This window comes from Hylobates moloch, unplaced genomic scaffold, assembly GCF_009828535.3.
Source record: "Hylobates moloch isolate HMO894 unplaced genomic scaffold, HMol_V3 SCAFFOLD_17, whole genome shotgun sequence".
NCBI classification, from domain to species: domain Eukaryota; kingdom Metazoa; phylum Chordata; class Mammalia; order Primates; family Hylobatidae; genus Hylobates; species Hylobates moloch.
In genome coordinates, this window is record NW_026652292.1 from 49,350,353 (window position 1) to 49,422,441 (window position 72,089).

A 72,089-nucleotide genomic window follows, 5' to 3' on the forward strand; every position below is an offset into this window, starting at 1 on the left:
ATGAATGGATAATATCATCAAGTGCTGCCAAACCCAGAGAAATATGTTATTGAGGGTCACTAAACCCAAGTTACTGAAGTGAAGGTCTTGCCAGAAAATGTGAGAGAGGGTTTTTGCTTTGAGGTATCTTCCTGGGTCCCCTGAAATCCCGGCACTGTGCAGGACTGTAGGTCCTGCCTGCGCTAAGACTCTACTTCTCTAACATCTCTTGCACCCCTTTACTTCTCTTTATCCTATACTGCTATTCTCTGGCTGAAAAATCTATTATTCCTTGACTAGCATTGTGCCACAGCCTTCTAATTTATCTCTTGGCTTCCCTTTTCCATCATGCCCTCCTCCCCAAATCACATGACCTTGCATCCATAATCCTGTAGGGTCTGATTCCAGATCTACTGCTCTTATCTTGTATTTCATCACACACCTCTTGGTGTGTTCCAGCCCCTATCAATTCTGCTCTAACCAAAAGCTAAACTGAACTTAGAAATTCTCAAACACTCTACGCTCTCTCTGGTTTTGGAGTCTTTGACTGCCGCTAACATACCGGGAAACTTCTTTTCCACTTCATCACCATTTGCTCACTGCCACTCACTGCTTAGTACCCAGTATAGATGTCACCTCTTCCAGAAGCCTTCCCTGAGACTCTAAGGAAATATATGTCCATTGTGTGTTGGCTGAGATCTTTACTTCATGGTGTCCTCACTCTGGAACTCAGGCTAAAAAAGCAGCCACCATCTGGAGCATAGAAGAGAGCAAAAGAGGGAGGGTGGAGACTTGGATGCTAGCTCTCAAAGCCTCCACCTGGAAGTCACACTTTAACACTTCCATTCAATTTTCATTGCTCAAAGTCAGTCACATGGCCATATCTAACTTCTAGGGGGCAGGGAAGTGAAATCACACTATATGCCTAGAAGTGAAGAGAAACAGAAACGTTTGTAAAACAACCCTATGATTTACATATTCAAGTAAGTAGAGGCCTGGAAAACCCCCAGTGGATCTGATAACCTTACTGAAAAATATTTAATTTGCATGAGGGTAGTGGAAGCCATATTACAAGAAGCTATGGAGTGATTGAGAAGTAAAGAAATAATGATAGAGAGAAGAGATAGCTCCTTCAAGATGTTTGACTGTAAAGGGCAGATGAGAGGTAAGTGGTGGTGGTGGGTTGTGGCCAAGGAAGGATAATGAGTTGGCTGGTAATTTGTATGAGTGTGGCTTCAGCATGTTTAGAAAACAACAGGATATGTCCAGACGGGCAGATGAAAGTTTGAAGATCGATGAGAGAGGAAGAATTGGGTAGGATCCTTGAGCTAGTGGAAGAGATCAAACTCCAAAGTATGATAGAGGGATTGGCCTTAGATGAGACTAGGCTTTCCTCCTCCAAGTAGCAGGAGCAATGGAAAATGAGTGAGTGCCGAAGTTGATCGATTTCTAGATTGAAACATAAGAGGTTGAGGGAATTCTTGTACAGTGGCTTCTCTTATCATAGTGAAATTCATTTATATAAAGCTGTCATAATGTGTTCCACTTAGAGAAATTTAGGAAATCATTATAAGAAAGAGAGAGAGAGAGAGAGAGATGCTCCTTTGTAACACTTGTGATTTCCTAGAACAATGGTCAGGAGGATGTTAGCATATCTCACCTCCACCCCACCCCCACCCCTGTGCCACAATTGAGCCCAATTTTAGGCACCATGGCAGTTTTAATTTCCAAATGCAGTGTCCTAAGCACATGTATGAGCCTGATGAAAAGTGGTTCATCTATAGTAGTTGGAAGTAGGAGTTTGAATATAGCTGTTAAATGAAAATCTGTTTCTGCCCAAACTTACCCAAAAATATACTGAGATATTATTAACTCTGAAGGCTTTGCCCTTACTGTCTTCTTGTCTTCAACCTGAAAATGATTTCTCAGCCCATACTATACTCACACAGCTCAGGTCATTGCTTGGCTAAGAAAGATAATCTTGTCTGACCATTTTCTTTGGAGTGTAAGAAGATGCCTTCAAGATCTTAGGACATTGATACCTTAGGATGCTGCTCCTCCAGTTATTTTGGGAGCTGCTGGCTCAAAAAAATCATAATCCTCTCTGCAAGTTCTCTTCTGCACCCTGCAAGATTGGTCAGGGCCCATGATTACTTTTTTTCCTCCTTCTTCAAATAGGTTTCTTTTTTTTTTTTCCCTGGGTTTAGACAGAGAGGGCTTCCTGGCTAATTTAATTTTGGTTCCCCTTTGTTACAAGCAGATGTCACTTTTACATCTGTGTCACTTTTACATCAGATGCCCCATGTCTCTCCCCCACCAGCCCAGCAGATGTTACTACTATTAGCCAAACTCCAGCAAAAAGGTAACAGGCAGCCCCTTCTGCTAATTATAGCATTGTGGGAGTGAAGAGAAGGGGAGAGGAGGAGTGGAGTGAGGCTTTGAAATGTCCTTAAAAGTTCTTAAAAGAATGGATTTTGGAGATCTGTACACCATCACCTATATAACGCATACACATGGAGTACCTTCAAAGTTAACCCAGATACAGAAACATCATCTATGAGTTAGCCATAAAAGTTCAACCCAAACCCACACAGCTAACCCAGGGCAAATGCCTTTCAAAGTGTGATCACCCTGAACATACTAACATTACATACAAGATAAAGCACCATATTAATTATGCATAAATACTGTATATAATATTATAAGACAAAACATAATTAACCTATCTAATACAAATATACCTTCCAGTAAATTCCTAAAAAATAAAATTTTCTGCCTGGTTGCTTTCTTTTCTCCCATTTGGTATCCTAGAGCCTGCTTTTTGATTTAGCCTACCCTCTTCCACATGTATTATAAACATGCAATATGAAAAATGCTGTGTCTATGCACCATCTAAATTTCAAAGTCAAGTGTTTAATATACAATTCAAGGAAACTTACTAACATCATCATCATTGCCATCATCATAATACTGGTGGCTAACAGTCACTGGATTCTTTCCATGTGCCAAGCACTGTGTTAATTGCTTTGTATACGCTATTGTCAATCAGTTAATAATTGTTAGTCTCACAGTGCCAGGAGGTTAGTTACCAGAACCTCAAAGAGTTTCTATTATGAAACGTGTATCATGGTTGCTACGCAAATGGAAAATGTGGTGGAAATTCTAAAATGCTAGGAAAATGTAGTGGGTCATCAGATGTGGGGCTGCTGTGACTGGTATGCTTTCTGTTCTGGGGAAATGGTGTCCCAGTAAATTCTGTCTAGGTTATTTTCTAAGTGCAGGTGAGTGGGAAAGACTACTGTCTGCAGAAATCTTTTTGGAGAAACCCAAGGACAAATCTTGTCTATTCATTCTCGGTTGAGAGAAATGTTGGTTCTGAGTTGAGTATGCCAGACAGTGGGCTAGCTGTGCTGGGATAATTTGGATGCAGCATCAAATAAAGCAATCAAAAAGAAAATTCCTCTGAAACTCTCACTGGTATTTAATATTTTATTCATTCCCATGTTATTGTGCTTCGCCTGCGGTAAAACAGCCTCAAAACAGCCTCCTAGGAGTGAGGCATTAGGAGGCTGACAAGCATTTTCCCATGAATCGCTACTACAATACAATGGCATTTTGTTTGCTGTTTTGTTTCCTTGTCTTCTAACATTCTTTCTGACTTTCAAGGAAAAAAAAAGAAGAAAAAGAAACCCTCCTATGAATGGTGAAGAAAAGGAAAGAAAAGTTTCTTTTAAACTTTCAACCTTTTTCAGTTGGTATTGAGTAGCATGTAAACATTTTTTTTTTTTCCTGATAGTATATATGCTGGTCATCTCTTCCTTTTTGGTGCTTTAAATGGCCTTTTCCCCTCCTTTTATCACATAACATTGCTTTTCCATTATTGATTCAGAAAATCGGCAGGGGGAAAAAGTCAACCGTGTACGCATACTAAGAAAGGGAAGGCAGAGGCAGATGGATCCAACTCATCCATCTATCCATGTGGTCATTTATCTATCAATCCATCCTGTTACCCACCCGCCTCTATTAAAATAAATAGCAGGCACTGTACACATTGCTGGTTGGCTGAAGTTGTGATCTGGACAAAAGGTCTGTTTGGGGAAAGGATGCTGAAGCTTAATTCTATTTGTGCCGGTTGAAAATCAGGAGGGGTTTTTCTACACTTCACTTTTATTAGATTATTTCTTATAGATGGTTTCTTTTTTCCTCCCAGACGCGTGGTGGAGGCTGCTGAAGCAGTTGGTCTATAGTTGGAATAATTAAATTAACCATTTAGTACAACTTTTAGGGGAGAGCTCGCGTGTAGAAAGCACAACTGGAACAAAACAGGGCGCTGGGGCTGGGGCTCTGGCCTGGCCCAGCCCCGCACGCCTTTCATCTCCAAGCAGAAGCAGGACCCCGGGCCACAAAAGACGGGCAGAGGGACGATAGGCCAGGGGTGGTGGGGGAGGGATGGTGACACTGAACAAAATAAACCTACAAGGTCTGCAAAGGGGAAAATGAAGTCAAGCGCATTTGCTCATCCGACCATGTGGGCCCGGCGCTGAAAGGTCTCCTGGTACAAAGGCGAGAAGGCTCACGGCACCCCGACCCGGGGCGGCCGGCAGCAGGGGGGCGCCCAGAGAGGGCTGGCGAGACGGTCCGGAACCGCGGGGCGGGAAGGGACCCCAGGACCAGGAGGGACCGAGCCCCGGGCCTGCCCCTTGACCGCCCCCGGGTACCCTCCCAGGCCAAGCACTTCCCTTGCCAGCGCCCCTCGGCTGAGACCTCGCCCAGATCCCTCAGCTTCTCCCTTTGACACCCTCTGACGCCCCGTCAGCATCCAGGTCCCCTGAGTGGCCCGCTGAACGCCCCATCCCAACACTCCCTTTCGCCCAGGAAGTGCCTCTGTGCACCATCTAAATTTCCAAATTCCACATCTTCAACTAAGAGCCATCCTCAGAAACTGGCAACATGAACCCCTCTACTCCGAGCTCCCAGCACTTTTGAGGTCCTAGTCTCGCCTCCTCCCCAAAAGCTAACGGGGCCTGGGAACTGTCAGCAAACTAGGACCCACGGAGAAATTGCCCTGCACTCGAATTGGGCGTAGGGATCAAGCCCCGGGCGCACAGCGGTGGCGTGGAATCCGGCCGTAGCTTCCGGAGCGGAGCGCGCGCTCAGCACCACGCGGAGACACACCCCGGGTGCACTAAGGCTCTAGTGCCAAGCGGGGTGTGAACCCGTTTACTGTCAAAAATAGGCCTTGGCTCCGAAACGCATCACCTCCTGGCCACGCCTGGTCACTCTCTTCTGCAGGGAAACGGGCTCAAACCCTACAGCAGAGGAGCGGGCTGGCGGTGGACACCCCGATCTGTGCTCCCTACATCCACATCTCCCGAGTGCAGGCCTCGGCGGCAGAGTTGCGTTCAGAAAACCAGCAAGCACATCCCCCAACCCGAAATCCGAGGGAACGAAGAAACTTGGACGATCTCAGCCTTGTGCTTGACAACCTATCCCCCACCTCCCTTAAGTGGTTGGGGAGGGGGATGAGCGTGGGGGAAATTCCATGTGTGGAGTCCAAAGGGATACAGCCACCTCCCGGCCCAAATGCAAATTCATATTCATGAGAGCAGGATAAATAAAGACAAATCTCCGCTGTAATAGCACTTGGATTCGCATCCGTCTTTGCTGGCCTTTAGGTTTAGGGGACTGAAGACAGATGTTTGCATCCCTTTTCTCCTCTTGTCTGGTGACCATAAAGAAAAACCATTTAGAGCGTTGCAATTTATTTCCCGCCGCAGTAAAACCTTGTACACATTTATTTTCATTTCACCCCTGTGCACAAAAAAGTGCACACTGGTCACCAAGGGCCCTTCTTTATCAAATACGCATTGTACAACATACAACTGCAATAAAACTATCAGCCCTCCACATAAAACTATCACCAGCATCCTCGGTAGGTCCGGCTCCCTGCACTCCCGACTTTAGCGCTTCCTCACGCCCAGAGGATTTGCAACCACCTGAAACGAGCCTGAAACTCACCCTGCAGAGAAGCACAAGGCTGGGGGACCGCTGTTCCTGTTTAATCCATTACTGCGTCTGCGGCAGTTTAGCGCGCAATAAAACACGGTGGCAGGGGAGAGCGGGCGCCCATCCACTCCCCGGCACTAGCATCGAATTAAACCACTTAGTTTGGCAAACACTGAACGCCTAAATGCCCCTATAAAGACTTTATGAGTTTGTTACTTTAATTACTGACTTGTTACAGAGCACATAAAGGGGGTAATGAATGCAATAAAACTAATTATCTACACATTTAATTCATATAAAATATCCAGGGTTTGTTTACACCACACGGCGATTCAACTAAGCTTTCCCCCTCTTGTCCACCGAGAGGAAGGATTTAATGAAATAGTTTCCCTTATTCGGCTAGGGCCTAACGAACCAAATGAAAATTACCCTCCGCTTAAATCATGGGGCCACCAAGGTCCACAAATCACTGCTCGCTTCTTTGTCTGTGCCTTGCTGCCAGCACCCAAAAGCCTGAGGAATCCGACAAGAAAGGTGCCCGACCTGGAGCCCTTGCCTGGGCATTTACATGGTACGAATTTCGCTCACTACAGTACGCAAACCTAAAAGGCAAACAGACACAATCCCCGGGTCTGTGGAGGATTGTGGGCACCTGAAAAAAAATAGAGGCGAGAAAGAGGGAGAGCGCCCGAAAGAGATGAAAGAGGAGACACATTTGGGTACACTGCATGCTCGCTTGCCAGTTATGGCGTAATTAAAACGAACAACCTCACTGAAACTCCAGACCAACCAAATGCAAGCCTTGAGCTAATGCAAGCAGACAGAACTGAGCGCAAAGAACACAACGGTTGAAGATCCAGATGTTTTACATTCAAAAGCTTTCCTCAGATTTTTTTATTATTATTTTTAAGTGGCTGTATACCCTGAGTCTCTTGAAAGCACATTTAGCTGCAAGGAGAAATGCAATTTATAAGATGCTTTCTCTCTCTCTTTCTTTTTAACCCCCTCTACCAGGTGTATTTTTAAAGAAATCCGCTTATCGTTCACATAAACCCCCTTGGCCCACTTACTCTATGTTACAGGGCGCCTGAGTCTTGCCAATGTCCCAGTCCTTTATAACATTTCATGCACTTCGGGGGGTAGGCTTGTTGTTAAATTGAGCGTGTAACACTCTTACAAAACAGGTTTTCTATGACATCAAGGTTTCTTCTCCCTAACCGAGGGGGAAAAAAAGAAGAGGACGAAGAAGGGGGAAAACACACACACTATCTCAATTTATGCCTAAGGTATATGATCAGTTAAAAAGGCTTAAAAGCTCGGGGAAATTGGATAAGGGAGAATCGTCACCCAACTTTCATTATTTCCAAGTAGTGTGATTGAATTAAAGGGCAGGGAGCTGGTTAGAAGGGAGGATCAGGGGCTCGGTGCGTAATGGTGTGGTATTAAATTCTAATTAGAGATGCAGGAATCAATGATAGGGAGGTTGGACAGCTCAGTTCCCCAGTGCCAGCCCAATAGACGGATGAGTTATTGTCATGTAAAAAGCGCCAGCAATAAGACCAACCGCTTTGCTATTGTCCAAGTGGAAAGAGCCAAGTTTATTATGAGGACTATATGCTCTAGAGACCTCAGACAAGGCATCTCATAGGAGGCTTTTTCATAAAACTAGGCTCTGCTGGTAGTAAGGAGGCCAGTTTGGAGGCAGGCGTTGAGCTGTGCACATCTCCCCACTCCAGCCACCTTCTCCATATCCATCTTTTATTTCATTTTTCCACTTGGCTGAGCCATCCAGAACCTTTTCAATGTATAAAATGGAATATTCTTACCTCAATTCCTCTGCCTACGAGTCCTGTATGGCTGGGATGGACACCTCGAGCCTGGCTTCAGCCTATGCTGACTTCAGTTCCTGCAGCCAGGCCAGTGGCTTCCAGTATAACCCGATAAGGACCACTTTTGGGGCCACGTCCGGCTGCCCGTCCCTCACGCCGGGATCCTGCAGCCTGGGCACCCTCAGGGACCACCAGAGCAGTCCGTACGCCGCAGGTAAGGACCTTCAGCTTTCTCAGCGGAGGAAGCCGCCTTTCCGCCCGTATATAGGAAGCCTTGATTGCATTTGAAAATGGAAATGTGTTTAGTATTTACCAAACGAAATTTGCTTACACAAATGAAAGAATTTATCACGTTAGAAGCGATTGCAGGGAGGGGTAATTCACTTACAGGGTTACACTATCCTAGTCACACCCGAACCGCCAACAAAATTATCTTAAGCTGCCAAAATGATAGGCATAATTTATTTACTTTGCGATGAGACGTAAAGCTTAGAAAATAATTAAATAACAAAGAGTAAAGCTCATTACTGGCAGTGTCTCTTTTTTTAAGAACCGACAGCGGCTCACACCTCTTTGGCTGGTCATTTTTATGATTATTTCTTTAATTTATTATTATTTTTTTGCAGCTCTTTCCCCCAACTTTTGAGCCGGGTCAACTTTCTGAGAATTGAAAAGTTCCCAAAGTGGGACTATTTGGTAACTTCTTTCCTGGCTCCCTGATATTCCGACTGATGTTTTTGGATTTTTTTCCTCTCTGGTTTTTTCCTGCTGAAAGCACTATCCCAAGTCCGTCACATCGCGCTGTTTCAATCCACCCAAAGGCGCTTGTGCCAGAAAGGACTCAGCCAAGCCCGAAGTTTGAGCCCAGGTTTCCGTAGATAACAAATTTGCTCGGTTTCTTCCCGCAGCTTCTCTCTGCAACTCTCTGGCCCTGGTGTAGGTAGCGGCTGCCGGATGACCTGACCTTGGAGTCCGCACGTTCTAGCTCCACGGCCGGCGAGCTGCCGGCTGATTTGCTCACTTTCTGTCTCCTCTGTCATACTCTATCTAGTTCCTTACAAACTCTTCACGGACCACGGCGGTCTCAACGAGAAGCGCAAGCAGCGGCGCATCCGCACCACTTTCACCAGTGCGCAGCTCAAAGAGCTGGAGAGGGTCTTCGCGGAGACTCACTACCCCGACATCTACACTCGGGAGGAGCTGGCCCTGAAGATCGACCTCACAGAGGCGCGAGTCCAGGTACGCGCGCCTGGAACCGACCCCGCTCCGCCGCACTGGTCCGGGGAGGTGTGGGGGTGAGGGGCGGCTGATGAAATTCGAAGTCCTGGAGCCTCGAGTGAGAAGGACCTAGGGCCCCATGGCCGATCAGAAATACTGGATTTGGTGTGGCTGTGCGTTCGAGAAAGGCTTAGAGCGCACGCTCTTGGCATTTTATTTACGGTTGCGAAGTGTTTCCCAACCGAGCAGAGACATGGGGGGCCTTGGGACGTGGATGAGCGAGGCAATTTCGGGGACAGGAAGTGCCTGTGGTGGAAGGTGTGCAGACTTTGCTCCCGTATTATAAGTTTTTCCTTCTCCCACCCCCTCCAAATATGCCTCCTAACTCAAGTGCTTTTAACCTGGCCCCATGGCATATAGGTTCATTTTCCGGAAACTGACTTGAATCAGATTTGCAAAGGGTCTGTGACTTCATGAAGGTCAAGAACCATGACTTACTCTAACCCGTTAGACACAGGTGCGCTCACGAGTTGGCCACAGCGCCTCTCTGGGTGAGCCCCCGACCGAGAAACGGTGCGCACCATCGCACGCTCCTCCAGGCCCAAAGGCCGGGGATGGGCAGCGGAGCAAACCCAGAGGATCCCTTTTCCTTCTACCAATTAGAGTTTAACTTTAGAACTTAGGCTTAGGGGTGAATGGCGAGCTCGGGGCTTGCTCAAGAAGCCGACTGAACAGAGGCCCATCAAAATAAGGCCTTCCCTTTTCGGGTCTTTCTGGGACCTGCGGCTTCTTAAACTCTGCCGCAAGGCTTCATCTCCCTGGCGTGCTCACTCCCCCTAAAAAAGTTTCTCCGAAGATGCACAGCAATAAGAAGCGGTAGACTTGGTGGACCGGGTGCGCGCGGGGGTGATCACAGCGCATGGGGAGGAGGGTGTTAAAACAAGCCGAAGTAGAACGTGGGTCACCCTAACCGGTGCTTTTCTTTCCCATTTGCGTCTTTCTCCCCCTGCTTCACCGTCTTTCCTTCCGTCTTGGGCCAGGTGTGGTTCCAGAACCGCCGCGCCAAGTTTCGCAAGCAGGAGCGAGCAGCGGCAGCCGCAGCGGCCGCGGCCAAGAACGGCTCCTCGGGCAAAAAGTCTGACTCTTCCAGGGACGACGAGAGCAAAGAGGCCAAGAGCACTGACCCGGACAGCACTGGGGGCCCAGGTCCCAACCCCAACCCCACCCCCAGCTGCGGGGCGAATGGCGGCGGCGGCGGCGGGCCCAGCCCGGCTGGAGCTCCGGGGGCGGCGGGGCCCGGGGGCCCGGGAGGCGAACCCGGCAAGGGCGGCGCAGCAGCAGCGGCGGCGGCCGCGGCGGCAGCGGCGGCGGCTGCGGCAGCGGCGGCAGCTGGAGGCCTGGCTGCGGCTGGGGGCCCTGGACAAGGCTGGGCTCCCGGCCCCGGCCCCATCACCTCCATCCCGGATTCGCTTGGGGGTCCCTTCGCCAGCGTCCTATCTTCGCTCCAAAGACCCAACGGTGCCAAAGCCGCCTTAGTGAAGAGCAGTATGTTCTGATCTGGGATCCTGCGGCGGCGGCGGCGACAGCGGGCGAGCCAGGGCCCGGGCGGGCGAGTGGGCGAGCGGGTAGGCCCAAGGCTATTGTCGTCGCTGCTGCCATGGCTTTTTCATCGAGGGCCTAAAGTAATCGCGCTAAGAATAAAGGGAAAACGGCGTCGCCCCCATTTCAACCCCACTCCTACCCCCTTCCTCAACCCCCAAACAAAACAAAAACAAACTTCCCTGGCTTCGCACCTGCCTGGGGCCGCGCAGCGGGGCCAGGGCTCCGCCTGCTGATCGGGGGTCGTGAGCAGCGCCGCCTGGACGCGGGGGCACTCTCAGGGGGCTGTGTCTGCGTATCAGTTTGTGTCTGTCTCTGGGAATGTGTGTCTGTGGCCCAAGCAGGTGACAGGAAGAGATGGGGGGCCGCAACCAACTCAATGACTTGTTTAGAAAAAAAAAAAAAGACAAAAAAGTAAAAATAAAAACAAAAAAGTTGGAAGGCAGAAACCATTAAAAAACAAAAAGCCAACAACCCAGAAAGGTTTAAAAACATAAGGAAAAAAAAGACAAATTAAAGGAGGGGCTAGGGGAGAAGCTGCAGCTGGAGCTGAAGGCTCCATCTTGTGAACCCCTGAATCCGCTCCCTCCTAACAGCACGATTCTCTTGGGGCTCTTCTTCAGGGAAGAGTAGGGAAGCCTTTCCAGCCCCCCTTCCTATCGTGTCCTTGGGTTCGGGTCAGTGCCGCGACGACTTGCTCAGACTCTCCCGGCGGCCGGAGTGACTTTCTCGCGCCGCGTTGCCTGTCCCACCTCGCTGAACACCATCCCGCCATTAGCGCATCGGAACCCCACACAGTTGCAACTCCCAACCCCGAATCTTTGCAGCCGTTCGGCCCTGAAAGATGCTCTATCCATGAGATGCCTTTTCATCTACAAACTCTGCAAAATGTGTCTCATGTTTCGCAATTCTTTTTTTCCCCTCTCTCCCGCCTACCCCGTCGGCATTTTCTTCTTCCACCAGCTTTTGCTGAACTTTTTGGCACTACTTTGGATTGGAGTCAATTGCAATCCACATAACTGGCTGCAGAGAAATCTACCGAGCAAGGAGAAGGCACACACACACGTTTGCAGAGGTGTCTCGGTTTGCATTTCTGTTGGAATGATCCGAACTGGACTCACATCCTGTATGGTGGATGGACTGTATATTGAGGGTTCCATTCTTCGCGCAGTTTCGACATCTCTGTTTTGATTTTTTTTGTTGTTGTTTTTATTTTAAAAGGCACAAACTCTAGATATTAGTTGAATGTTGAGGCTTTAACTTTTTCGGTGTCTTTCTACAACTGTGTTCTGTGACTCAATTGTATCGTGTTAATATCAGTACAGACCGTCTCCTCTACGTGACCGTATAATGTTTTTCTCTTCTTGTAGTCCCTATGGCGTGTCTTTATGGTGTAATAAGGTTCTCACGGGTTCAATCTTTTGTGTTTAGAAAGGCCACAGTTCAGACAATGGTATATATTTTTGTTATCAGGTGCATGTCTGTCTGATTTCTTTTTTTTTCCCTGTTGGACTATGTTTGTGAACATAATTGTCATAAGTTATGTTTCAGATTTTTGAATTTATTTATATGTGTTATAATGAATGCTTCTATTTAAAAGGGAAATATTTCTACATGTGCATATAGTTTTCCAAGAGTGTACCATTAACTTGATTGTTGATAATAAAAACAAAAAGCAAGTCTAGCAATTGAACTCTTCTTTTTCTTGATTCATTTTTTTTGGTTGGTCATTGGTTTTTTTTTTTTTTTTAAGTTTTATTTTAAAAGGATAAGGGAAGATAAAGGAAATTGTTCTAAAAAATAGCAAGAACCTCACTTGGCTCTGGAAATCCAGGTGGGTTGGGGCATCTAAACCCATGCAGCCAAATTCAGCCAAATAAAAAATTTAGTGCTTGAGAGAGCAGCGAGGCTTCTTGTCCATGCTTTTCTGTCCCCCAGAAGCACACCAGGGCATTGATAAAAGTGTTCACATCTGGATGTGGATATGTGGACTAAGTGGCAGCCAAGGCAGGATTTGAATTCAGGTCTTTGAGGTGGACTTAAAACGACAGTGTGGATTCTGCATGCAGGTGCCTTCAGGACCAATGATAGCCAGCAAGGTCCGGGCTGTCCAGCTCCCCCAAACCTTGCAGACTGCTGACACCCCAGGACACCCGACAAGCTCCATGTGGGCAGGTGATCAGGTGCTATATGGAACAGGGTGTGCCTTCCATGCATTTTCTCATCTATCCTTCAAAACAAGACCATGAAGCAGGTACAATTCCTATCCTCTGTTTTATTTTAAATAGGTGAGGGAATGGAGGCAACAGAGACTTAACCTGCTGAAGCACCCCTGGTTTATGAGTGATGGGGCCAGCCTTTGAAATGAGAAAATCTCATTCAAGAGCCTGTGACATTTAACTATACCAGTGGTTCTCAAAGTGTGGCTCCTGCACCAGCAGCATCAGCATCACCTGGGGATTTGCTAGACACAAATTCTTGGGACCCACCTTGGACCTACTGAATCAGAAACTCTGGGGGTGGGGTCCAGCAATGTGCTTTAAGTTCTAGAGGTTATAGGAACCACTAAACTACCCTGTAAGAAAAGCAAACCAGAAAATTCCAGAACTGGGGCTATCTTGGGAACAGGTGAGGGGAAGAATTCTGGCAGCCTTAGTGATCTCTTTTGGAGGGAAGGGGTCCTCACTACAGCCCCAAAATGGAATCCTGCCTCCTCCTGGGACCCTTTGACTGGTCCACTTTCTCCAAGCAGAATCCCTGTGTAAACTTCTGGTACTTACCTTTGTACCCCTCTGGCTGGGCATAATCAACACATAATTCAGTTCCCCTCATTTGAAGGGAGGCCACAGTTCGCCTCCTCTGGTTTAAGGATCAGCAGCTGATCTGATTTAAATTTATCAGGGCTTCTTGCCACAAGCATCCAAATGTGGCTTGCATTTGATCAGGCAGTTTCATTCAGAAATCTCAAATATTTGCATCATATCAAACTTTGAATCATCTTTCTAGAAGGCTTTTAGGGCCAGGCGTGGTGGCTCATGCCTGTAATCCCAATCCTTTGGGTTGCCAAGGCAGGAGGATCGCTTGAAGGCAGGAGTTGGAAACCCACCTAAGCAAAAAAAAAAAAAAAAAAAAAGAAAGAAAGAAAAGAAAAGAAAAGAAAAGGAAAGAAAAATTAGCGAGGTGTGGTGGCATGTGCCTATAGTTCCGGCTACTTGGGAGGCTAAGGTGGGATGATTGCTTGGGCCCAAGAGCTGAGGTTGCAATGAGCTATGAACATGCCACTGCATTCCAGCCTAGGTGACATTGAGAGAGACCCTGTCTGGAAAAAAAAAAAAAAAAAGAATAAAATAAAAGGCTTTTAAATATTCTTTAAAAAATCTGTCTCTAAATGCCCTTCAGTAAAGTCTCCAAGACAACATTGTTTATAAAGAGTGCCACTAATTGTGCTGGTTTAATATGCCAGCAATTCCCGGAACTCTTAGGTTGTAGTCTTTGGTTGTAAATATAACTTAGAAGATCTGAGACAGGCAGACCACAAAAACAATAATTTATTGGCAAAAAGAGCAATCAAGGTCCTGGGCCTGGCCACAGGAAAGTTCAGCTTCCTATAGTCATGGAAGCCCACGAGGTAAGTCTCTGTAAGCTCTTGGGCAGGCTAGTGGACAGGCATTCTGGAAAAGGCAAGACCAATGGAGAAAAAGAAAGCAATGAGTGGAGAGAGGAAGAAGACGGATAGAGAAAGAAGAGGAAAAACAAATAGCCACAGCGTTTCTTCGGAAACCCCAGAGAAGGCCCTAGAAATCCTTTCAGATGTGAATAAACTGATGAGGGTCACCAAATTTCCTTCTCTTGGTCTTGAGCAACTTTGAGTGACTCGTCTCCAGGACAAGGGAAACTCTGGGGATTGGTGAGAAACCCATGCATCCCCACCTCCATCCCAGCTTCCCAGAGGACTACATTGTAAACGTCTGGAGGCACTCCGCTCTAGCTCTAGTATTTTGAATACCACCTTCGTTTTAATTTGGGTCATCTCTGCTCCTCTTACTGATCAAAGAAGCAAACTGTTGGGAGGCAAGTTTATGATGAAATGCAAAATAATATCCCTATAATATGATGGAGCCTAGTGGCAGGACACTCTGTCTCTCACATTGTGTCATTTCCTTGGAGCCCTGCACAGTGTGAACAAGCTCACTTTCACTTTTCCTCTCTCAAGAAATTTGCATTTTGGCTAATCAAGGCATCCTTTTTCCTGGCAACTCTGGGACCACATGTGACTTCACAAAAGCTGCAGAGCCGATGCCAGAGAGCCACCCCTAAGCCAAGTCTCCTTCAAAATGGTAGAGTGCAGAGAATCAGAGAGTGGTTTTAGAGGGAAGTAGACAACACAACAAATAGTAGCTATCCACAACTCACTCCAGATGCGTCTCTGGGACCACTGCATATCCTTAGGAAGACAACCTATGGTTAGAGATGGTCTTCAATTCAGAGAAGGGAACTGTGTCAACTGGTGGGGCAAATAACTTAATCCCTCTGTGTCTGATTTATCAATCAAAAATGTGAGTAATTATGTAGAGTGTGGAATTGTTGAGAGGATTAAATATAATATAGAGTAAGCATCTAATATAGTATAAGTTTTCAGCAAATGTCTGATATGATTATCATGATGATGCTGCTGGTTGCTGCTGCTCTTGATCATGCTGTAACTTCTAGATCCTTTCTTGATCTGTCCAGCTCAGGCCTTAGAAAATTAAAAAGAGCCCTCAGTTGTCATTTAATCAACTGTCCAGGAACATAGTGTGTGAGTGACTGTGCAAAGGTTGGAATTGGAGAACTTTGCTGAGGGTGGACAGCAACAGTCAGGGGCTGACAAGAAACACCTACTAACATTTATTGAGTGCCTACTGTATGCCAGTCTCTATTTTAAACTTACAAGCTTTAATGTATTTAGTCCTCATGACTACCCTGTGACATAAAGTGCCATTTCCATTTTTTTTTCTTATGAGGAAACTGAGGTATTGAGGAGCTGGGTAATATGCTTAGGGTTACAAAGTTAGTAGGTTTGCAACAGGAATGGATTCCAGCCCTAGCTGACTGGTCTCTGGAGTACGTATTCCTTCTTAACCACTGCTCTTTAGAGCCTTCCAAGAGGAAGAATTCATTTTAGTCCACAAGGTTACACACTATCAGACCCTGGAGGAGATTTTGCAAGAGACTCCGGAGGCAGGTGAAGGTTAGAAAGGGCAACAGGAGACCAGTGTTGGGATAGGAATCCCAGCCAGACTCAGTAGCAAGTCCAAGGCCTGAAAGGCTTTGCAATCCCCAGGAGGAGGGAGAATGTTTTCTGCAAGGCAACATATTTACAGCTCCCGGTCTCTTTCTGGTAAGTGAACAAGACAAGAAGTAGCCAGGGGCATGGAATGTGGAAGGGAAAAAACAGTTACATTTATGAAGTGCAGAACATCAGTTGGTGGACAGGAAAGGATGTCAGCCTCTAAGCTCATTCATCACCATCGTGACAGACGGATGGCGCAAATGACAAAAGCCCACCTGAATCCTTCATTTTCCAGCCTTCATTCCAGAGTGGCTGTTTACAAATCTGTGTGGATAAATAATGACTAAATGTCTTTACCTCACAGTATTTCCATATTGGAAGGAAGGCAAAATACAGTGCAAAGACCCTTGACCTCATTAGATCAACAGGCAGGATTATCTGGAAAGAGTCTATGACCATGTCCCTATCGCCATGGTAGATATTTTGAATTGTGTTAGTCTTGGCTTAATGCAGGGGTTCTCAACCCTGGGTTCATGGATAGAATTCAAGGGAGAAAGGGAAAAATACATATATACTTTCACTAACCTCTACCTGAAATGCAGCATTTTCTTCAATGATGAATGTGGGCAACGTAGCTGCAGTAGTAATTATCAGTACCTGTGACTTTGTAGCCAGTGGAAATCACAGATATTTTCATTTCACAATAGAGTTTTTGAAGCTATCTTGATAGGTCATTTGTATTCATCCTAAGTTTGAAATTACGATATATACTAGATCAGACATTGTATCTTGTTATTTAATGCATTACTGAAGAAGCACATATGCTACTACAGCACAAATTTGTTTTAAAACATTTTTTATAACTTTGTTTCCATTGGCTTCTGTTGTAATCCTATATACTTTTAAATATTATATTTCCTTTAAAATTATTTATTTATTTATTAAACAATTTTAAAAATTATTTTTAATTGACAAAATTACATATATTTATTATGTACAATATGTTTTGAAACGTATTCACTGTGGAATGGTGAAATTGAGCTAATTAACATACACATCACTTCACCTACTTAATATTTTTGTGTGTTTGTGGTGAGAACACTTAAAATCCACCCTCTAAGTGACTTTCAAGAAAACAATACATTATTATGAACTATAGTCATCATGTTGTACAGTAGATCTCTTAAACTATTCCTTTCACCTAACTGAAATATTGTATCCTTTAACCAACATCTCCCCAGCCTTTCCCTGCTGGGACGATGTTCCTTATTGTTTATACTTTAAAACATTATCTTGAGAAGGGATTCTTGGATGTCACCCGGCTGCCACGGAGTCTATGGCATCCACACAAAAAACTAGGATTGGATGTCATTCCTGGCTCCTGGCTAGCTGATGAGAACAGGGTGTTCCGTGTCTCTGTGAAGCTCTGATTCTAAGAACACTTCTTCATGATGAGAGCATGTAATCATTTTACTTCCCATAGGTGGAAGCAATCTTAGAGAAGTTTTAAACCTATCACATGCTCCTTCAAGGGACAAGAGAAAATAAAACAAGCCCTCCAAGTTGCACAAAGAAAGTTCCAGGGTTTTATAGGCCACTGGCTGGGTGGAGGTGATAGTAAGAAAGCCGGGAGAGGCGGGGTGCGGTGGCTCACGCCTGTAATCCTAGCACTTTGGGAGGCCGAGGCGGGAGGATCACGAGGTCAGGAGATCAAGACCACCCTGGCTAACATGGTGAAACCCCGTCTCTACCAAAAATACCAAAAATTATCTGGGCATGGTGGCGGGCGCCTGTAGTCCCAGCTACTCAGGAGGCTGGGACTACTCAGGAGAATGGCGTGAACCCTGAAGGTGGAGCTTGCAGTGAGCTGAGATTGCGCCACTGCTCTCCAGCCTGGGCGACAGAGCGAGACGCCATCTCAAAAAAAAAGAAAAAAAAAAAAAAAGCCGGGGAGAGCAGGAGGTGATTCGGAGGAGCAGGAGGTGATTCAGCAGGACTGGAGCACCCTGTTACTGTTTATGGAGGATTTATATGAACTGGGCACTGTGCTGCGTGCACCACACTGTTGAGATTCAAATCCATTGACTCTTACCCAAGGTCACATCATTAATAATGGCAAAGCAAGACTCAATCTAAAGCTCAGCCTCTTAATCAATATGTTAAAAAGGTGTTTTAAAAAAACAGGAAAGGAATTCCTTAGAAACCCAGCTGTCGCTTACTTTACTTTTTGTCTGAACTTGAAGCTATTGGGTTTGTTGGATTACCCTAAGGCCAAGTGATTGAACAATGATGTTACTTTAGCCATGTGTTTGATGTCAAAGACCTCCCTCTGGGGAAAGTCAGACATCAAGGGGAATAAAGGCCTCTTACCTGGATATAATTTCATTAGGGAACATAGTGGATGACTACTTGCTATATGACTTCTCAGATGATTTAAACGATGATTTCCAGAACAGGAAGAGCCTGGGTGTAAAACTTAATTTCTTTACGGCCCCAGTGGCAGGGCCACCTTGGACAAAGGAGGAATGTAAACCTGACTTGTTTGAAACTTAAGATATTCTGCTGTCTGGAGTATTTGCTATGTGTTAGATACTCGGCTAGCTGTTTTGCATTTGTTATCTACATAGGGTTTCAAGACTTCTGGGGTAAATGGTATTGTTATGAAAAGAAATCCAAGTAACGGAAAAGCTGAGCAACTTGCTCAAGACCTCAAAGCTGGTATGTACTAGAGATGAGCTGCAAACACATGTCCTTTGACCCCAAAGTCCCATCGTCTGGGGCTCCCAGGGTCCAGAAGAGTCAGTAGCATAGCCTAGAACTCAGTACTGCCCTTAGCCTTTCTTTTCTCTTTCTTTATTTCTTTGCTTTTTTTCTTTCTTTCTTTCTTTCTTTCTTTCTTTCTTTCTTTCTTTCTTTGCTGTCTTTCTTTCTTTGCTTTCTTTCTTTCCTTCTTTCTTTCTTTCTTTTTTTTTTTTTTGGTGGAGTTTCGCTCTTTGGCTCAGGCTGGAGTGAAGTGGCACAATCTTGGCTCACTGCAACCCCCCGCCTCCCAGGTTCAAGCAATTCTCCTGCCTCAGCCTCCCAAGTAGCTGGGATTATAGGCACCTGCCACCACGTCTGGCTAATTTTTGTATTTTTAGTAGAGATAGTGTTTCACCACGTTGGCCAGGCTGGTCTCCAGCTCCTGAGCTCAGGCGATCCACCCATCTTGGCCTCCCAAATTGCTGGGATTACAGGCGTAAGCCACCGTGCCTGTCCTTGCCCTTAGCCTTTCTGCTCACAACCTAAGCAAATGTTAAAAGCCAGAGAGGGTGATGAGAATGTTCTGGAATTACATAGTGGTGATGGCAGCACAACTTTGTCAGTATTCGAAAGTCCACTGAATTATACGCTTTAAAAAGACGGATTTTATGGTGTGTGAATCATATCTCAGTTTTTTTAAAAGTAGAGAATAATACGAGAAACCCGTCTCCCTCTTTACCTTCCTTCATAATGTCTTTGATTTCTTAGAGATATAATTTACATACACCCTCCATCTTAGTCTTAAGTCAGAGCAACATAAATTAGCAGAGAGGGAAGAGTGAAAAATATTACTGTTTTCTTAACCAATTATCTTTTTTTTTTGAGGCTAGAAAAAGTATGCTCTCCAATATTGATTTTAAACAAAGTGGACAACAATTTATTTTTTTTTGAGACGGAGTCTTGCTCTGTCACCCAGGCTGGAGTGTAGTGGCGCGATCTCGGCTCACTGCAAGCTCCGCCTCCCGGGTTCACGCCATTCTCCTGGCTCAGCCTCCGGAGTAGCTGGGACTACAGGCGCCCGCCAACATGCCCGGCTAATTTTTTGTATTTTTAGTAGAGACGGGGTTTCACCGTGTTAGCCAGGATGGCCTCCATCTCCTGACCTCATGATCCGCCCACCTTGGCCTCCCAAAGTGCTGGGATTACAGGCTTGAGCCACCGCGCCTACAGGCTTAAGAACAATTTCTTAAGATATATAGACTCTGCTTCACATTGTAGTAAAGTTTTCCAACCTTGTCACTGAAAGCCCGGGTGCTGTTAAAATATTCAGACATATTAACATCCCTCTACCTGACCACATATTGGAACAATCATGCATGGAAACTCGTCTATATGGCCATTCTTGCCTTCAATTGACTGGAAAGAAGCTACAACCTAAAGGGCATTCGGGCTAGGCATAGTGCCTCACGTCTATATTCCCAGCACTTTGGGAGGCCAAGGTGGGTGGATCACCTGAGGTTGGGAGTTCGAGACCAGCCTGGCCAACATGGTGAAACCCTCTCTCTACTAAAAATACAAAATTAGCTGGGTGTGGTGGGGCATGCCTGTGATCCCAGCTACTTGGGAGGCTGAGGCAGGAGAATTGTTTGGACCTGACAGGTGGAGGTTGCGGTGAGCCGAGATCACGCCATTGCACTCCAACCTGGGTAACAAGAGCAAAACTCTGTGTCAATAAATAATAAATAAGTAAATAAATAACATTTGAAAATGTCTGAGGCCATTCATCTACTTACACTAGAATTTCCTTCAGGTCCATTGAAACACAAACAGGTCATTTCTTAGAAAATTCTGAACAGATTAAATTTTATTTTCTCGAAGCACTCTACTGATGGGGGAAAAAAGAAACAAACAAACACAAAGATGATGCTGGTGAAACTGTGGAGAAAAGGGAACGCTTATGCACTGCTGTGGGAATGTAAACTAGTTCAGCCATTGTGGAAAGCAGATTGACGAGCTTACGTATATACTCAAAGGATTATAAATTGTTCTACCATAAAGACACATGCACATGTGTGTTCATCACAGCATATTCACAATAGCAAAGACATGGAATAAACCTAAATGTCCATCAATGGTAGACTGGATAGAGAAAATGTGGTACATACACAGCATGGAATACTATGCAGCCATAAAAGACTGAGGTCATGTCCTTTGCAGGAACATGGATGGAGCTGGAGGCCATTATCCTAGACAAACTAACACAGGAACAGAAAACCAAATACTGTATGTTCTCACTTATAAGTGGGAGCTAAATACTGAGTACGTACAAACATAAATAAGGGAACAACAGACATCAGGGCCTACCTGAGGGTGGAGGGTGGGAGGAGGGTGAGAATCAAAAGACTACCTACAGGGTATACTTATTACCTGGGTGATGAAACAATTTGCACATCAAATCCCTGCAACACATAATTTACCTATATAGAAAACCTGCACATGTACTCCTAAACCTAAAATAAAAGTTTAGGTCAGGCGTGGTGGCTCACACCTGTAATCCCAGGACTTTGGGAGGCCGAGATGTGTGGATCACTTGAGGTCAGGAGGTCGAGACCAACCTGGACAACATTGTGAAACACCGTTTCTACTAAAAATTAAAAAATTATCTGGATGTGGTGGAGGGCTCCTGTAATCCCAGCTACTGAGGAGGTTGAGGCAGAAGAATCGCTTGAACCGAGGAGGTAGAGGTTGCAGTGAGTTGAGATGGCACCACTGTACTCCAGCCTGGGTGACGGAGTGAGACTCTGTCTCAAAATAAATAAATAAATAAATAAAAAAGTAAGTAAATAAATAAATAAAATAAAAGTTTAAAAAAAGATGAAAATTTCAGCACACGTTTATTTGCGGAAATTAGAGTAACCCATTTAAAAGGTTGTTTCATGTTCATTGTAGGTCCTTTGAGACGCATAGATGATATTCATATGGGAGGCTACCTAAAGTGCAAGCTATTCTTTGAGGAGTTGATTTTCTGGCCTTAAGATAATTATGTCTTTTTATTCACCCAGGATGCTGTTGCTCCAACAGTTTCTGCTCAGTAGGAGGGAACCATATCTAAATGCTAGCCTTGGAGTTAGTTTTTCTTTGGTGAGAAAGTCCTTTGGTACCATCAGTGCTAGAACTAGTTAAAACTAGCTTCCATGCTGTTCACACCTCCTTGTAGAAAAAATAGTTTGTAATAAGTAAAAGACGTCTGAATAATTCAGCGATTTCAACGTTTTAAAAAAATTGCACACATATACACATGCTCAGTCTAAAAATTCAAAAGATTTTAAAGGTTATTTAGTGAAAAGCGTATTTCCCTCTTACCTCTGTCTCCCCAAAGTAACAAGTAGTAGTTATTTTTGTATCCTTCTAAGAACAGTCTCTCTCTACCTATGTGTGTGTATAAGTACAAATGTTATTACATTATACATATTTTCTATACTTTGCATTTTTTACTTAACATATATATCACAAAGACCATTTCCTATGAAAACCTGTAGATTTGTCTATTTTAGATAGCTGCATGGTATTTGGTTTCAAAAACAAACAAAAGACAGCAAAATGCTTCCTACATTTCTAATGGTGCTTGGAATGCTAAGGAGTAGCGTGGCAGAGATTGCTAACTGTCCCTTAATAAGCATTCTCTTCTTCCAGTTAGCAAGAGAACTCCTCGTTTTTTTAGGAGCTGGTACATGGCTATTCAGATAGCGACTACGTTTCTCAGCTTCCCTTGAAGCTAGACATGGCCATGTGCCATGGGTGTGAGCAGAAAGGGTACATGCCACTTCTAGGTCAATGAAAGCTGCTTGCCCTGAACTACTTTTCCTTTTTGCAGGAGGCTAGAACGTAGTCGTGAGGATGATGAGTCATCTTCAACTGCACCAATGAGGGTAAGATTTGGGGGGGGGATGGCAAAGCAGCAGAACAGAAGCTGCCTGGGGCCATGAATGACTCCTTGGGGTAAAGCCCCCTATTGCCCTCTATAGATTTGTGCAGTAAAATACATAAATTTATTCCATTGGCAATTGTTTCACCTGTGTTAAATAACTGAACCAATATCTTAACAAACATAAGAGGTGTCCTTGAAGAGTTGACATTAATGTTGAATATTCAGTGGTATTCACCAGATGGACTTGGGTATGAGAATGACATTCCACGCTGCTGCAGGTGCAAAGATGGAGAAATTTAAATGATTTTTTAAAAAGAGCCATTAGGCCGGGTATGGTGGCTCATGCCTGTAATCCCAGCACTTTGGGAGGCCGAGGCGGGTGAATCACCTGATGTCAGGAATTCAAGACCAGACTGACCAACATGGTGAAATCCCATCTCTACTAAAATTACAAAAATTAGCTGGGCGTGGTGGCACACCACTATAATCCCACTTACTGGGGAGGCTGAGGCAGGAGAATTGCTTGAACCTAGGTGCAGTGAGCTGAGATCGCGCCACTGCACTCCAGGCTGAGCAACAAGGGTGAAACTCCATCAAAAAAAAAAAAAAAAAGCCATTAAGTGGCTGATGGATTAGATAATTCATCAAAGTCCATAATTATTTCGCAATACCCACTAGTAAGATGTTCATTTAAGGTTTTTATGCCCCTGGGTAATATTAATGGACTTGGGTACTGTCCACATGAATTACCCAGTATGTTTGTGATTCACTGGGAGATCCTAGAACAAGTTTTTCCTTTAGAATGACATGAAAACCAGTCCCAGTCAATGCTAGTACTAATAGGTCTGAGAGATGGTCCCACGAATGAGAAAGTGACTACAGGTGTAGCATCAAGATGTGGCTTTCTTTTACTAAGTAAAAACTTTCCGAGCAGGAGAATCTTGGGTTAATAAAAAAAACCACAATGGTCATAAGGCCGAAAATCAATGTCTTAAAATGCAACCTGTGTCTTCTTTCAAACTCACATGCCAGCATCATCTATATTTCTCCAAAAATGTTACAGTGGAACAAGGAACAACCTTCCCAAGATCTAGATTAGGGAGATTATGCAACCTCTTTGCATCAGGGCTAGAAACATTCTGTATGTTCATGAGAAAGGAAACCTGGTACTGATGGCCAATAATAATAATAGTTAACTTCTATTCAGGCTTTGCCATATGCTGAAACTGTGCTAAGCACTTTATATGCACTATCTCATTTAATCTTGGCAACAACCTTATAAGAAGGTACTATGATTATCCTCATTTTAGAGACAAAGAAACCAGGACTTAAAAGAGATTAAGTAGCTTACTCAAAATTCCACAGCTGGTACATAGCAAAGCTGGAATTTGATTTGAACTCAGCTAAGCCTGATTTTAGAGACCACTCTGCGCTACTGCATCTGGTCATACACAATAAACTCACACACTAATGAATAAAGCCTTCTTCATGACCCCATAAAGACCTTGATTGTGCACAAAGCAATATTTGTGCATAGTCCCATGTGTGATTAAATATTTAAGAGCTTTTTGCTTATTGTGAGTTATTTCACAGATTTTAAACCACACGCTTGTACCACTGAATGTTTACCTGTACCAGGTGCCTCCTGGGCCCCAAAAGTTGGGGTAGTAGGAACTCAATGGTGCTCTGGGTGTGGGTAGGATCCCCAGGGGGTCCACTTTGGATGCTGGACCATGGCCCAGATCATCTCCTCTCCTTGCCCATCACTTTTCTTTCAGGCAGCCTTCCTCAGAGCCTAATTAACAGTAGGACAGCCAGAAGGAGCCATATTAGGTTGCATTTAGGAGGTTGACCCCAAATGACAAAGATTACATCATTAGGTCCTCCCTCTTTGTGGGCCAAGACTTTTTCCTAAAAGCAGAGGACCAAGTGCCTCTTCCCTGACACAGTGTCCAAGTCGCCATCCCATTTGGTAAGTATTGCAGTAGGCTGATTCAGGAATGCCAACCATTTTCAGTCTGAGGGTGTGGGATGTCTATTGCAGGGGATAAATGGATTGTGCTTGACCAAGGCTTAACAATTGCTTAAAAATTTTCAGAGAAAGTAATTTATGGGTCCAGACCCTGCTGTGTAGCCCTGCACAGATGTAGAGCTCAGCTGTTCAGAGCGTAAGTTACATCATTCAGTCCTCACAGCAAAACTTTATTTGTGGGTATTACTAATATCCTCACTTTCCAGATGTATAAACTCAGGCTTGGGTAGGGGGATGAATAACCAGCTTGAGGTTGCTCAGGAAGTGGCAGAGACACGGATTTAAAACCTCATGCACTTTATTCAGTGGTTCTGCTGCCTCCCTTGAACCTATGTTTGAATTGGAAAAAAATTGCAGAGGTGGTTATTTGGGGAGGGTATGGCATTCTTTGCTCCCTCCCCCCGCACCTTTGGATGTTTTAAATGAAAAAGACACATAGAAATACCCGTCACCCTCAGCCCAGCTACTGCTCAGAGCAGAACCACATTCTGAGATTACCGATGTTGTTTTTGAACAACCAGAACTCTGTAGGAGTTAAGCATCAGCTCAGGCGCTGTTCAGACCTTGAGGAGCCAGGCCAGACTGGAGAATGTCAGAATGATCCAGCCTTTTCCCTGCAGCAGGATCATTTCCAACCACAGCCAGGGACGCAGGCAGAGGCATTAGCAAGCCTGCAACATCTGAACGGCCAGATCAATTCACAGAAGCACTTTTAAGGGAAACAAATCAATAAGCTCCTTCCCCTAAAGATTGATAAGATCATCAGGAAGCAACAGATGCGTTTTAGGGCCCAGTACACTGTGCAGGGGACGTGGGTTCCCGGTGCTACAATTTCTCTCTGGAAAAGCAATTGTAAATCAGCGCCTGAACATCCCGGCACCTGTCACAACAATAAAAGCTAACGTTCCTAATGCACTTGGCAGGTTTCAGGGTGCCATCACATACTCTGTCTCTTTTGATTAAGACCCTATGAGGTGGATGTTACCACCGTCATTTCACAGATGAGATTCAGCCAAACTAAACTGCCCAACTTACTTCAGACCCTGATTACTTGTAGCCAAGCTGGGGCTTGATTTTTGAGTCCCAGGTTCTGCCTACTTGCCTAGGGTTCCCCAAACTTCATTCACTCTTGTGTCACCTTCACAATTTTTGACACATCAGATAACCTCCTATGTTATTTATTATTTTTCTTTTCATTGAACTAGTTTTCTTTATCTACATAAATTTATTTGAAAAGGAAACTTCCTATCACTATTAAAAATGAAAACAATGACTTGGTATAACTAGAAATCAAAGAATTACATAATCTTCGAAAAGGACAAAAAGCCATATTCATCTATGTATTACCTTAACCAATGGTACCTAGGCCATACTTCGCAAACACAGTATTACACTGTAGGCCTCTAGGTGGGACTAAGAATATAGTAATTTTAAGTTTTTTTGCTTTTTTTTTTGAGGCAGAGTCTCGCTCTCACCCAGGCTGGAGAGCAGTGGCGCAATCTCGACTCACTGCAGGCTCCACCCCCCAGGGGTTCAAGCCATTCTCCTGCGTCAGCCTCCCGAGTAGCTGGGACTACAGGCGCCCACCACCACGCCTGGCTAATTTTTTGTATTTTTAGTAGAGATGGAGTTTCACTGTGTTAGCCAGGATGGTCTCGATCTCCTGACCTCGTGATCCACCGGCCTCGGCCTCCCAAAGTGCTGAGATTACAGGTGTGAGCCACCGTGCCTGGCCAGTAATTTTAAGTTTTGAGGTCCTAAAATGTGTACTCTATTTAAGTAAGCTGGGTTTGTTTTTTTTTGTTTTGCCAAAATTGATAGAACGAGGTTTACTTTATCTATACATTGATAAAAAGTTTAAAATTTTAGGACAAATAAAAGGTTTGTCTCCTCTGTCACTGCCAGAGGTCCCATCCCTGGTCACTACCCTAGCTGAACAGAGGTGTCTGGGATGGGTAACCCAGATCAGGTTTCCGAAAACCTGAAGAATAGAGGAGATGAACAGTCCAAGTAATACTGGATTTTTAAACAAGTGAAAATCAGACCAGTGTTCCACACATACAATACAGAAATCAACAAAGCTTGCAGTTAAATGCCATGAGAGGCAAGGATTCAATGGAAAACTGTCTAACTTCACCCCTGAGATTAATCTATCATTTAAATTTGTTTAAGACTCATTTGAGTCTTATTGTCAGTTTTGACCCATAAGTGCTCTCCCCTGCCTGTCCTCAGATACTTATCGATTCCATCCCCTTAACATTCCCTGAACCGTTCCCCACCCCCCTTTAGTCAGCATCCTCATGGAAATGGTCTGAGGTCAGCACCCCCTGCATTTATTACCTGGGCTTTTGTAATAGCCTCCTTGATTAGCCCCTTGCTTTCAGGCTTACCCCCTCCCATTCATCCTGCCTAAGTTGCCAGTATCATTTTTCCAAAGTACAGATCTGGCCAATTTCTCTATCACTCTACACATGCCACCAAACATCTTTAACAGCTTCCTGTTTCTATAGGATAAAGTCTAAATTCTTTAATATGGCCCACGAGGCCCTTCATAAAGGAATAGCCACATATTCCCTTTTTTTCTAACCTTCCAAATTTTACCCCCCCCAAAACCAGATCTAATTTGAGGGATTGTGTTTTATTAACACATTAGAAATTCTCTTGATGGCATCACTCTCTGTCTCTAATGGTTTCTTTCCACCACCTTGAGATTCTCTAGTATAGAGTCCAAAAGACACTCAACAAACACTTGTTGATGGCTCTGCAGAGAGAAGGCATACTTTGCACCTCTGAGCCAGGTGTTTTACGTGAGCAATGTTAAAGAAACACAGAAAAAGCATTTGCCAATTCATGAATTATGTATAAATTTTGACTTCTCTTTCCAAGGTATTTCTTTAAAAACAAAGTTTATTCGTTGATTATTTCCTTTTAGTAAGTGGAAATGTTGACTGAAATATGGTTCTTCATGTGAAATGCAAGACTTTGGAAATTCAAATATACATTTAGAAAAAACGTGCATTTTCATCTCTTAGCTGACAATGACTGAGGCAGAGGCTCTCCTTAAAGCAATTACCAGTTGGTGGAGAAGTGTAAACTTCAGCATACTTCATGAGCTGGTTCATTTTCATTTCTTCAAACGTTAGTCTGGGTTTGGTGTGAAATACGTGCATGCATACCTTAAGTACATTCCACTTTTTGTTGCCTTTGCCTTAAAAAATCTGCTGGATTCATCACTAATCCATTCTACTCAACAGATACTGATTGAGTGTCTACTTTGGGCCAGGCACATTTAAAAGATGGAATAGTTTGCTGTAATTATTGGTATATTCAATATTACATATCCTTGCTTTAACCCAGAAGTAACCTGAAATGTTTAGTGCAGATGGTTTTATAAGTTATGCTGTAGAAATGATGGAGCTATGCATGGAAAATATGTAAATCTGTCACCTCCTTTTGCACCTCTTGACCACACTAGTAGTCCTCCACATCTGTATCCTGCTGTGCATTCATAATCTCACTCATCACTCAAGAAATGTGGCATTCTCCTTGTTTTTTCATGTTAAAAACCCAAGAAATATATTAAGTTACCTGACTGTGGTTCTACTACAGATTCCCATGCAAGTGTGTGTCGGAGGTGGTATGTGTCTGCGTGTGGGTAAGTGGGGGAAGAGGACAAGAAAGTACAAGCAAAAGAAATGTGGACTTATTTGTATTGAGTGTCTACTACATACCAGTCACCCAGCATACCTAATTCATTCAACCCTTATAGCCTTTATATTTGTGGTAAAGACAGTATTATTATCCTCTACTTTACAGATATAGAGACTAGCTGTACAGATTGTAATCAGGGAAACAGGCTCCAAACCCATTCTTTCCACTAATTGCACTAGTACTCAGACCTTCTATCCCCAAATCTTTCTATTCCATCGCACCTCTCTAACCCAGCTGAAAGAAGGATTCAGTGGTGTGAAGATGCCCTTGGGAGGGCTATCTATTAGATTAATTCCGGCTTTCCCACATTTTGACTTCTTAATGGCTTATTTGCATTGTTTTAGAGACATCATCGGACTTTCTCTTACTCAGAAGCTGAACTTTTTCTCTTCTGTCAAAATAAACATCACCTACAGGTCATGTTCGCTGATGTTATGGGTCATGGAAATCTGACTCAACTTCAGAATCTTGGTATCTATAGCAAGATTTCAAATGCACAATAAGGATGAGGTTCAGTAACCTCCATCCATTGCACTTCTATCTTTATTTTAGAGTGAATTTGGTGGCTGAGGTAGGTCACTGTGTGTTAGGCTTCTAGCCAAGGATGATCTTCAAACTATCACCAATCAGCACTGGCTGCTCACAGTGGAGTATCCATCACAGAGGCTCTGATGTCTAGAGACTGTCTCTGAGCCAGACATTAACGCTTTAGCTGCTGCATCATGGGAGATGCATGAGGGTCTCAGGAGAGGAGTTGGGGTAGATAGGGTCTCAGACAGGCATTCAAAAGAACTTAGGGGACTGACCCTTTACCCAATGGTACAGCTAAATTTTAATATTTTCACAATGAGTGTGGCCATATTAGTGGCTATTGGCTGAGTACTGGCTCTGCTTCTGGTGCTCTTCCCTACTGCCTTACAGCTCCTGCTCCCACTTTTCCCAGCAGATGACTCCCCTGCACTGGGCTGGTGTTGCTTCTGAAGAGAAGGGAAGAAACGGATGGCATGTAACCCTGAGGAGTTGTTCAGTCTTTCTTTGGCCTTCTAGCTCATCTGCAAGCCTTCAGGAATAATGCTGTATGGCAGTGACTGCTTATCATTCACCAATATCCATTTTTCTCCTCCTATAATAACCCAACTCAGAAGTTTCAGCTGGACACATGGCTGCCCAGCCAGAGACTACATTTCCTGTTTTCCTTGAACCTCAATGTGATCACATGTCTGTTCTAGGCAAAAGGATTGTACCATATTCAACTTGCACCTTACAGAGAAATGAGTAGGGCTTTCCTTGCCCCTTCATGCTTTCTGATGTTTGGGATGCACATAAAAGATAAAGCAGCCACCTCGGATGGGAAGGGAGCTGCATGCTGAAGATGGCAGATCTGCTCTACAAGCCTGGACTCTTAAGTTCTGGACTATTACATCGGAGAGTAATGTTAAGCCTTTCATGTTTAAGCCACACAATATTGGGAGACCTTTGTGATAGCAGCTTAGATTCCACCTTTATAATACTGCTCGTTAGTTGTATTTTTCAGTTGGCTGGGTTTCCACAGCTTACTATCTTTACCAAGGAGACCGACAGTGGGTCTGCACAAAAGCCACCACACATACAAAATCTGTAGGGTGAAACCTAGAAACAAAATAAAAATGGAAAATGCCTTCAGAAAATGCTAGACTTTTTTTCTTCTACAGTGAGGAATAATAGATTTTTGAGTCTTATATCTTGTGCTAGTTTCCTTTTCTCTGTGTGAGAACTCTTTTTCTACTTCATGGGACTCTTCTGGGGAATTCTATCATGGCATCCTTCTTCTCTGTCCACAGAGATAGTCAGGTGTCCCAGACTGAACCAATCATGGTGTCCGTTCCAATAGTTATTGGTCCAAAGGGTAGGCATGTGACCTATTGAACCATACATACATGGGCTTCCTTGGGATTGATATGTGGATGCCAGATGAAATATGGGATCTCTCTGTTACTTTTTTTTTTTGGTGTTGCTAAGCTAGGATAATATAAGCACCAATCTGGCCACATTAATTGTCCTTGGCTGGATGGAGAAAGGTCATCTTCAGTAATAGAGTATTATATCAACACCCAGAGATAAAACAAACTGGGAGATGGGTTGAGAGAATTCTGGTGGTGTTGGATTCTTGGTTCCAGACCATGTGACTTTGTTCCTGAAGTTCTCCCCTTAATCCCATGACCTACCACAGGCATCTTCTCAGCTTTGCAAGCCAGTAAGTTTTTTATTTGCTTAAGCTGGTTCGAATTGGGGTTTTGTCACTTGCAGGGTTTTAATAATACGTGGTCAGTTTCCAAAACTTCTCTATAACATAATTACTAATGAATGCCCAAGTGCTCACAGATTCACATGAATTAATAAGTTCCTCATCTGGTTTAACATTTGCATTTTACCAAGGGCTTTCTAGAACTTATACCTTGATGCAAAGGGGTCTTTTCAGTGGCAGGAACAAGTTTTAGGCAGTTTAGCAAGCCAAAGGGAGAGACATATGCTGGGTACCTAGGCTTTCTGCAGCCTGCCAAGTCTTTTGGGAGTGTGGAGGAGAATCCTCAGTCTCCATATCCCCACGGTGGTAGCTAGGAGCAGGGATTGGAGCTAATGGATGTCAGGAGCTTCTTTAATGAGCTTTCCTCCCAACCCTGGACCTCTCACATGGGTCATTCCATTCCTGGTCCTCCCTTCACTCTACTGCAGCAAGGCACGAGTACATCATTTAGAAGGGAATTCACCACTAAATAGCAATTGCCACCAATACCGCCACACTTCAGGGAAGGACAGTTTTGCAACTAATTACTTCCCATGGAAATACCCAAACATAATTTTGTTCATTATTAAAATTTTCCAATAAGAAATTTATCTTCCCCATTAAGTAATATGTTATTCTCCTACAAAACACACAGTAAACTAGAATTACTAGGCACTGCTTATATTAAATTGTTGCTTAATAAATTAAAACTCCTATGGTTATGAATAAAGTAGGTCATCTGCACATTTTGTAAATTAGTAGTTTCTTGTAGTTATTCTCTCCTGGTCAAAGCCTAAAAGAGGGGGAGAAGAAAAATGATTATCATTATTATTTTACTGTTTTCAAGCAAAGTACTGCTCTCTGCACTGTAGCTTAAAATAAACCACTTAATCTAATACAGTAGAATCAATGTTGTTAAGTAACAATCAACAAGGATGATTTTTAAAGACTATGGTCTGTAAGCTTTTTAAGTCACATTAGAAGCTATATGTACTCGGATGTATAAGACCTGATGAATAACCAACTTCAGCATTTGAAGATTCTTGATGCACTAAGCATTGTCCAAAGTGCCTTTAAATTATTGCTCAAAAGTTTTCTCCTCTTACAACTTTTGAGTGGGTTGAGAAAACTTTCTTTGTGATTTTAAGATAAGTTAACTTTTCCTCTTGTCATCTTTTCTATTTGAGATGAATAGAGATTTTTCCAGTCATATAAAAAATGGTTGAAGCTACTTAAGAGTCAGTTATAAGGACTCCTCAAGTTACAAACTCCTGACTTAGGAAATCCTGTAATGCAAATAGATTGTTGCACTGTGCTTTTTTATTTTTATTTTTATTATTTTTATTATTTTTTAATCTCCCTACCCAGTCAGAGGTCACAAGGGACAGCAACCAAGCCACACTGAGACAACTGCTCCACCTTCTGGCAAAACCTGGAATTGTTTGAACCCAAGTATCACATTCTCTTGAAGGGTGAACATACCGCATCTACCCTGCCCCTCACCCTTGCTTTTCAGCAGCTATAATTCAGTTGTTTATATTCAGCTAATCCCCTCCTCATATCTATATGCATATCTTCTTTGAGCACATCTTTCTTTGTTGTGTCTCTCTTAAACTTTTGTCCAAGACCTCAGGATCTCTTTTTCTTTCCTGAGCAATTTTCTCCTGTTACACATTACTTCTTCCACCTCATCATGCATCAAAACAGAAACAAAAACAAAACAGGAACAATGACAACAAAAACCCTTTATCCTGTTTAATATATGTAAGGGTAATACTAGCAGTAATAAGGATAAAAGTCAAACACTGGAACCTCAGACAACATAATAAAGAATCAGTGTTAGCAAGCCTTTGGTGTACTCAGAAGTTTCCTTCAGAATCTCTGCAAAAAGATCATCCGCTTCTAATGAAGACATTTTAGGAAAAACTTTTTTTACATTTAATTTTTTTTGTTGAGCCATTAATTTTGAAACGAATACCTTCTACCCAAATATATGGTAGTTCAGCTATGTTAAATAGGTTAGCATTATTTCTATATGTGTGATAGGTTACAAAGAACTAACTTTCTCTATCACAACATTCTCAAGTTAAAGACATCTTATATTTTAAAAAATAGTTTCTCTTTTAGAAATACCTCCACTACCATGGTTAAGTATCTCTATAAATTCAGTTCTTGATTTAAAAATCAAATGATTAAGTAATTATCAGAGTAATAATTATTCACTGGAAAAATCCAAAACAATAGGTAAGTGCAAAAAATTAAAAATGACAAGTCTTACTCTCTTGTCTATCCCTCATCAGAAATAGTCAAGTGTTTGAAATATTTAAGATTTTTTTCCATGCAACCACAAGCATATTTTTACTATTTTGGAGAGGGGAAAAATTATCCATCTCCATCTGTCTATTATCCATCTACCTACTTACCCAGTAACTTTTTCTCCCACTCATTATGGCATCCTTTGGTGTATAGGCAATTTTTTTTTCTTTTTGAGATCAAGTCTCACTCTGTCACCCAGGCTGGAGTGCAATGCCACGATCTCGGCTCACTGCAACCTCTGCCTCCTGGGTTCAAGCGATTCTCCTGCCTCAGCCTCCTGATACAGGCACACGCCACCACGCCTGGCTAATTTTTGTATTTTTTAAGTACAGACGGGGTTTCACCATGTTGGCCAGGCTGGTCTCGAACTCCTGACCTTGTGATCCACCTGCCTCAGCCTCCCAAAATGCTGGGATTACAGGCATGAGCCACTGCACCCGGCTGGCATAATTTAAATTAAAAAAAATTTTCTACCCATTACATGCTTATTTATGGTTAAAAAAAAAGGAGTAGGGATGGAGGGGCAGGCTACATATGAAGCTGGTTCATCTGAGATCACAAAGTGGGGGAGGATGGAAGGAAATGGAAGGAAAGTTTGCTCAACTCTCTAGACAAGAACTTACTAGTTCAGAGCATAAGAAAGGAAACAAAAGAAAATACTTTTCATTATGGCTTAAATATCATGAAGTTGGAAGACAGATTTTGCTAAACTTTAAAGAAATAGTATCTTCTTTTTAAAAAGTACTTTCTTTTCAAAGCACAGAATCCTCTATGATTATAAAATAAGTCATTAATGCACTTTCATGTGTACTGTGGCTCATCTTTCTGAATCTTCTGACTTTGTTTTTACATTTTGCAAACCAACACATTTTTTCCTCTTTACAGTAAAATGTTATCTCATTCATGGGACCCAGAAACAATTGCAGGAGACTAAAGGTAGCCATACTGTCTTTTTTGGAAATGGCTAAATGACAAAAGACAAATGCTTTCTCTTTTCTTTTCTTTCTTTAGACCTCATTAGAAGCCAAGCAAATACAACGTCAAAGAAATACTGGACAGCCATAGCTGAATTTATTCCCCTGAGACCAACAGATCAAGTTGAGTTGCAGCTTGTCCTTTTTTCTGCCACATTCCTGGTCATTTACCTTATTATGGTAATGGGCAATGTGAGCATGACTTTGATCATTAGAAGTGACTGAAAACTTCACATTCCAATGTACTTCTTCCTCAGTCACGTCTCCTTTGCAGTTCTCTGTTATACTCTCAATGTCACTCCTCAGATATTGGTTAATTTCTTATCCAAGAGAAAAACCATTTTCTTCATTGGTTGTGTAATTTTTTTTTTTTTTTTGGTGAGATGGAGTCTCGCTCTGTTGCCCAGGCTGGAGTGCAGTGACTGACAGGATCTCAGCTCACTGCAATCTCTGCCTCCTGGGTTCAAGCAATCCTGTCTCTGCCTTAGCCTACCGAGTAGCTGAGATTACAGGTGCACACCACCACACCTGGCTAATTTTTGTATTTTTGGTAGAAACAGGGTTTTGCCATGCTGGCCAAGCTGGTCTTGAACTCCTGACCTCCGGTGATCCACCCGCCTTGGCCTCCCAAAGTGATGGGATTACAGGCATGAGCCACCACATCTGGCTGTTTTTTTTGTTTTTTAACTTTTATTTTAGGTTCAGAAGTACATACACAGGTTGGTTATGTTTTATAATTCCACTTTTTCATTGTCCTGGTAATCAGAGATTATCGTATGCTTACAGTGATGGCTAATGACTGCTACATGGCCATTTGCAAGCCCTTGTTATATGGTAGTAAAATGTCCAGATTTGTCTGTCTCTCTCTGGCTTCTATTTCTTAAATCTATGGCTTTGCAAACAATCTGGCACAGACCATCCGGATGCTTCTTCTGTCCTTCTGAGGATCCAATGAGATCAACCACTTTGACTGTGCGGACCCCCCGCTCTTAGTCCTCCCTTGCGCAGGTACCCGTGTCAAATAAATCATAATGTTGATGGAGCCACACTGTCTTTTGAAACCTGGATATATTTTATAGGAGATTAAACAAAAATGTTGGGATGGTAAGTTTCTAACTCAACGTCCTTCCTTTGAGATGTGTCATGGAGGAAGCAGAAAGCATTGTCTTATTAGTGGCAATAATTCTTAGTTGCAACTGTGAAGAATTTGCCCTGTGAAGTTTCTCTGAATCATGTGCTCCTATTGCTTGGGCATTCTTATTTTTCTAACTTGGACTGACTTTTACCAGAGGGAGCATAAGACTGTAATTTGAATGCATCTTTCACTCCCCACATTAATGTTTTTAAAATAATTGATTATTTCCAATCATTAGGGGAAATGGTCCTACAAGACAACACAATGTTTACCCACCACCCTAAAATACTTCCCTGGGCTGATTTTCTCTAGGCCTCTTTCTTTTTCATTGGCTGAAGATTGAAATTCTTCCCTGGTGAAAGGAATGGTCTCACTCCTATTGGTACTGACTGATCATTTCTTCTTGTTGGAAGCACAGTATTCTTTCTTGTTCATCACTCCCTTGCCTTTGATTAATTTTATATTCTTGGTTAATTAAGTCATGAGGAGGGAAGCTAGTTTGAAAAGGAGCCTTTTTGGATGTGACATGCCAATATTCCCAGGACCACCCTCTGAAAAATCCACAAGTGGGGTCCTCATGGAATCTTTGCTCCTTCCCACTTAGCCCATTCCCTGTGGCTAAAATGGACCCCGAAAGCTGAAAAATTGCTTCTCATTGGCCACCATCTCCAATAATGAGTGTATTTTTAATAACACCACAGTCTTGCAATGCCAAGCAGCCAGTGAATCTTAAAGGGAAATAATCATCTTGTAATTCAGACTGGTAGGAAGCAGTCATTTCTAATTACTTGTTATAAGAAAAGACAATGCAATTAAAGATTCTGGCTTAAAATAGAGCCTCCACACAGCCACTGCCTCTGTTGATTCATATTTTTGACTGTCTGAAAAGGCAAAGTCAGCCAGATTGACCACAGGTTTATCCAAATTGGCTTTTACCATGATGGAAGGCACCTTGAAGATGTTTTATATTTTTGGTGGGTATTATTATACAGGCTTGGAGAGCCAGTTATTCAAATCCAAGGTTCTTAGGGCTGTAGGGTTATTAAGGATTATTTTAGAATGAGATTTAGGCACACTATTAAATATGCAGTGGGTACTTAAGTATCTCAAGAGGCATCTTTTTTGAGGGTTTATTAGGGTGAGTTGCTTAGGATACAAAGATAATTTGTGGCTCCATCCAAAAGACACTTTTTAGTCTTCATCTTACTTCATCTTCGTGGCAAAGACAATACTGTGTGTTCACGAAGTTCTAATCACTTTTCTCTTCCTGAATGTATAAGGCCGCATTTTCTTGCCTCCCTTGTGGTTAGTTTGCAATCTGCTTCTGGCCAAATCCTTTAAGGGAAAGTGATGTGTGTCACTTTTGTGCTGAAACCTAGAAGCACATGTGTGATCCCTCCTGCCTTCCCTCCCCCTGTCACTGTGGTTGTTGAGGTCTTATCTGAAGATGGAAGACACACAGGATGGAACCAGTCTGGACTCTTGGATCACTGCTCAGAGGTGAGTTTCCTCAGGGTCCTGCGACAGACTGAGTGTGAGGGGGGAAATAAGCTTTTATTATAAAGCTGTTACCTGAAAGGGGACCTGAGCCAGATGCCAGGAGAAGGTTCTTGGACCTCGCACAAGAAAGAATTCAAGGCAAATCCATAAAGTGAAAGCAAGTTTATTAAGAAAATAAAGAAATGAAAGAATGGCTACTCCATAGGCAGAGCCAGTGGCATGGGCTGCTAGATTACTGCATCCTGTTTTATCAGCAGGGTCTTTGTGACATGTATCTTGTGCCAACCTCCTTTCTTATCCCGTGACTAAGAATGCCTAACCTCCTGGGAATGCAGCTTAGTAGGGCTCAGCCTCATTTTACCCAGTTCCTATTCAAGATGGAGTTGCTGTGGTTTGAATGCCTCTGGCAAAGCCACTGTGACTTTAGGGATTATTTTATTACTGCAGCATCACCTAACTTATTCTGACTCACGGTCTGTTTGGAGGCATCTGACTCTGCCAATCTTCCTTGGATTATGCAAGTCAAAGCTCTCCTGATAGTCCTGCCATTCCTTTGACTTCATCTTCTCAGCCTCCCTTTGAGATTTCTCCCCTTCCCAGTCTTTCAATATTGAAATTTCTTAGTTTTCTACCTTGGGCTCTCTTCTCCCATTCTGTGCTGTCTCCCTCTTTCAATGACCATCTGATGAGGACTCTTAAACGTGTATGTCTAGTCCAGTCTTCTCTCAAATGTACAGATCTTTATAAACATCTCCCCACCTATGGTATGCCTCAGGCTCAGTCCATCCAAAATTCAACTTAAAAGATCTTCTTCCCTCAAGCCTGCTTCTCCTCCAGTTTTTCTGTCCTCAGTGAATTGTATCATCATATGTTGTAGCATTTGCAGAGATGCCTTCAATGAATCACACCTCTCCACATTCGTATTTTTGTTTAGACTCTCCCACATTGACTCTGCCTTGTCCTGTGACCCACTTTAACCGACAGAATGTGGTGGAAGTGACATGGTACTGGCAGCTTCTACTTTTGCACCTTGGGGAGTCTTGAATTGCCATCTTAGATGTCCAGCTATCCTTCTGGAGAGACCCCGTGGAGACAATGGGATGCGGAGTCTACATGGAAAGAAAGAAGAGGCCAAACTCTTTCAACATCCCAGCGGAGCCCAGTTTATCACTTATCTGCACCAAGGCCCCCAGCATGTGAATGATGCTATCTTGGAAAGTCCAAGCCACCAACTGACTGCAAATACGTGAGAAAGCATGAGCAAGATCAGCAGAAGAACCATCCAGCTCAGCAACATCCACTGCAGAATCATGAGAAACAATAAAACAATTTGTTTAGTCACTAAATGTTGCAGGGTTTGTTATACAACAATAGATAAAAGCCATATCCCTAGAAACCTGGAGATCATCTTTTCATTTTCTCCTTCATCCTTCACATATAGTTTCCAGCCCCTTGGGCTGCACATCCTAATCACTTCTTGAATACTACCCTTCTTTTGATAGTTTATACCATTGCCCAATCTAGATTACTATCATCTCTGTCTCTAATATTGGATCCCTCCTGCAGCTAGAGGGATCATCTACAATGCAAAGGTGGTTATGATCTTTGCCAGCTGCTTAAAACCCTCCCATGGATCTTATTGTTTTTAGGATAACATTCAATCTTCCTAACTTCTTACAAATCTGTGCAGGCTTTGGCCTCTGCCTATCTTCCAGCCTTATTTTATGTGATTCTACACACTCTAAGCATCCTATATTTAATTCAATTTTTCCAGGGTGTCATGTTTCTTGAAATGACTTTTTGCTTTGGAATTTGTTCTTCCTATCCAAAATACCTTTCTCTGTTGTCACCCCTTTCCTTCCCTTCCTCCTTTTTCAAATTCCTACTGATCCTTCAGGTCTCAGTTTAAATCATCTCCTCATAGAAGGCTTCTTTCAAGGCTGGATTAATTGTACCTGCCAAGTGCTCCCATATTATTAATTAATTATTTCATTAATCAAATTTTGATTGAGCATACACTCTAAGCCATACACTGTGTCATTCTTCCCCTATAATATCACCCACCATGCTGCATTGTAATTATTTGGTTACCTCTGTGTCAGGCCTGTAGGCTCTTCAAGGAAGAGTACCAGGTTTATCTCATTCCATTTTGTACCCCTGGTGTCTAGCACATAATAGATGCTCAATAGATATTCATCAATGAATAAAAGTAAACTTAGTCATGATAGATGGTATAACTAGTGGAAGGAAATTATGATTCAATAGGTGCTGGGTTCTGATAAACATACCACTTAATATTTTATAAATTAAATATTTGGCAAGAGGAAAAAAGCTCATGGTTTGTTGGAGACAAACTACAAATTTCAGTGACAAATTAGAATCAAAACAGAAGTCCATCTGGTTTTCTGAAATCACAGTTATCAACAGATTGGAGGGCTGTAGTAGAGACCATCCAGCATTAAGCCAGCAGCTTTGAGTCTACGCCATTGCAAACATCAGGCTATAAAGGAAGGTTAACCCCAAAGATTTACTAAATCATTTATTTCAAAGAGAGCACTGGAAGTGTCTGTGGACTCTGAAAAACAACTTGAATGTATTTGCTACAAAGAGATGGTACTAGAAATATCTTCAGCTATTCTAAAAGACCAAATATGACTAAAAAATGAATGGTTTTCCAGGGTTCTCGGACCCAGTAATTGCAGTCACCTTAGCAATGACTTTGCCCGGGTTGACCATCATTAGGTAGCCCGGCAAGTGCTAGGTAGGCCAGCTTCCTTAAATAATCTGCAAAGAATTCAGATCATTGACTGCAGTTCTTGGCTCCATTTCAGGGAAATTTTCACATGAAACCCAAGGCAGCCACAAAAAGATATTGGGGCAGGTATGTGGTTGCTCACACCTGTAATCACAGTGCTTTGGGAGGTTGAGGCAGAAGGATTGCTTGACTCCAGGTGTTTGAGACCAGCCTGGGCAACACAGCAAGACCCTGTCTCTAAAAAAAATTTAACCATGCCCGGTGGTGCATACCTGTAGTCCTACCTACTTGGGAGGCTGAGGCAGGAGGATCACTCAAGCCCAGAAGTTCAAGGCTGTGGTGAATTATGGTTGTGCGCTGCACTCCAGTCTGAGCGAAAATAGTAAGACTCTGTCTCTAAATAAAGAAAACAAGAACAAATAAAAAACAAAACAGAACTGCTTGAGTCTAATTTCTGATTCTCTCACTTACTAGCTGTGTAACCTTGGGTGACCTATTTCAGCTCTCTGCCTCAGGTTCTCTGTCTATAAAACGGAGATGAGAATAATGCTGTCTTAGTTTTAAAAAGGATATGGGGCAGACACACAGGCAAAGCCCCATCCATGATAAACTACCTATTGGCGATCATCTGCAGCCGTTCGTGTTATCATTATTGGTTCTGGCCAATGAGCTCCCTGCATTCATTACAAAGCCCATCTACTTTTAACCTCATTCCAGTATTGTTTTCATATTAGGCATTTGTGGAAGCTGTGCCAATCCTCTTTGAAAGTATGTTAGATGCAAATAAATATTTGAGATGCAGTTATTTATCAAATTAAGATGCTGCAACATATATGCCGGAAATTTTAGAGCGGTTTTCTCTGGGTGCTAGGAATATGTGTGAACTTTTATTTTTATGGTCCTGAAAAATGTTTTGCATCAAGAATTGTTTTACAAGAATTAACAACGTAATAATTAGTAGAATGCTGAAGTGGAAGGGCTCTTAGCAATTATTCTGCCTAAGCCTGCCATCATACACTTGAGGGAGATAAGACCCAGAGAAGAAGTAATTTACCCAATCTCTGATGATATGTGCAAACATCAGCCACAAATGAGGTTTAGCTTCAATGTTTTCAATTAAATGCCAATGATAGTTCATATTCTCAAGAATAGGGTTTGGCTTTCTGGTTATATTGCTTTATATCTTTCCTTAACACCAAACAGACAAATTAGATCTTCACTGAAGATAAAAGTGTCTGACATCTACATTTGAACTGTAAGTTCTGTTGGGGTATTTGAATACAAGAGCTTGGGTTAGTATATTTGTTTGCCGGGGCTGCCATGACAAAGAACCACAAACTGGGTGGCTTAAACAGAAATTTATTATCTCACAGTTCTGAGGGCCAGAAGTCTGATATCAAGATGTTGACACTGTTGGTTCTTTCTGAGCTATGAGAAAGAACCTGCAATGTGCCCATAATCTAGCTTCCAGTGGTTTGCTGGCAATCCTTGGCATTCTTTGGCTCATAGAAGTATCACCTCGATCTCTGCATCCATCTTTATATGTGTGCATATAGCTGCGTCCAATGTGTGCATATATCCCTGTCAAAATGTACATCTCCCTATTTGCACATATCTGTGTCCAAATTTCCCATTTTTATGAAGACCACTAGTCACACTGGATTAGAGGGGCCCACCCTACTTCAGTAAGACCTCAGCTTAACTAACTGTATCTGCAACAACCCTTTTTCCAAATAAGGTTGCATTCTTAGGTACGGGGGATTGGGACTTCAACACATGAATTTGAGGGGAAGGAGGACACCATTCAACCCATAACAGTGTCACACCAAAGGGCATATCATGGGGTGAATGGACTACAAACACTCTTGGTGCCTGGTCTATTTCAAGGGAGGTCTGGACCAAAATACATATAAGGAGTTTGCCTGAAGTTTGGACGTGGTTCTCAGGATGCCTAGAGGTCGGTTTCTCCTAGAGCAAACCCAAGCCCATGGTCACCTGGGAACCTTGCGGCAGCCATGCTTCAAGCCCACCCTACGTTTTTTTGGCTTCTCTAATGAATAACTGTGTATCTGACTCCTCCAGCCTATAGGTGGTAGATAGTTGCCCTTTAGTGTGCTATTTTTTGGTGCCAGAATGATGAACCAACTTAGATATTATTTTTGTAAATGGGCAGGCCTACTATATCTAGACATTTAAAAAGTAAAATAACCATTATGCCAAAATGCGAAAACTCCAAATAGCAATAATCAATCCCTTCCCTGAGCCTTTATATTTCTAGGGAGTGGTCAACATTCAAGTCTGTGGCTTTGAAATTATTCAGAATAAATAGAAAGCCTGAGTTATGGAGTTTAACTACCAAGTTTTGTAAAAGCAGAAAGACTGGGAAGTGAATGAATAATTGTGTGCCAAAATTTGCTGAAATTACCTATTTTTCTTGATCACGCCATTCATCACTCTTATTTTGTAGCCAAGCATGAACTACCTGCATTTAGCACTGGAGACATGTCCTTACTGTAAAGAGATGCACAAATAAGTCTTTTAAAATAGGGTTAGAAAGTTTTAAATGCTTTAGCAGATGCCTTTGAAATACTGAGATTTATTCTTCCCAGCTGATTGAACATGTTTCTGCTTGGAGTTTTTTCCTTAAACCAGATAGTTTTGTTTCAGCATGAAACCAGCTTGGAGAAAATGGGTGATTCCAGGCACTGAACAGGAATTTGAGACATCCTCATCATGCTTTATGTAAGAGAATTAGCAGACGCTCATCTCAATGTGCCTTCAAAAGAGGAAACTAAGCAGACAGCCTTGTTAATTTAGCATATAGACTTGGAATACAGTACAACATCCATCATCTCATCAAAATTCAATTAAAATGTGGGTTACTGGCCAAAGAAAAGGAGCCAATTTTTTTTCCTTCTCTCTCTTTATTTATTTATTTTTCTTGAAGAAGAGTTCTTGGAACATCACTAAGCCCTTAATGGTTCTTTCATGATGGATGCCAATTTTGAAAGGGTAGTTTGAAGGTTTGAGTGGCCCCTTATGTTAAAAGTTAGAAATTCTGCCATCACATGGTTGCTATTAATTTAAAGTGTGCTAGCGCTAGCAATGGTGGCCAGGTAAGAAGGTAATTTTAAGGTATTTCTCCTTATAGGGACTTTTGACCTAATTTTAAAACTCTTTGGATTCTACAGGGTCTTCTCTTATCTGACCGGGAACGTGAACAGTGATTATCCACTTAGCCCAGATCCATTCTCTGATTTTTAAAAATGTGATTTGCTAACACATACCAGACTTCACATAGGGAGAAGGTAAGCCCACAGGTCCAGTAACAAGATTTGTGGTGTTAAATGCAATTGGGTCTCAAATTTTAAGCAGTTAAATGTCTTAATTTGTTCTTTTCTTCCCACCATAATATAATGAGGATAAACTTTGACACACAGCAGCTCTGCAAAGGGAAGATTTCTCCTTGTTCATTGTTTCTCAAATCAATCTTCTCTCCTGAAATTTGATTTTCGAAGTGCCTTACAGTCCTTAAGCCAGGTGGCTGCAATGAGTCCACTTGGAACATTCATAATCATCTGAAATAAAAGCACACTCTAGAAGCCAGATGCACTTAAGACAATCAAATGTGGTTAGTCACCAAGTAGAAATAACTCTTTTAACCTCTCTCAACTGTGCCCTTTAGCCTACCGATTCCAGCACAGGTTGCCGAAGGGTATCACCTTGGCTTTGAAGTAAATAGTATGAATCTCTCTGGGTTAAGTATTTATGTGTACTCTTATGCACAGCAATTCGTTTTTCTGATATTTTAGCCCAAATATTGTCAACTGGAGGCTTGTCTTGTGACTGGGAAAAGTGGCTGGGAGAAGGAAAACTATATTGTGTTTTCCAAAAGATCCATGAAAAGACTGCCTCTAGAGGCTCTTTTCATCCAGGATTTAATATTTGAAAATTAAATATTATAATATTTTCCATATCAGTTGGTCTTCCATCTCCAGGAAAGTGAGGAAGTGATACAGTTTTTAAAAGTCAAAGAAATATAATACAATGTTAGATTTGTGGGGGGATCCATGAATTTGGATTTGACCACAACTGGCCATCTTTTGGTTTGTTTTTTTGTCTCTTAACAAAATTGTGCTGAGGCACAACTATTTCTCATTACTCAGTTAGCCCAAGGGGTAACTGGACTTAAATGTTTATGTAAGTCACATACCTGAGAGGTATTGACTTAAAAAGAGATATTAAACTGCTTCTTCTTGTTTTTATTTCCTCCTAGATGGGAAAGTCAGGAAGTTGGTACTGGGGAACAATAAATAAGAAGAAAAGGTAAACGAATGCTATTAAATGTGGGAAAGTGTTACTAAGGAAAAACTACAAAACCAATGGAAACAGTCTGGATGTGTATCCCCTCCAAATCTCATGTTGAAATATGATTCCCAGTGTTGGAATTGGGGGCCTGGTGGGAGGTGATTAGATCATGGGGGCAGATCTTTCATGAGTGGTTAAACACCATTTCCTTAGTGATACATGAGTCCTCGCTCGATTAGTTTGTGTGAGATCTGGTTGTTTAAGTGTCTGGGACCTCCCCCTCCCTCTTGCTCCCTCTCTGGCCATGTGACATGCTGGCTCCCTGTCGCCTACCGCCCTGACTGGAAACTTCCTGAGGCCTTACCAGAAGCAGATACCAACACCAGGCTTCCTGTACAGCCTGCAGAACCATAAGCCAATTAAACCTCTTTTCTTTATAAATTACCCAGCCTCAGGTAACTCTTTATAGAAACATAAGAATGGCCTAACACACCAATCATATGCTCACATTGAAATAAACATAATAATATACATGTTAAAACCTCAAATCTAAGTACTACCCAGGATGGAATTATAAGTATCTATGCTTATTTTAATGTGATTCTGTGGCAGAAACATAGCCTAATATTTCTGTCTCAATTGGGATACTTTCCACTGCAAGTGATGGAAAAACTGTCTCACATTGAACTCAGCAATAAGGAAATTTACAAGGTTTTATGAAACCATAATGGCGTGAGTTCCAAAAGTGGTTAGTTTGGAGCTCAATAATGTCATCGTGGGCTCTGTTTCTTCCATCTTTTTATCTACATCTGCTAGCTACAATGTGGGCTTCACCCTAAGTTTGGGCCCTTTAAGGTTATAGGATATCTGTCAGTATAGTTAGATCCGCATGCTTCCTCTTAATTATCCAGAAAAAAAAAAGAACGCTTTCCTTAACTCTAACAAAAGTTCTGAGATTCCTGCTGATTGGAACATTGATTGGCTTAAACCTGGGTTACTTGAACCAATACTTATGGCAAGAGGGTGAGATTAATTTGCTGGATTACAGCAATCAGAGCTCAGCCCTGGTGCTGATGGAGGGGTTAATTCCATCTCAACAACTGCTATAGAATAAATGTTGGAAAGGCAACAGATTTACTACTATAGATACTCTGGGAGAAAGGGAATTCAAGATTGCCTATCCTCATGTTGTTGTTTATGATAGGCAATAAATGATACAGTAGTAACTTTAGAACTATTACTAATCTCACTGTTTTTATTGAGCCCTTTTCTGACAGATATTAGAGAAGATGGGATTGTGAGGTTGCTCAATGGTCTCCTCATTCGGGTTACTCATACTTTTCTTCTGTGACTCACATAGATGTACACTGATTCACATACTGGTTCAATTCAAAGCATCAAAAATAATTCTTAAATTCTACACAAGAGGATGAAGATCAATGATACTCAAACTGGGAACTACTGCAAATGTCTTACTAAGGCTACCAAAATGGTTTATTAAATGGTTCACAAAAGCAAAAGATAGTTTCTTACCTTACTTTTTTTTTTTTTTACAAAGATAAACTAAGAATTTAGATAAGGCTGATTTTATCCTATTCAAAAGATTCTCAAAACAAAAGAATACAATGGCATATATTAAATACTCTCTTTTAAAAAAATGTTAAGTTCCAGGATACATGTGCAGAACGTGCAGGTTTGTTACATAGGCAAATGTGTGCCATGGTGGTTTGCTGCACCTATCAACCTGTCATCTAGGTTTTAAGCCCTACATGCATTAGGTATTTGTCCTAATGCTTTCCTTCCCCTTGCCCCCCACCCCTTGAGAGACCCCAGTGTGTGTTGTTCCACTCCCTGTGTCCACGTGTTCTCATTGTCCAGCTCCCACTTATGAGTGAGGACATGTGGTGTTTGGTTTCCTGTTCCTGTGTTAGTTTGCTGAGGATTATGGCTTCCAGCTTCATCCATGTCCCTGCAAAGGACATGATCTCATTCCTTTTTATGGCTGTATACCATTCCATGGTGTATATGTACCACATTTTCTTTATCCAAAATACTCTTTTGATACGCAAAACAAGATAATCCTTGAGTCTAGAGTAGACTCTTGAGTCTAGAGAGCCAGAAAGATCAGAATTCATGACAGTTCCTTCACCAGCTTTCTGAAAGGCATTCTATTGTTTACTTCGTCTATTAGGGTAGGCTGTCTGATGACACTTTTTCAGTACTAACCCATTGTTAGTTGCCCGTTCTCTCAAATTCAGATTAAGGTGGATATGTGTTTTATAAGATAAGCTGAGGCCCACCAGCCCCATGGAAATCTTTGCCCATGGTGCAGTGCCTGAGATTTTTGCACATGAGTTTCGACGCTTTCCCTCCTGAGTGCTGGGGGAAGGTGGGAGAGAGAAAGATAAGTTAAATATGGAAATTACTTTTCTTCAATATTCTGTCTCTTGACTGCAATAAAAGTCTTATTTGGGGGTATTATTATTCCAGCACTGAAACCTAAATGCTTCCACCATATTCTTGACAGTGTTCCTGATGAAAGCACTACTTTCCACTGGAAATTTCTTAGGAGAATTAGATCTTGAATAAAGAGGTCTAGTGAATTTCAGCCATGTTTACTCTCAGCCACAGCTCCCTGGCCCTTAACTCACCTGATCCTCCATTTCCTGCTGTCATAGTTCCAGGTGCAAGTCCCCACTGATTTTATTTTATTATTATTTTTAAATTTTTATCTTTGGAGACAGAATCTTACTCTGTTGCCCAGGCTAGAGTGAGATTTTGGCTCACTGCAACCTCCACCTTCCGGGTTCACGCGATTCTTCTGCTTCAGCCTCCCGAATAGCTGGGACTATAGGTGTCTGCCACTATGCCTGGCCAACTTTTTGTATACTTTAGTAGAGATAGGGTCTTGCCATGTTGCCTAGGCTGGTCTTGAACTCCTGAGGTCAGCCATTCCACCCACCTTGGCCTCCCAAAGTGCTAGAATTACCGGTGTGAGCCCCTGTGCCCAGCCTCAACTGATTTTATTGTTACCATTCTTGTGACTGGCCATCAAGAATTTTAAAAAGGTCTAAGAATTAAACAAAAAACAAAACAAAACAAAGAAAACATGTCTGCATGTTGGTAAGGTATTTGTGTGATTTCCCAAAGGTATTAATTGTCCAGTCAATGTTTCTCAGAGTGTGTACTGTGAAACCTAAGTGCTAGAAGATGTTGAGAAGAGTCTGGAATAGATCTTCTTAATGAAATATAGTTAGACAAAGATGTGAGTTTAACAAATTTAAACAGGCTCCTGCAGAATTGTGTAGGCCTTTGCTAGGCTTTCTATATCTCCAAGAAAAAGGTTATGCAGTGCTTTTTACTCAGGTGTAGCCATGGAATCCATTTATTGAAGAGCATTTCATACAACGCCCCTGAGGAACACACTTGGGAAAATGTTCATCCCTGTCCAATTACCATGTTTGCTGTGAGTTTATGATCTGTCTGCCCTTCATCAGCCTTTGTTATCAGGTATCCCCAGGATTCTATTCTATGACCAAAAAAAAAAAAACTAACAAAAAAAAAAAAAAAAGGAAAAGCTTTGCCCTTTTCTTTTCAACGAGTAATAGGATGGAATAAATACCCCAAAGCAAATTTTTCCAAGAATGTTAGGTCTAATTCAAAATCAAAAGCCTCTGATTCATCTTCATTGTTGTATTTCTGAGGGCAGAGGACATTTGCCATTAACCTCTAACTGGATCTTAAAGTCCCTTCTGCTATGTAAATACATTGAGGCCATAACAAACTTGGGAGTGGTAACACTGTGGTTTTAGACAAGTGACGTAAGATTTTACTGAAGCATTTTTTGTGACTCACTCTTAAGACAAGGACAAATGCTACACACGTAAACTGCAAATGGAGATGAGGGTCTGGTATCAACTAGAAGTTCATGTGAAGACCTGGCTCTCCCCCATGGGAACAGAACTCTAATTGTATATATTGAAAGGCAGCAGCTGAAAAGCCCACAGTCCACTCACAGAGCAGCAACATGGCCGTACAATAGCCAGGCTCTCCCAGGACTGAATACTCAAATAAATGTTCTCTTTATTCAAGCCTGGACTACCATTTCATTGCAGAGTTTTGGTAATTCTTTTCTTTCTTTTCTTTTTTTTTTCTTTTTTTGAGACAAATTCTATGAAACTGTCTTTTCTGGTGTGGATGTAGAAGAAGGCTTTCCTTCTCTCTTTTGTAACGTTCTTATTTTTCCATATTATAAAAGCCATATAGATGGTTAGTGTGGAGAAAACACTCAGAAGTGTTGAGATAAAAATTTTAAAAAATCTATAATTACACTAATCAGAAATAACTGCTGTCAATATTTTGGCATATCTAATTCCATATTTTCTTTTCAGGTTGGTACATACTTATTTTGCAGAGGTTCTGAGAATATTTGTAAATTCTTTGTGGCCCTAATACTGTAGGTTAGAAGTTATTTCAGGGGCAGATACCCTCTTCTCAGAAGAGTTACTCTGATAAGCATATCCAGTAATATCGATACAAGTTAAACAAGAGGTTTTTTTCATACTGTAGCCCTGAATATTGGTAATGTAATTCCACAACCTCAACTTTTACTATATTGTTACTAGTCCTAATGCATGGTCATCCTAATAGAAATGGCTAATATTTACCATATATGCTAAAATATGTCCTATTTAAAATGCATGATCCTATTTAATCCTCACAATAACACTATGTGGTATGTTTTACTATTATCCCCATTTTGCAGATGAGGAAACCAAGACACAGAGAAGATAAACAACTTGCCCGAAGTCACGAATGGTAAGTGGTGGAGCTGGGATGTGAACCTGGACATCCCAACTCCAGATTCTGTGCTCCTTCTTTAGACAGGGATGTTAATTGAGGTGTTTAGCAAGGTAAAGGCTGTCTTTGCTGTGGGCTGGCTGTAAAAATCATTGTGATATTTGCTGGCTTTATTTGGATTCCTTTAGTATGTTTAAATACAAGGGTGCTCTCCTAGGGGTAGAGGTGGAGGAACGAGGGGAGGAGAGAGAGAATAAAAGGAAACTCTAGTTGGGAAAAGTGTGCCTCTCAACGTGGCAGCGGGCCAGAGGCCAGGAGCTAAGGAGGAAGGATGGACATGACTCCCTGTGAACACAGGTGGCCAATGGATTTTAAGAGCAATGATACATTAATTCCAATTTGATGTTTTCCTTTCTTGCCTTGTAATCTGGCTATGCTATCCTCAAGCCATACTTAAACTTATTAAACGATGAGAGGCCCCTGTTAGCTGGCCTTTGAAGAATAAAACAGTGGTAGGTTGTTTCCATGTTTGGGGCTTAGCTGGACTGAAAAGAGAGGGAATTGCATATGTGAGGAATGATGAAACAGGCAAAAGTGACTGAAGAAGCAGCCTGGGGCAGCCACTGAGCAAGAGCTGTGGAAAACAAAAGCCAGGGCACTCTGGAGATCAGATATAATTGCAGAAAGGCCAGATTTCTTGTAGTCCTGTAGAATGGGGCATGGATTTATGCCTGGATATTATGGGAAGGCATGGCCCTATAAATCTTGAAAACTGCAGATGCCCAGGTTACATATATAATACAAAACATGAGACATAGTTTATATATATATATATATATAATAGATTTGACTTATAAAACTTGAATCATGTGCATAGTTTGATATTATGGCTTTTTATTTATTTACTTATTTTGAGACAGGGTGTTTCTCTGTCACCCAGGCTGGGGTGCAGTGGCAAGACCACAGCTCACTGCAACCTCTGCCTCCCAGGTTTAGATGATCCTTCTACTTCAGCCTCCCGAGTAGCTGGGACTACAGGCTCATGCCACCACAACCAGCTAATTTTTCTATTTTTAGTAGAGACAGGGGTTTTGCCAGGTGGCCCAGGCTTGTCTTGAACTCCTGGGCTTAAGCGATCCTCCCACCTCGGCCTCCCAAAGTGCTGGAATTACAGATATGAGCCACTGTACCTGACCTCATGCCTTTTTTAAACATAGCATTTTATTGTGGGTACTTTAATAATTTAAAGTAAATGTTTTTGAAAATGGAATTTTTCAATGGCAGAATGTTATTATAAAGATGTGCCATAATTTTAACAATGATTTCCCTATTGTTAGACATCTAGGATGTTTTCCAATTTTTTGCCTATGTAAATAACAATGAGACAAGGATATCTATTATCACCAATTGCTGGATAGCTTAGCAATACAATATGACATGAAAAAAATGAGAACATAAAAAAAGACAAAGTAATCTTTTTTTGTAGATGATGATGATTAACATAGAAAATTCAAGAGAAATGATAAACAATGTATTAGAACTAATAAAAGAGTCCAGCAAAGTTGCTGGGTCCATGATTAGCATAAAGAAATCAGTGGTATTCTTGTATATGTGCAACACTAATTAGAAAAGTATAGTCTATAAATTCAACTTTCATCAAAATCCCAAGGCATTTTAGAGTTTACAAGCTTATCCTAAAATGTATATGAAAGACTAAAGAGCCAAAAATAGCTAAGATAATTTTGAGAAAGGAAATTTGCTCTTCTCGATAGCAAGACTTAATATAAAAATATAGTAATTAAAATAGTGCCATAATAGTGTAGAGATATACGAATATATTAATGAAATGGAATAAATTCCCAGAAACAGACTCTTAGATATATGCAAATCAGTATCCCACAGGAGTGATATTACAAATCAACAGGGAAAGGATGGTTTTTAAATAAGGAGTCCTGGGAAAATCGACTATCCAAAGAGGAAAAACATTAGATCCCTACATCACTTGATAAAGATCCAAATGTCGCATTCAAAACTTTAAGAATTTTAAGAGCATGTAGCAGGATACTTTTATGCAAGCAATTGGTAAAAGATTGGGATCTAGAATATTTACACAACCCCTATAAAGCTGTATGAATAATAAAGCCATTTGGTTGGATGTGGTGGCTCCCAACATTTTGAGAGGATGAGGCAGGTGGATCACCTGAGGTCAGGAGTTGGAGACCAGCCTGGCCAACATGATGAAATGCTCTCTCTACTAAAAATACAAAAAAATTATCTGGCGTGGTGGTGCATGCCTGTAATCCCAGATACTGGGGAGGTGGAGGCAGGAGAATTGCTTGAACCCCAGAGGCGGAGGTTCAGTAAGCTGAGATGGCACCACTGCACTCCAGCCTGGGTGACAGAGCAAGACCCTGTCTCAAATTAATAATAATAATAATAATAATAATAAGAAGAAGAAGAAGAAGAAGAAGAAGAAGAAGAAGAAGAAGAAGAAGAAGAAGAAGAAGAAGAAGAAGAAAGCAATTCAATAGGAAAATTGGCAAACGAAATGAACAGGTAATTAACAGAAGTGGAAATTGGTCCATTTGTGTGTCCAGAAGTCCAACAGAGATATGAAAATATGCCCAGTTCAGCCTCAGCATTAATCAGGAGAACATAAATTCAAGCAATGCCTTCCATCAGAAAGGCAAAAAAATTAAGAAACCAGAGATACCAAGTTTTGAGTATGATGTGGGGAAACAGGATCTTCTATGCTTTGTTGAACTATTTGGAGCAATCACTTTGGAAAGCAGTTTGTCAATATTTAGTAGGGCTGAAGGTACTCATAACAAAACAAAACTTACGAATAAATGTGAAAACATAAAAAGGCAATGAAGTCGATAGCCCCTGTATATCCTCCTGCACCAAATCCTGAATTTTGTTTGTGTTATTCCTTTGTTTTGATTTGCTCTTTTATTGTTATATCAGGTAGTCCCAGAGACTATAATGCTTAGTTTTCTATTGTCTTTGAGCTTCATAGCAATGATGTTGTACTGTATGTAATTACGGGTGCCTTGCTATTTTAACCTTATGTTTTCTGAGATTCACCAAAATATATGTGTATACTCTTCAGTTCACTTATTTTTCACTACTAAAATAGAATACCCTAATATCCAAACTGTGTTGTGAAGGACTTTCTTGAATGCGTCTCCCAGGGCACGTGGGTGAGAGTTTTCTTGAGCTTCTCTAGAGTTTAGGTTAAGGTATTTATGTTCTAGAAGTGAAATTGCTATGTCAAGGGGTATGAGCTTCATCAGCTTCACTAGATAATACAGAATTGTCTACCAATATACATTCTTTTTTTCTTTTTTTTCTTCTACTTTTAAGTCAGGGGAACATGTGCAGGATGTGCAGGTTTGTTACACAGGTAAATGTGTGCCATGGTGGTTTGCTGCACAGATCATCCCTTCACCTAGGCATTAAGCCCAGCATCTGTAAGCTATTCTTCCTACTCTCCCTCTCCCTACAGGCCCCAGTATGTGTTGTTCTCCTCCCTGTGTCTATGTGTTCTCATTGTTCAGCTTCCACTTATAAGTGAGAACATGCGGTGTTTGGTTTTCTGTTCCTGCGTTAGTTTGCTGAGGATAGTAGCTTCCAGCTTCATCCATGTCCCTGCAAAGGACATGATCTCATTCCTTTTTATGGCTGCATAGTATTCCATGGTGTGTATGTACCACATTTTCTTTATCCAGTCTATCACTGATGGGCATTTGGGTTGATTCCATGTCTTCGCTATTGTAAAAAGTGCTGCAGTGAACATATGTGTGCTTGTATCTTTATAATAGAATAATCAATATCCCTTTGGTTATATACCCAGTAATGGGATTGCTGGGTCAAATGGTATTTCTGCATCTAGATCTTTGAGGAATTGCCACACTGTCTTCCACAATGACTGAACTAGTTTACACTCCCACCAATAGTGTAAAACGTTCCTTTTTCTCTGCAACCTTGGCATCATTTGTTTTTGACTTTTTAATAATCACCATTCTGACTGGCATGATATAGTGTCTCATTGCTTTACCAATATACATTCTTATCAGTAGTGTGTGAGTTCCTATCCTCAGTTAGTGAGGAGTTCCACATCCTCACTAACATTTGGTCTTATCAAAGCTTTAAACTTCTATCAGCTTGGCTTGTATAAAATGGTATCTTATAACGGCTTAAACTTATATTTCCTCCCTAAAAATATGGAATATATTTGTGTGTTTTGCTATTCATGTTTTCTATGATATGCCCATCATGTCATTTGTTTTCTATTGATCTGTTTGTATTTTTCTTATTGATATTCTGGAGTTATTTATATATTTTGGATACTAATTGATTTATGTGCGACAAATCTTGGGTTGTAGCTTTTTAAAAACTTTCTTTTCACCATATGGAAGTTCTTAATTCTTAATAAAGTTAAATAATTTTCTGTTTTTGGGGAGATAGGAGTCTTGTCTTACTGTTTTTGTTTCTTTGTTTTGTAGAGACAGGGGCTTCCTTTATTGTCCAGGCTGGTCTCCAACTCCTGGGCTCAAGTGATACTCCTGCTTCATGCCTCCCAAAGTGCTGGGATTATAGGTGTGAGCCAATGGGGCCAGCCATCAATCTTACTGTTGTTTTAATTTGCATTTCTATATCCCTAGTATGATTGAAAATTTTTTGGTATTTATTGGCCATTATTTTTCTCTGTGAGTCTATGTACATTTTCTATTGATTAGAAAAGGCTTTCATAGTTTATGGCTATTGGCTCTCTGTTATATTTGTTGGAAATATTTTCCCCAGCTTTTCATTATTTTTAAACTTTGCCTTCAATTCTCTTTATTGAGTATGTATTTAAACATATTTAAGCCTATCTTTTCTTTTCCTGCACTTAACACGTTACTCTAGCTGAATTAATTTTATTGTAAACAGATGATGTTAATCAACTATTCCCTCCTCTGGTCATTGTGACACTATTATTATACACTAAAGTTTTTATGTTTATTTGGATTTGTATATCATATTCATTGCTGTGACAGTTACAATTAGTTTATCAAGTAGTTTATCAATTCTTGCCCAAGATACGTACTTTATTATCTTTACAGTAAATTTTATTGTTGGGCAAGGCAAATTCCAGTAAATTTTACTGTTGGGCAAGGCAAATTCCTTTGATTATTCCTTTTTTTCTTTTTAACACATCTCAGAAAAGGCATTCTCCAAGTCTAATCAATGATTCCATGTCTCCCAGAATGTTATCATATCAACAAGATGAAGTTTCTCGATTTTCAAGGTATTAGACAATCACAGATTTTCACGGATTCAGGAGGAAGTGTTCAATACTCCAGGATCACAGGCTGGGATAGTCACTAATTCCATAGCAAAGGAACATGCGTGTAGTGCTTGAGAAAATGTTGGATAGATGCTCCCTATAGCTCTGTAGAGTCATCCTCAGCTAGCCAAGGTGTTTTCTAAGACCATAGGGCCTGCTGAAATAACTCTCTATCTACCTGGTGAATAATAAAGAACACAAGCTATCACAGACAATGCCATTTTTCCTGCCAAAAACTGAAAACACTTTCATTCATGGATCAATGGATCTATTTGAGTGAAACAATATTGTGATATGGGAACCAATGTGGGGTGCCATCAGAATCCTTTCCCCATAGGGATGGTTAGAAAGAGACCCTCCCTTTGTTCAGGCCTGGGCTGTTGAGTTTGAGTTTGAGGTTTGGCTATGAAGCAAAAGTTGAGTGGGACAATGTGTTATCTATCAGGCAGCACTAGTTTTTCCTTGACTCTGGAAATCAGACTTTGGGAGGGAACAGGAGGTTTTGGAGGTGGTATGTGTTAGGGAGAGGTCAGTGGGCTCTGGTCAGGGGTGTGGTTGGCACAGAGAGACTCCTCAGCCTCTACTGCAGCAACCACCAAGGTGCCCAAAGCCTTGCCACACAGGAAAGCTCCACTTTTCTTTCCAGAGTTAAAAAATCAAATCACAAGAGGAAAAAAACAAAAATATTGCTGTGGTTCAGATACTTGTCCCCTCCAAACCTTATGTTAAAATTTGTTCCTCAGTGTTGTAGGTGGGGCCTAACGGGAGATGTTTAGGTCATGGGGGTGGATCCCTCATGAATAGATTAAAGCTCCCACTCAAGGGTGAGTGAGTTCTCGCTCTATCAGTTTCAATAAGAGCTGGTTGTTAAGAGACAGCCTAGCATCCCCACTCCCACCCGCTCTTCTTGCTTCCTCTCTCACCATGTGATCTCTGCATGTGCCAGCTCCCCTTCACCTTCTGCTATGACTGGAAGCCACCTGCAGCCCTCATCAGATGCAGATGCCCAATCTTGAACTTTTACAGACAGCAGAATCATTAGCCAATACTTTATTTATAAATTACCCAGTCTCAGGCATTCTTGCAACACAAAAGGGACTAAGACAAATAGTAAGTCCATTTGAGTATCTGTTTCTATGTGTAAATTTACTATAAGAAGATGATTAATGGCTCTATTGGCATCTCTCTGTGTGACCCAAGACACTCTGAAAAGAAAATACTTTGCATGGCCATTTCTTGATATATCTTTCAAATAAAATGATCCACAGCAGAGCAAATCAGTAGCAGTTGATAGAAAAGCAAAGAGGAGACTGAGCTATAGGTCAGAAACTAGTGGCCTCAGAACAAAATTGGACTTGCACATATATTTTGCTGAACCCCGCAATTTTGGATAGTGCTGTGTTGTCAACATTTAAAAACTGGAGATTTCACATAAAACAACTGATGAAGCCAAGTAGCTGCCTCTTTCTTTAGACAGAACTGTTTTTTCCAGTTTGCCATACTCCACACTGCTCTCTATTGTCCTCTTCTGGTTCTCATTTACAATGCCTGACTGGTCATTTGGTTTGTAACCCCTCTAGTCATTTGAGTTGTAACCACTACCTTACATAATGCCAAAGAATGGGGAAAGGAGCCTTGATTTGGACTCTAAAAGGAGTCCTTAGATCTTGAAGAAAGTCCATGGAAAGAAAGCTAATTCAACAACCTTGAGGCAAGGTTGTTTTTGAATAAAGATATTTTTCGCAGACCTCATATTAGAGTAACAGTCTTTGTTTTGAAATGCATCCTAGTTCAATGGGCCTTCATTTAAATAACAATGAAAATATTAAGTTCACCTGATAGTTACTAAAACTCTCTTATGAGAAGAATCCACTTTTCCATGCAAACAGCAGCAACTACTAACCGTCCACCAAACTTTGCAAAAAGAAGACAATGCGTGGTGGCAATTAGAATATCACATCTTGGGCTGGGCGCAGTGGCTCACGCTTGTAATCCCAGCACTTTGGGAGGCCGAGGCGGGAGGATCACGAGGTCAGGAGATCGAGACCACGGTGAAACCCCGTCTCTACTAAAAACATACAAAAAATTAGCCGGGCGTGGTGGCGGGCGCCTGTAGTCCCAGCTACTCGGAGAGGCTGAGGCAGGAGAATGGCGTGAACCCGGGAGGCGGAGCTTGCAGTGAGCCGAGATCGCGCCACCGCACTCCAGCCTGGGTGACAGAGCCAGACTCTGTCTCAAAAAAAAAAAAGAATATCACATCTTGGCTGGGCGCGGTGGCTCATGCCTGTAATCCCAACACTTTGGGAGTCTGAGGCAGGTGGATCACCTGAGGTCAGGAGTTCGAGATCAGCCTGGCCAACATGATGAAACCTCATTTCTCCTAAAAATACAAAACATTAGCTGGGCGTGGTGGCGGCCGGCTGTAATCCCAGCTACTCAGGAGGCTGAGGCAGGAGAATCACTTGAACCTGGGAGGCGGAGGTTGCTGTGAGCCGAGATCATGCCACTGCACTCCAGCCTGGGCAACAAGAGCAAAACCTCGTCAAAAAAAAAAAAAAAAGAGTATCACGTGTTAAAACAATTGAAAATTTCAGGGGATTTGCTTAGTGTTGCCACCACCTTCAAATTTGGAACAGAGTGCAAGGCAGAATACATGTGTACTTCAGAGAGCCAACAGTGTCAGCAGGATGCTACTGATTCACAGCAGATTCCCTGGCTCCACACCTGAGGAAAAGGCCCTTAGTAAACACACCTTACATATATAATAAGTGGGGAACATCGGGGCAGTGCTGGGGAAAGTGGCAGAATACAGGGACTTCAAAAAGTTTGCCTTGGCTGGGTGCGGTGGCTCATGCCTGTAATCCCAGCACTTTGAGAGATGGACGAGGGCGGATTGCTCGAGCCCAGGAGTTCAAGACCAGCCTGGGCAACATGGAGAAACCTGTCTCTAGTGAAAATACAAAAAACTAGCTATGTGTGGTGGCACATGCCTGTAATCCCAGCTACTTGGGAAGCTGAAGTGGGAGAATCACCTGAGCCCTGGAGGTCGAGGCTGCAGTGAGCTGAGATTGCGCCACTGCACTCCATTCTGGGCAACAGAGTGAGACCCTGTCTCAAAAAAAAAAGAAAGAAAGAAAAAAAAAGGAAGTTTGCCTTGTTTTTGTCTAGCCAGTGCTGCGAGCTGACCATCATTTGGTTGTTTCAGACAAGTTTCACTGGCATTTGCATGGCCTCTGCTGGTTATCATGTGTCTCATCTCCAGGAGCTTAAACCCTTCTACAGAAGGCAATTCCTCAGTGACCCCTAAACCAGCCAGTAAGTTTGGTTTGCCTTCAATAGTTGGCCTCAACTATGCATCAATAGGTACATGCAAACATCAAGCACTGCCATCATCTGTCTATGTAACCCTGGACCAAAGGCTACAAGAGAAAGCTTGAGTCCCTTCCCCACGTAAGAAAACCAACTGCCACCCCTCCAAAAATAATTAATGGGATACAAAGTTGATTTGAGTATTTTATTTATAAATGTACATTTACTATAAAAGCTGTTGCATTTTAGACAACTTGTTGTTTTTATTTTTTACTGTTTCTCAGAGGCATTTTAGAATAAATACTTTAAATGAAAGTTAGTATAACCGATATAGAACACTGGCCCACCCAGAGCAGTAACATCTTTTGGACGGACTCACATATGAGGTGGATCATTTCAGTTTGTTAAATCTTACACTGTGTATAGATAACTATAATATGTATTGCATTAATCACACTACATAGAAAGGAAACGTCACGGAAGTTCGCTAGTGAAAAACAAAAAGTTACCCATTATTTTTATTAAAGAGTAGGGACTAGCTTTTGGAGTATGAGAAAAAAAATCAGATATACTTCCTCAGGAACAATAAATCACTCACTTGCCTCATCTGTTTTTTAAACAAACACATTTACATTATAGCTCAATGGAGCAGAGCATTTTTTTTTCCTGGGATCTCAAAGATTATTTGAAAAGAAATAGATCATACTCATTATGCTGCATTGGAAAAAACAAGATCTAGTCTGCCTAAGCTGCCATGTAACAGACTCCAAATGAAATATAAATCAAATATAAATAGAAACAGTTGGCAATTAGAATTTAGAAAATGTTGGAGATTATTCTGTGCTGGTGACTAGTGTTCATTATGGGAAAGCACATTTTGCAGTTGGAGAATGGGGCTTTATTTTTCTTGACTCGATTCTAGCTTCAATACATGTACAATGAGCCTCACTAAGAAATATGTATAAATGGGTTTGTGAAACCAGAAAGGAATGTGCAATATTCATGTAATCCTTACATAACAGATGGCGTTGCACATGTAAAAAGTATTCTATAAAAATCGGTTATGAATGACCATATTATACATGTTTGTGCATTACTGGTGGTACTCTGCTAATATCATGCAAAGTGTAAACATCCACATTATCAAAATATTTAATAAAACATGCAGGTGGATAATCAAAATATTGGACTTGATCTGTACATTTTCAAAACAATTTTTGTTTTTAATTTTTTCTTTTTTTCTTTTTTTATTTTTATTTTTTCCTGTAAAACAGCAAACACCTCCATGAGAAGTCTTGGAAACTTGGAAGTGACTTCATCTCTCTTCAATGTACTGCATCCATAATTTATCACCATGTGCAACAGCTTTGCATTTTCTAAGGCACAATTTTTAATGAAATGATGTGTAGATTTCAATCTAATAACAGCTCATCCAAATGACAAACATGGTGGAAATCCCTCCAGTGGCTGAGGAAATTTCTGCACCTATATGGAACCCACATGCAAAGAACCCATCTAGCATGTAATAAATAATCGCTAGCCATACTCAGTAAGACACAGAAAAATTATTGCTTACATAACAGAAAAACATCTACTTGACCCCCTTTTATGACTACATCAATCTATTAGGAGTATATCCATAGTCTACATTCACAAAATGTCATCTTGACTTATTTGCCATTGATTTAAGGCAGAATAAATAGTCCCCTTTTCCCCAGTCTTAAAAACAAAAAACAAAAAACCAGCCTGGAGATCTACATTGTGATGCTTTTTAATAACTTGACTCCTTTCTTGGCCAGCTGAAACTCGTCGCACAGGGCAGAAAATAAACCAGCTCTCCACAAGAGTTCCTCTCTAAACTTCTCCATGGGCAAGGTCCGGAGTTCTTGATAGCAAAAAAAGTGATGGAGAATGGAGGAGAGTAGGTATTCATTGAAGTGGGCAGGGCATAATCTGTGCTGTAGGTTCTTGCTGATCACAGACCAGGGGCTGACCACATCATATACCACGTGGATTCTATTAAGATGGACTTAACGCTTTTCTTTGGACACCTGTGCTTCAGGCCCTTAAGGAGAACTTGCCAGCAAGGGTGAGCAGTGCTCACACCTAATGATGAACTTATCTCGGTGCCTCATCTTCCATATGCCTCATGTTAAGTCTCTTATTGAAGACTCCTAATCTAGTGCCTCGAGAGAAGCAGGCAACAGAGGCCTGATGTCTGACATTGACTCTTTGGAAGATTAAACTTCCTCACAGATTTTGATAATGACTTTGGAAATGATGACTGAAATATTTCCCTCTGCTTTCTTCCTACCTTTGGGCAACGTCCCGGAGTGTAAATCTAGCTGATATTGCAAGGTTTTGCTTTATTTGATGAACCAGCCTATATTAATGACATAACTTCCAAGGTACACAGAATCTAATACTAACGGTGCAATAATTTATTGGTATAATTTCTACCTCCAAAGGTAAGTAACACAAATGTTTCGGAATTACATTATATATTATCAAACTAGTGTCTGCATTAAAAACAAATTATAGCTCAGAGATAGAGCTTGCTGTGATGTTTAGTTTCTGAAATGCATTAAATTTATCCTTCAGTCTTAGAAGACCGTGTGTCTCAAATTGGCATGTCTTGCACTTTCTGCAGCTCAATTCTGTAAACATAAAATGTTTAATTCCTAGAAATTCTAAAACAAAACAGGTTTATTGCATCATTTAGCTAATTCCCAAAGAAGAGAATAACACATTTTAAACCATAAGCCTGTCTGACCATGCTAAAACCTTTTTTGAGCTATTCAGGATCATTACAACCCCATATCTTTTGTGTATACTGTGCAAATGCAAAAAAAAAAAAAAAAACCCAAAACAATAAACAGGAAAAACACAAACACTGTGCTACGAAAGAACAGATACCACCTTTCAGAAGAGCCTTTCAGAAATTAGGTAAATGCTGAGAAGCCCCTGAGCTTGGGATTTTGTTAAGTAGTTGCCAGGGGACACTCTCAATAAAGAAATGCTGAGTGATCCAGAAGCTTGAAAACCATGTCACAACGTTGTAGGCTGCCCGGCACCTGTGATTAAAACAAACAACAACAAACAAGAGTGGTTAGGCAACATTTCTCGCTTCAGACATTTTAAAACCTCCCTAATGAGCAACTGCCTTTACCAAAGTCTCCTCTTCCTGGGGACCGGAAACTTCTCCCATCCTGCTACTTGAAGTGTGGCCCCAGGACAAGCAGTATTGGCATCACCTGGAGTCTGTTTGAAGTCCGGGCTCTTGAGCCGCATTCCAGACCCACTTAACATGATGCCCAGGTGATTCACATGCACTGTGAAGTTTGATCAAATGCTCTGGATTGCCCCTAAACCAAAGCATCTCCATCGAGTTTTCTACCTTGTCCTCTGGGGCAAATAGGCAAGAAAATAATCTCTTTTCTCTCAGTTTCCTTAGGTTTTGATTTCTCTAAGAATAAGTACATTGTAATATGAGGAATTTGACATATGATCTAGAAATAAGATTGCTAGATTCGGCAAGTATAAATACACAACACACAGTACAATCTAATTTCAGATAAACAACACAGAACTTTTCAGTATAAGCATATCCCATATGATATTTGGGACATACTTATGTTAAATCCAGAGCCCGCAATATTTGGGACATACACAGACTTAAAAAATGTATTGTTTCTGTGAAATTCAACTTTAACTTGGTTTAAAAAAATTCCACTAGGTATCTTATATTTTATCTGGCAATCCTATCTAGAAAGGATTGTTTGGGTTCCATATTTTCTGCTGAAACCTTCACAGGATTTCTCCTTTTTAGGCACTACAGTTGTGATGAGGCAACTGCAACATTTGAAAAGACCCCAGGGAGTTTGCATTAAATGCATTTCACAAGAGTGAATGATGGAACAGAACACCATGTACAAAGACACAGTCACCCAACACCCAAGCACAAATGGCACAAGTTAAACATGTGACGGCTTGATGCATGACAGGTAATTTGTTTTGCACTTCCATTCCCATTTACATACAAACTTAAAAACTGTTTACATTGCTTTTAGGAATTGCATTTTAATATGCTGGTATGCTATTTTTCCCTTCAAGAGAAAAATTTCATTTAAATGTGACTAGTTACTTGGAGAAAATAGGATTATATATTCAGGTTTTATTATTCCACAAAATGAAATTATTTTGTTTCACTTAGAATGCCTATGATGTAAACCACCCTTCACATCTATCCATCTCCACTCTTCTCAATTTAAATCAAATTTTAAAAAAGAAATAAAAATGGTTTTTAGCCATTTTTTTCCCATTCTGACTCTTTTATTGCATCTTGGATATATTTGACCAATGCAAGCATATTTATACTTCTCGACCCAAATTATAATCCCCTCTACCTATTCATTCCTAAGGTATGTTTATTTCTTAGGACATCAGCAAAGAATTAAACAGTATTCTCAGATGTGCTGGTCATTCTCTCTGTCACATGTTAACTTAATTTAAATTAGCCTAAAGATACTAACGTTATCTGGAAAAATGAACATGGGAGAAGAGTTAGGAAAATTTTGGAAAAAATAATTGGAAAGAAGGTGACCATTATTACCCAATATTAAAACATATTATGAAGCTACAATAATTAAAAACATTCAGTAATGGAGAATAAATAGGTTAATAAAACATAATAAAATATCCAGAAATAGACCTAAATATATATGGGAACTTAGTTTATGAGAAAGCTGGCATTTCAAATTAGTAAGAAAAAGAGGGATTATTCATTCAGTGATGTTCATACAAGTGGCTAACTGGAAAAAAAAAATCAGGCCAGATATCTACCTCATTTTTTACCCCCAAATACAATCCTGATTATGACATATTTACATGTGAAGGAGAAAAAAAAAACAATTCTAGAAGAAATCTCAGCTAAATTTATTTATACACTTTAAATGAGAGTTTTCCTAAGAAACCTATAATCCAAAAAAGAAACATATATTTCTCTTATGTGTATTAAATATATATATATTTAATTACATAAAATGAAAATCTTTTGTATGAAAATAAATCACAGAGTGGGAAAACTAATAACCACAATATGCGGCAAATATAACAAAGGGCAAATCTCTTTAATTTGCAAAGAACTCATACAAATCAGGTGCCAAATAGAAGAATGGGCAGAGGCTAGGGAAGCACTTTACAGAAAAGGAAATATAAATAGTGAGTAAACATATGAAAAGATGTTCAAACTCATAATTATGGAAATACAGATCAAAGCAATGAGGATTTTTTCCCCCACCAAGCAGAGTGGAAATTTTTAATGTTTGATGATATCCAGAGCTGATACAGGCTTGGAGGAAATAAAGGGGGTCTCCTCTCATGCATTTTGCAGGGAGAGTGCACTTTTCTGAATGATAATTAAGCAAGATGTCTGAACATTTAAAAAGCACACGCCTTTTAAGACAACTGTGCTACTGCTCAGAATCTATCCTATGGAGATGCTCTGAAATATTCATCAAGATATATGCACAAGGATGTTCATTTAAAAATAATATTAAAAAATGGGAAACCAGCAAAGTGTCCATTCATAGAGAATTAGTTTTAAATTATAAGTCCACACAATGGGATTGTATGCAGCTATTTAAAAGTCATTAAAAAGAAAAAGGAGATACAACATGTTATCTGGAAAAATTACCAAGATATATCATTAAGTTCAAAATGACAGCAACAAAAACCAAGTACAGAACACCATGAGTATATGATCATCACCTTTGTGAAATAAAAACCAACACAAATCCAGGTAGATACATCATACTTATATGTATCTCTGTGTGTACTTGTGTGCAAGTGTGTGCATACACATGTACAAACATATATTCTGCCCCTACCCCAAGAAATTATTGGAAAGTGATTACAATGGAGATTTGCCCTTTTAATTTGGTGTCTTTCTGAACAATTCAATTTTTCTAACCTTATAGCATCTATAACTTTTATTTATTCATTGAATGTCTAAAGAAGCAGAGAAAACAATGGGCCTTGTTTTCTCTGGTAAATCCTGGTGAAACACTGCATTTAAAATATAAAATAAAGAAAAAATCATTTTTGTGGCCTACCTCCAAATCACTTTCTCATTTTTCAGCTCATTACAGGAACTCCATGGTTTTGAAATTAAAAGCAGTTAATGCCCTTTATATTTGTATATTTAAGATAAAAATTCCTGGTCTTGAATTAAAAAGCTAATTTCCAAAAGAAATGACAATGAATCACCCAACCTCTCAATTTAAAAAAATCTAGATGAAAAGAGGTCACTGTCACCCAGAGGGGGGTTCAGGTTTGTTCTGTTGGCATCCTTCAAGCACTTTAAATTATGAAACAAACTCAGATCTACAGCACTTTTCAACCTAACAGTGCCCTCTTCTGGTTCCATAAATTACATTCAGCTGGTTCACTGTGGGCCACTGAGGTAGAGAAAAAGAGTAATTTATAGAAGACAATAGGAAAAATCGCATTGAAATCTGGGAGAAAAGAGTTTAGTTTTCCTTGTTAGCATATAAAAGCAAAAGTCCAGTTTAAATAAAATGTATATAATTATTACCTATTATACATGCATTATATATGTTCATTTGTGTGTATATATTTATGACATATGGTATACTATTTATATATTTAATATATAAAATATGTAGTATAAAAATTAATATCATGCATGATATAATAGTCCAGTTTGATAGCAGCGGCTCTAAGTTGGAACTGTTTTGATCTCAAGTCAAATATTTATTATAAATCTAAACTACCTGGGTTTGATTAAATTTTTATTTCCCATCATTTTATTAATAGGCATACATTTAACTGAATTTACTAAATCTATAGCTATAAAACAAATTACCTTCAATTTTTATTCTCAAAGTTTTCAGTCTTGCAGAGATTTGAGATCCATGTAAAAAGGCAGTAAAAACGTGACTTCACTTTGAGAAATAGTCATTCTTGAATTTCACACTCCCTATCTTCAATTTTTTAAAAGAGTTTCTGACTGATGAATCCGCACTAAAAGGTCTTCTGCTGTCTAGGTGACTCACCAGAAGGACTGTACTCATGATGGAGAATGAGAAACATTCCGAGGCAAGCCACTGGCCATTTTCAGATTTTCTCAACAGCGGCTAGGCAACAGCACCCCCTGCTGCCCCCCAAACTAACATGCACCGTCCACAGTAGGAGGCCCTGATGCAAGACGGGAAAGCAGGCTTCTCACTTACTAAGGCAGCAAATGATTTGTTAAGCGCATATTGTTACTAAGGTATTGTAAAGGTGGGAGGTGGGGAAGAATCCACAGAGAAGTAGAACCCTCATTGTTGTCTCTCAAGGAACTTTCCATTCAGTTGGGAGCACATATGACGTAATGAAACTCCTGAATGTAGGGCGTGGAGACATTGATGAGTTGGTGCTCGATCTGATAAACAGTGGAGAGCCACTCTCCACATTTAACCATCCCCAAATGGTGCCAGTAGTCTAAAGACATGCCTGAACAAGTGAATTAACAGTGTTTGACAGACCTTATATCTCCTTTCTATCTCACCAAAATCTCTGTAGTGAGCTCAGGCAATGTTTTGACCTGCTGGTGTGCTGATGCACTTCAGGATAAAAAGAATTGGTCCACATTGTAGCAGTAACTTCCAGGAAGAAAGGAGTGGTAAATTTCTTTTTTAACCTAGATGTTAAGAAACCTTTCTCTCAGAGTAGAGGGTCAATGGCTGGGGAAAAATATTTGAATTCCTAAATTGGGTCCTATGGAAGACATATGATTACACTCGGTCATCATGAGGCGTTCTCCCCAGTACTTACTTCTGGATCGCATGTAGCAATCATTACAGTTGAGGAGACCATTTCGAATCCTAACATCCGTCCCACTCACTGCATCTCCAAGCTGGCCTTTACAAATTCCACACTATAGGGTAAAAAGAACAGACATTGTAAGATGCATAAGGAGTTGTTTCTTTATAATGCTTAGTTACTGTTTATGTGAATAGCACAATAATCCCTTCTACAATCACCACATTTGTGGAGCATCTATTATGTGTAAGATGCTGCACCGGTGTCAACAGCAAAAGCAAATATACAGTTAGCATTTTAGCTTAATTCCTTGCATTTTACAGAGAAGGACACTGGTTCAGAGCGGTTTGTTGGCTTGTCCCTAGGTTGTGGAGCTGGTAAGTGGTAGCAAGTTGACTCCAAAGCCTAGCATCTTAACCTCTATCATACGCCGTTTCTCAATCAAAATGGAAGAACCATTTTAAATGCATTAAACCCTAGTGGCTTTAAATAAACACATGGCCAATGAGTTATCAATTGAAACATGTCCATCAATAATCTTTAAAGGCTTGCCAGCATTGTTGCTAAGTTCTACCAGGTCAAAATTTCTAGGAAGTAGCTGTTCCATTTTTTTATTTTATTTATTTTTTAAGACAGTGTCTCGCTCTGTTGGCCAGGCTGGAGTGCAGTGGCATGATCTCAGCTCACTGTAACCTCCACTTCCTGGGCTCAAGCAATTCTCCTGCCTCAGCCTCCTGAGTAGATGGGATTATAGGCGTGTGCCACCACGCCTGGCTTTTTTTTTTTTTTTTGTATTTTTAGTAGAGATGGAGTTTCACCATGTTGGCCAGGCTGGTCTCGAACTTCTGACCTCAGGTTATCTGCCCACCTCGGCCTCCCAAAGTGCTGGGATTACAGGCGTGAGCCACCGTGCCCAGCCTGCTGTTCCATTTTATATTTCCACATTAAAGGCAGTGATATTCAGAGCAACAAACCCATTGGGAATTTCCACCAACACAGGCTGAGTGCAGAAAGAGACTGTAGGATATACTTGGATGTTTGTACCAGAAGGGTACAAAGGCAGTGGAAGTTGGTCTGGGTGCCAGCCTCTTGCAGGGGGACCAGGATCTAGCCCCTAATTCATGCTCTAAGGTGACCTGGGACAGAGTGAGGCTTCATCGAAATTATGTTACAAGCTGCCTCTACATTGCAAGAGTGGGGAATAAATCCAAGAGGGGATGTACCTTAAAGCGTCAGGCCAGCTCCAGGAAGTGAATGATTAGAGTGAATAAAGGCCTTGAGAGTTAAGAAGGCAAGTCTCCTGACCCTTGAGAAATTGCAAAGAGCCCTTACCACCTTGCTTATTTCTAGTCCTGATAAAGTTTCTGAGAACAGAATGCAGTGTTGAAACATATTATCTTGGCATAATTACAAATCTTAAAAAGCATATTCCTCGAGCCTCAAAACATCCGTAGACCATTTAGGACATACATTATCTAGGTTAATCTTTACAATGAGAATATTTTTGCTTGACCTTTGTGGAATGGTTCTCTATAGAAATAAAATAAAACTTAGGAAACTGTGGTCTCATTCTAATACTTTTTGATAAATGAAATCTAAAATAAGTATCTATGTTGTGTTTTGCCTATGATAAATCTTGCTTTCAAGTGATTACTGGTATTATTAAATTAGTAATTTGGGGACAACTTCACTGACTTTCTCTTAGCTTATAGGCAAAGTGGGAGTTATTTTAAACCCAGGCAAATTTACTTCATAGCCAAGGAAACTACCAACAAGAAATAAAAGAAAATTCAAGAAGGGAAAAGAAAGTATGTCAGGATTATGCAGACCAAGAAATCACTCCTCCTCAGAGACAGAGGGTTCGCCTTCAAAAATTATATATTATTTTGAAATGTGTCCATGAGTGGAAAATAAAGACAGGATATGCTGATATAGTCCAGCTTATAAATTTCATAATAAATCAGGTATAACTGGTTAACTCACCTACTTATTACCAAGAGATCTGAAACTAGAATGTAGAACTCCTCATTTTCAGTTTATTCACTGATTCATTCACCTAAAAATATTTATTGACACCTACTCTGCTAGCTAGAGAGAAAAGAATGGTAACTAAGACAGACATGGTCCCTGCCCTTACGGAGTTTATTAGAGGAGATAATATTTAAATAATTCAATAATCAGTAAGAAGGACCAAGAAAGGTTCTATAAGGACCTATAACAAAGGCAACTTAGTCTGGGTGGACAGGGCAGCTTTTTCGAGGGAGTGATATTTAATCTAAGATTACAGACATATTCATTTTGAGACCTACAATTTTCTAACTAGCCACTTAATTGACAGACAATTTTCCACTAGGTCAAAGACTAAAACCCTTTCACATTAAGTCCTAAGAGTTTAAGAAACAGCATAGACATTACATTCCAAATAAATCCACATGGCTCTAAAAGATTTGGAAGAGCATCATCCTCCCCAGCATCCCATTCTCAGCCTCCTGCTGGAGTATATGTTCTTTAGCAATAAAAACTGTTTCGTAAGGACAAATTGCACAAACCTTTCTGCTTCTTCTAATCTGACATCCCAGAGGGATTCGTGATAGGAGAGTTTCATTCTGAAGGAATGTCTATACAACCTAGACGGTGAGACCTCACAGACAAAGCCCTCCAGAATTTCCAAGAGGCATTTTTCAGCACAGAACGATGCCAAAAGACATCACGAAGTTGTGTCTGGAGAGCAAAGCAGTAAGTACGTACTCTGAAACATTGGATGTGAAAATAGAGATTGAGGGTCTCGATGATCATCGCAGCTCCTTTACCCAAAGGAAGCCCACAGGAAGAGCACAGCTTCTTTCCACTTATAGACCTAGGTTTAAAAATATACGTAACAATAAAAACTTCAGTTTAGAATACCTGGTCAAACACACAGACATGGAACCTCATGCAAAAATGAAAATATGGATTTTTAAGATGCCTATATCATGAATGAAATGAGAATGACAGAACTGATGATGAATAGGAGATTAAACATTAGATATAAATGGCAAACAACTGCCAGACTAAATATACTGGATCTCCACTGTGGTGCTGAATCTGGTGCGTGTGTTTAAGTTATTAGGTTATTTGTTTCAAGAAGTTTGTGTTGTAGTCTATTCAAATGCCTCAACATGATTCCATATATTTATCATACTTTTTTATTAGTCCTAAAAGATAACTGAGTTTTGCTTTGCTGGGGTTTCAATATTGCTTTTAAATTTCCCGTAAGTGGTTCACTGGTCCACTGTAGCATTTCTTTTTACTTATTAAGAAAACAACATTTTTGTTTGAAAATAATCACCTGTGATACAGCAGACTAGGCAGAGGGCCCAGAGAGGTGCGATCTAATGTCTGCTCTGTCACCAAGTTCTCTGATCTGGTGTAATAAACTAACTTTGGGTTTCTCTTTCACCTTTTAATATGAAAGGATTGGACCAGATTATCTCTACAACTTCTTCCAGTGCAAACACTCTGTGAATGAAGGCACTTGCCTTCTCTCTAAACTGTAAGCCTCTTGAGGCCAGGACTGCATCTACCTCCTCTCTGTTCCCCTTCAGCACCCAGTACAGTGCCCAGCAATGGACTGGAACAAAACCAGCGGAGCAAAGCCAGGTGAGAGGACACCTTCAGCAACCCATCTGAAGCTAGACAACTGTCCTCTGAAAGGCAGCTTTTATACAACTAAGATCACATTGCAATGATGCCAAATGTCTGAGAAACTCTTGGAATTACACAAGGAATTTAAAAATATGCAATATCATTTGAAAACCAGCAGGATACAGAGGGACAGGAGAAACAGAAAGGAAGACAGTAGAAAAGAGGAAGAGTTCCCCTAATCAAATGCTATTTATTAGGATTTCCCTCTTATCCAGTAGTTAAATGAAATTTCAACATCAAAGAAAATCTCTGAGCACTCAGTAATTTGTCTCTCCAGGGAACGGGAATTCAGGCGGCTTTTAAAAATATCATGGGGCCCAGTTAATGTCCAGAAGTCATCATTAGAGAGCTGGAGTAGGTTAGAAGGATGAAGTTTCGTTTGTCAGCCTCCGTCTGGTTCTCTGTAAGAGCCATCAGCGGATCCTGCCTAGAAGGGCTGAGCCCTCTTGAAGGGAAAGGCGCCAGCTTTGGAGCCCGGCGATTGTCTGGTGGATTTTATTATTAGATTGGAGGTTCCACACAATGTAATTAAAGCCCTATGGCCATAGCGGCACCAATCTCACAGGCCTGACTTTTTCTTTTGCAGCCGATAAATCTGCAGGCAGATGGACAATGTTCTCTTTCCTCTTGCCTCTGTGTGTGTGTAGGAAGAGATGTGGATGGAGACATCCCTCAGAATCATTTGGCAAGCACTAATTCAGTTGAAAGGATGCTTGGCAAGCTCTAGTCACAACAAAGCAGCCTCAGAAAGGCCTGCTGACCTCTTGTACCTGTTTGGTGACTGACCGGGAGGGGTGGGAGAACAGGGAGAGAAAGGCCCAGCCTGGAAGTGCTCTCGGGGACTTTTCCTGTAATGTGGTAAAGGAGTCAAAAATTATGACAAGCAAAGGGAAGCCACACTCCATTAAAAAAAAGACATTTTAGATTAGGAAAATAAAATAAAATAAAACTTTCTTGACAACCAAATCAAAGACCACAGCATTTCCTGGCAGTATTTTTTTTTAATGAACAAAAATAGTAATAATGTCTAACAAGAATTGTACATGTATTAGCTACATAAAATCAAAACCAGGCTGGCATGCTGGCATTGCTGAACAGAAAAGACAGAATATTTTTATAATCTTTATTTTTAGTTAATTTCTTCATTCGCTAAAATTGCCAGGTTGTTTTTTAAGTTGCTAGCCAAACTGCTTTGGCATGCTAATTAGATATAAAAACGATGGACTCTGTGGAAGGGGAAAGATGAGGAGGGATCCAGGGCAGATCTTCCAGGAGAGCCCAGAGATAAAGGGCAGAACTTAAAGGCGCTATTTTCAGTGACTTCCCTTATCAACAAATTCATTATGGATACGTGGGATGAAGGGTCATGTTCAAAACATGTAACAACTGATATGTCGTGGGCATCAACAAGTCAGAATAGCCCCCAGCTAGAAGCTACTAGAAGGGTTGTACGTGAGCCCTGCCTGTGATTAAGCCATCAGCTCTGGGCTCTTGCTTTTAAAAGTTAATATCATTTGTAAAGAAAAGGGGTAGAACACAGAAAAGAACAAGGGAAAGAAAAATACCAACACAGAAGTGAACAGCGTGTGAGTCCATGTGTCTCCCGCTTTCAGCATAACTCCCTGATCCCGCTTCCCACCCAAACCTCCCTTGCCAGGGAACGCTTGTCTTCTCCAAATATCACATTTTCATGTAACACCCTAAAGTATAAGTACCAATGCTTTAAAAAAGATTAAACATCACTGCAATAATCAATAACAATAGTGATTACTTCTAGGCAATTTTAGCTTCTATTGATTCTGAGTGTCATACAGACAAATAGAAATGAAATTGGATAGACATAAGAGAAACAGAGGAAATGGTTCAAATATTGCGTTGGGAAAAAGGAAAATGTAACAAGAAAAATAAGACAATAAATATTTTTCTCTTACAAAACAAGTTATCATCATCATCATCATCATCACCTACACTTACTATTAGCCAGGCACAAAACGCTATGAGGTAGGGACTATTGTTATTCCCATTTTATAAATGAGGCAGAGAAAGGTTAAGTAATTTGCTCAAGGTCCAATGTAGGCAAGTGGCTGAGTCAAAATCTGAATAGAGGTGGCCTGGCGCTAGGTAGAATGATTGGTTACAGTACTATGAATGTTAACATTTTAAACATTGGATTATAAGGAATCTCTGGCTCAAATATGATCATCCTGTGAAACTGAGGGTTCGTTTTGAATTCCTCTACTACTTAATCAGTTAAATAATTTGGATAAGTTATTTAACTTCCTTGAGCCTCAATTTCGTCATCTGTAAAATGGCAGGAACAATCTCATTAAGTTATTGGAAGGGTTCAGTGAGTTAATGGATGAAAAGGAGAGAAATATATGTAAACTCTTCAACAGAGTGCCTATTATATTGAAATGGTTCAAACATGATAGAAACTATTATTGTCAAAAATACTTTCTTACAAAATTAAATTACAGCTCAGGCAATTACCTTACAGGAGAGCATAATAATGAGAGAATAACTTTTTTTCCTTGAACAAAACTTTGTCCACAGGTTCTGAGGCAATTTAACTCAAATGAATTACAAACACAACAGGCCTGCACCTGCTTTCCAATGTTTAAATTTGTGGGCTAAAAACATAACTTTGCCTATTACAACATGATAAATTCAGAGTACATACTTACTTGCCAGAAAGACCGTCCCAAACTTCCATTTATATTGACTACCTTGTCAATGAGATTTAATGGAGAGAAAGCACAAAAATGCTGTCGTCCTCTTGCCATCTCACATTTTTCATTCTTCCCCCTTCTAACTAAATGAATTTTTCAAAAAGGGAATCCCACAACCATTGTGTCTGGTTACTCACTTCCGCCTTTCACTGGGAGACTCGATCTGATGGTTAATGCTTTTATCCAGTGGGAGGGTTTTTGGCTTCACATCTTCTGAACTGTGCATTGAATTTGATATCTGCTGATTCTGGGATGGATCTGAGGCCAATTAAAGAACATAAATGTAGTGCACAGTAAAATCACCTTACTACCTAGGAAGTCATCTTTCTTTAAAGTGCTAATGCCTGTTGAGGTTTTATAGCGATTTCATGCAGGTCATGGGCACATGGTGGTTAGAGAGGCCACTTAAATCACTGCATCGTGATTTAGTTTTGGAAACAAAGGAGGTCAGGAACCATGCCCTTTCCCCTCGCTGATTTCTGATGTCATAAAACAGTACTTTAAAATATTGACTTCTTATGCATGAAAGAAAGCAAATCTGGGTGGATGCAATTATAACCTGGAACATCATTTCTAAAACACAGTGAACACTCATTGCTTTCTCTGACTCATGGATCACACCAATTGTGATGCTGTTTAAATCCATAGGGCACCTGAATGGTATTCAGCTTGCAGGATATCTCTGGGAACATGCACAAATCTATGCTTATGTATTATAATCAACCCAGGTAAATATCTGTATAGACAACAGGCTAAAAAATTTAAGGCAAAATTCATTAATTCCACCATTGAAAAATGTTTATTTGGTCAACCAGATTTGCTTTGGCAATAAACACATTTA

At 41.0% G+C, this 72,089-nt stretch overlaps 2 protein-coding genes and 1 long non-coding RNA gene across 15 annotated transcripts in view; 1 reads left to right on the plus strand and 2 right to left on the minus strand.

Moving 5' to 3' along the window:
• LOC131381745 (uncharacterized) overlaps positions 1-3,039 on the minus strand; it is a 3,912-nt gene extending 873 nt beyond the window's left edge. Inside the window, exons 1-2 of one of the 2 annotated variants that reach the window (XR_009210648.1) lie at positions 2,919-3,039; positions 616-732 (exon numbers count right to left, since the gene is read on the minus strand). This is a non-coding gene — a long non-coding RNA (uncharacterized LOC131381745). Of the gene's footprint in view, positions 1-599; positions 733-2,918 lie in introns of both variants that reach the window. The other variant, XR_009210649.1, reaches the window with a different exon arrangement.
• A 4,633-nt stretch (positions 3,040-7,672) lies between these two features.
• Positions 7,673-12,315, plus strand: PHOX2B (paired like homeobox 2B). Its single transcript, XM_032135432.2, has 3 exons — positions 7,673-8,028; positions 8,866-9,053; positions 10,073-12,315. The coding sequence occupies exons 1-3, from the start codon at positions 7,788-7,790 to the stop codon at positions 10,586-10,588; spliced, it is 945 nt and encodes a 314-aa protein (XP_031991323.1). The 5' UTR covers positions 7,673-7,787; the 3' UTR covers positions 10,589-12,315.
• A 44,884-nt stretch (positions 12,316-57,199) lies between these two features.
• LIMCH1 (LIM and calponin homology domains 1) overlaps positions 57,200-72,089 on the minus strand; it is a 344,933-nt gene continuing 330,043 nt past the window's right edge. For 6 of the 12 annotated variants that reach the window (XM_058430308.1, XM_032135894.2, XM_032135893.2 and 3 more), the window contains 5 exons: positions 71,386-71,506; positions 69,290-69,367; positions 67,584-67,692; positions 64,848-64,950; positions 57,200-60,082 (listed from right to left, as the gene is read on the minus strand). In XM_058430308.1, the coding sequence (XP_058286291.1) occupies positions 60,057-60,082; positions 64,848-64,950; positions 67,584-67,692; positions 69,290-69,367; positions 71,386-71,506 (437 nt within the window). In that variant the 3' untranslated portion in view covers positions 57,200-60,056. The remainder of the gene's footprint in view (positions 60,083-64,847; positions 64,951-67,583; positions 67,693-69,289; positions 69,368-71,385; positions 71,507-72,089) is intronic. The other 6 variants (XM_058430309.1, XM_032135896.2, XM_032135895.2 and 3 more) reach the window with 1 other exon arrangement.

What these genes read in the sequence shown, in the direction of transcription:
- PHOX2B (XM_032135432.2), top strand. Translation starts at nt 7,788, where the DNA reads ATGTATAAAATGGAATATTCTTACCTCAATTCCTCTGCCTACGAGTCC. An exon ending in GAGCAGTCCGTACGCCGCAG is followed by an intron (nt 8,029 to 8,865) that starts GTAAGGACCTTC and finishes TACTCTATCTAG; the next exon opens with TTCCTTACAAACTCTTCACG. An exon ending in TCACAGAGGCGCGAGTCCAG is followed by an intron (nt 9,054 to 10,072) that starts GTACGCGCGCCT and finishes GTCTTGGGCCAG; the next exon opens with GTGTGGTTCCAGAACCGCCG.